Below are 61,167 nucleotides of genomic sequence, written 5' to 3'. Positions count from 1 at the left end.
ACAAGCCCTATGAAGAGCGGCTGAGGGAGCTGGGGCTGTTTAGCCTGGAGAAAAGGAGGCTCAGGGGAGACCTTGTCACTGGATAGTAGCCAGGCGAGGGTCAGTCTCTTCTAGGTGAGGGGATGAGAGGCCACAGCCAGGGGAAGTTTAGGCTAGATATTAGAAAAAATTCTTCAAGGAAAGAGTGGTTTGGCATTGGAATGGGCTGCCAGGGAGGTGGTGGAGTCCCCATCCCTGGAGGTGTTTATAAAAAGACTGGATGAGGCACTCAGTGCCATGGTTTAGCTGATAGTGTCATGTTGGGTCACGGGTTGGACTTGATGACCTCAAAGGTCTTTTCCAACCTAGCTTATTCCATGATTCTGTGATTCTGAGATTCTGTGAAAAGGATCTATTAACTCCTATAGCCACTGACAATCAAATGCCACAGGAATATGCTCAGCTACGGAATGTGAGGGGTCCTGATGGATGGGGATGTTGTTGTTACTACTTTGTGTCGCTGGCCACGTGCAGCCGTTTGAACAGCACACACTGATCCTGCTGAGTTGGGGTTGTCCCTCGGGACCTGGTGCACAATGGAAGAAGGAATTGGTTTGCTGCGGTAGGTGGGGCGGCTCATGCCCTGACCACAGGAAACTACTCCAACAATTGAGGCACTCCAACAAGTGGGAATCATTAGAGAAACTGTGGCTGCTTTTAACAACCCCATTTGGCTGGTTTGGAAGTCAGATGGCACTTGGAGGATGACTGTTGATTACAAAGAATTGAATAAAATCCCTCCCAGCTTGCAGTTACGTTACCACACATGGTGACCCTCATAGAAAAAATCAGCAAAAATCAACAGCCCAGGAAGGTGGTTTAAAGGTCTTCCCAATGCCTGCTTTTCAAAACCCATTGCTTCAGAAAATCAGGACCCAGTTTGCCTTTACCTGGCAACAAAAGCAATGCACTTTTCAGGTATTCCCTCAGGGATGTAACCACAGTCCCTCCATTTGCCACCAGCGGGTGGCAGCTGCTGTAGCAGCTCTGGTCAGGTGCTATCATTGTTCACCATTATATTGATGATTGATATTATATTGATGATTGATATTATATTATTGATCTACTGATTATGGCAGAGTCAAAACAAGAAATTGAGGCAGGTTCACAGGCTCGGGGATTCTGGTGGTGCCAGGACACAAGAAGGGGATCCCACAGAAAGAGGGGTCCATGGGTCACCCAGAGGGAAGAGGAGGAAATCACATTTCTACTTCATCATAAATTGTTGATTCAACCTCCTGGCTGGGAACTTGCTGCTGCCTGGAGAGAGTTGGGGAAAGGGCTTTGGGGTCTGTGCCCAGACTGTGATGAGCCCATTGGAGTCATTGCCGTGGATGATTCTGTCTTGCATCGAGTCCATGGCTGGAGTCAAGGCCAGGGCAAGCCCTGCTCCTCCCTGCCTGCACCATGGGGGAATCCCCCCACGGGCACAGACCATGCTGCCCCTGGACAAGGACCACCCCAGGGGGCTGGGATGCCCCCGTCTCCATCAGCCCCAGCCCCGCAGCCCCCAGGGATTGCTGCTCACCTTTGGCATCTCTCTCTGCAGGCCCCTGCAAGGAAAAGAAAGGCAGAGGTGGGAGGCAGAGTTCCTGCACAGCTCTGCCTTTCCCTGCTCTGGGCTGTGCAGTGAAGATGATGGGCTGAACCTGCACATCTCACTGGCAGAGGGATTTTTCTGTCCCAGCCTTCACAACCCTCACTCCCCTTTCCCAGCCTGGTTTCTCCCAAGTTCTCAGCAGCTGTGCTCAGCCAGAGTGTGGAGCAGCTGTGCTGGCTGCACTCAGGGCAGCTCAGAGCCTCAATCCTTGTTCCCAGAGGATGGGAGCCAATGTGTGCCTGAGGCAGGGATGCATTTGGTCTGTCCCTCCCCACTTTCGCATTCAAGCACAAGAACTCTGAAAAGCAGAATCTTCCTCACTTCAGAAGTTTTTCTCCCCTCAGATGACAAAGGAAAAGCCTGAGAGACTAAGCTTCTTGGGACATGAGCTTTAGGATCCACCCATTCTAAAGCATCATGTGTCAGACAGCAGCAACTCTGCATCAGGGTACAATTTTGTCCTAATCTTTTGCCTTCGATTTCCCCAAATCACTCACCTTTTCTCATGGCACAGGCTGCAATCAGGAGGAGGAGGAGGGGGAGGAGGAGGGAGAGGGTCACCACTCTAATTATGATTCCTATGATGGTGTGGAGTTTCTGGGGATTGGTAGCTGGGGGCAAAGAAGCTGTTGGAGAACAGGAGGCATCATGTGGAGAGGAAGCAGAAAGGAGGATATGCCCTTAGAACTGACCTAGATACTGGTCCTTGTACCTGCCAATGTCCTCGTTTTGGCAGCGGGGAAGCCTTGGCCCAATGCTGAGGGACATTGGGTGTGAGGGAGGGAATCACTCACCAGCAGTGGATGTCCCTGCCTGGAAGCTGGACCCGCTGCCTGGGAGGAGAAAGGGACAGGGAGAGAGTCTGAAGCTGCCCCAGGTCCTGCACAGACTGAGACTCTGTGGGGACCCCCAATCCACCCTCTATCAACTGTGGGGATCAATAAATGAATGCCCTGCACACCTGTGGCTCTGCATTAGATCTGGCACCACCACTCTGCCCTTTCTGTGATGCTGGGGCAGGAGAGGAGCAGGATGCTCTGCTGGGACTGGCAGGAGTGTCCCTGGTGCCCAAGGCTGTGCTGAAGTGCACCCTGACCCCCAGCATCCCAAATGTCTGGGGACATGCTATGGGGCAGGGCAGGGTCCTCTCCATCACCTGGGGTCTGGGGGGTCTGGGAGTGTTTCCTGTGTGTGCTCCAGTGCCATGACTCACCTGTGACCCTCAGGTTTGTGGGAGCACTGAGGGCAGAGTTCCTCACTCGGTTGTTGCTGTCCTTGTGCTGGTATCCACATGTGAATGTCCCTGCACTCTCCCTTGTGATAGGGAAAAAGGTGATGTAGTTCCCCTGCCCCTCTTGGGCTTTCAGGCTGTGCACCTGCACCCCGTCCTTGCAGAAGATGATTCTGGTGACAGGAGATTTCCAAGAAATTTGGCACTGCAATATGACCTGTTCTCCTTCCTGTGCAGCAGTGGGGGTCACATCAAAGGCAGGAGCTGGGAGGTCACCTGGAGAGATGGCACAGGGATGGCTCGGGACAGTGTTACTGGTGTCAGAGCAGGAAGGGGAAGAGTTGCCCCTCCAGGGCTTCACACATGGGGGACAAAGATGTTCTCCCTTTCCATCTCCAGTCCCACACAACTCCCCTTACAGGACCTATCCCTGTACTCACCATACCCTGGGGAGCTGCAGATGTCCTGGGCCATCACAGCAGCACCTGTGGGGCACAGAGGGGTTTGGTCAGACAGGCAGCAGCCCAGCTCAGCCCCGTGCCCCTGTCCATGTTCCCACTGCTGAGTCTGCTGGGCCAGAACCTTCCCACCCATGGGGCTCCGGACTGCATCTGCTTGATATCCCAGATTTATACTTTAAGCTGATTGTGGATTGGCTTCTGATTCCAGATGGATGCTGCTGGCTCCCTAAAGCATTTTAGCATCTCCCATGTCTCACACTGTGAACAGAACCACTTTAGAGGGGTTGGGAATTGTTCCCTTTGCTCAGAGGTGCACGGGAGCTGGAGGAAGCACTGGTCCTGCTGCCCTCCCCAGAGCAGCTCTGCCCCTCAGGGCTGCACGGCTGCTCCACACACCCTTTCCCCTGGGGCCTGCCCTGGGCCCAGCACGGGCCCTGTCCTGCCCCGCTCAGCAGCCCTGCAGTGCTGAGCCCCAAGGCAAAGCCATCCCCAACTCACCCAGCAGCAGCAGCAGCAGCAGCAGCAGGAGGAGGAGGAGGAGGAGGAAGGCCGGGCGAGCAGGAGACAGCCTGGCACATCCCCCCTGGGCCAGCATTGTTTGGGGCACTGCAGCCACAGCCTCTCCTTGCAGCGTCTGCTGTGGGCTGAGCTCTGCCCAGCGCTTCAAGAGCTGCCTGGCCCGGGGCTTGCAGCGTGCCTGGGACTGGTCCTGCTGCAGGGCTGGGGCTGGCAGGGCCTTTCCCACACCGAGCGGCTGTGGCCAGCGGGGGCCCTGCCTCAGCCCCGCTGTGGCCACTGCGCCTGCAGAGCCCCCGCTTTCATTTCCGCACCCTGCGAGCCCAGAGCACGAGCCGTGTGTGCCTGTCCCTCTGGGGCAGCCTCCTCCCTGCAAAGCCCTCCTGAACCTGGCCCCCACCCTGCTCTGCCCTCTCCTCACTGCTGCTCCCAGCTCTTCTGCCAGATATGAGAGAGAACCTGGATTGCATGGAGCTCCCTGAGGATGGCTGAGGAGCCAAGGGAGAACTCCTGGGTGAGGATTAAAGAGAGCAGAGCTCCAGGTGATATTAGAGTGAGAGTCTGCTCCAGACCTTCTGAGCAGGGAGAACAAGGGGATGAGGCCTCTACTGACAGACAGGAGCAGCTTCACGTTCACAGGGCCTGGTCCTTGTGGGGAATTTCCACAGCTCCAATATCTGCTGGAGGGACAACATGGCAGGATATCTCCTTGTTCCAGGACTGGGAGAGTCAGACATGTCCAGACTGTGAAATTCACTAAGACCAAAACATCCCCATGCATGACATTTGCAGTGCCACCTGCTCCATCCCCTCCCCACAGGAGCCACCAGGAGCTGTCAGCCTGGACCAAGGAGATGTATCCATAGTTTCTGCAGCTGTCATTCCCTTGGATTCACCCCTCCTGCCTTTTTGCACTCCATCTTTCACTTCACTAGTTGACAAACAAATAGGAAATGATGTTTTTTTCTTGTGCTCCCAACTGTTCAGATGTTGTGCTGACTTTCACTGACTGTGAACTGTGGGTCTCATATAAAACTGCTCATCAAGGGGGGACCCAAATCCTTTCCTGCTCAGATTGCCTTGGACACCCCTCTATCCAAGTTCCTCTTAAAGAGGATTGCATCTATGTCCTTTGCATGCATTTTGCTGAGGCGCTTTGATGTCCGAGCCAGATTTTCTAGAGGTTCCTTGTGTTGGGGATGATGTATTATCCCATCCCATTTGTGGGGGTTTAATCTGTTTTGTTCTGTTTGTGGCCAGGGGTGGTGGCTGTCCCCACCCCCATCCTCCCTGGCTCTGGGGCTATCACGATGTTCCAGAGCCAAGCCAGCGTTTCTGGAGGGCATTGAGGGCGGTGCAAAAGGCAGCCCCTCTCTTCCAGCATGGGCTCTTTGACGAGACACACATGGCCGGTATCTCAGGCCAGAGATCCTGCTGTTCCTGTAGGCTTTGCCTGCTTCTTTTTGGTTTTTTTTTTGCTTTGGCACTGTGACTGAGCTTGCTGGCTTGGCTTCTCTCACTGCTCTGCTGTCGGGAAGCCCAGAGCCAGTGTGTGCCCCCCAGGACCCGGGAACACCCCACTTCCCGCCAGGGACCGCCCCTCTGCACAGCCCAGACCCAGGTTCCAGCCAGCACCGATGAGAAATCCCGGGGAGTCTCTCTCTGCCGTGTCCCAGAGCCGGGCTGCTGCTGCTGCCCAACCCCTGCCGTGCCTCTGCCGTCTGCTCCGCGTTTGTGCGACACTGCAGCTGTTCACCCTCTGCCTGCCGGGAGGTCCTGCTGTTCCAGCGTGCTTCTCCTGAGGCTCGTGCTACAGCTCCTTTTGCTATCCAGAGGGGGCACAGGGATCGGCTTCCCCATGGGGTTCGTAAAGGAAGTTCCTTCTCCATCCCTTCCTGCCGGCTGTGCCCGCCATCGCCCACACGGAGAGAGGCGGCCGGACCCGCGCCACAGCGCCCCCTGCAGCCGCGGGGGAGCCATCGCACCCGCCCTGCCCGGCCGGGAGCCACCAGCGCCCCTGCTGGCCGTGAGCGGAACTGCACCGGGGGGAAAGTGCCTGTGGCCGGGACAAGGCTGTTCCTGGGACTCGGGTTCTGTTTGTTGTGGCTGCCATTGTTGTTGTTTGTTTGTCTTGAGATAGATATATTAGTGAAGAACTGTTTCTCCTTTTCCCATATCTTTGCCTGAAAGCCCCTTAATTTCAAAGTTATAATAATTTGGAGGGAAGGGGGTCATATTCTCCATTCCAAGGGAGGCTCCTTCCTTCCTTAGCAGACACCTGTCTTTCAAACCAAGACATTCCTGATGTCCAAAACGCTGATGTTTGCTTTAGCAGTTCTTCCCTTGAGGTGCCTGTTTACCTTGAACACAGAACAGAGGTTGCTTTTTCTCTGCACCACAAATGCAAGGGCCCTTCCCCATACCGGAAGCCAAACCCATTTTGGCCAAGGCCAACAAAGACACAAGTGACAGTGCTGGTAATACAGGCACTCTGGAGCCGTCTCCTTGGAACATTATTTGGATTTTTACTTTTTCCATAGCTCTGAACTGCCCTTATGTCCCTCCTGCTCAATGTGGGAGCTCTGGAGATACTCAGTAAGGACTTGAGAGAGCTCTTGGACTGTTCCAGCTGTGCCACTTTGGGGGACATGCAGCCATGAGGTCAAACCAGGGCACCCCTTTGGGGGAGGCTGGAGAGGGCTGCTGGACCCCTGTGGCCGCTCAGGCCAGCACTGACCATCCTGCTCTGATCTCCCCCCCAACAGCAAAATGTCCTCAGGGAGGAGGTTCTGGGGCTGTGCACATTCACCACAGCTGTATGGGCTTGTCTCACTGACAGAGCTGGGCTTTGCAGGGCTGGTTTTCTCCTCATGGGTGCAGTTCTGCCAACTGTGAGAGCAGAGGAGGCTCTCTCAGGGCAGGGACTGACCATCAGGGCACTGCTAAAGGTCTGTGACCAGAGCCCAGCCCTTCATTTCTCTGTTCCAAGGGAAAAGCCATTCTGTGTGAACTGGGAAGGACCAGAGTCTTTCCTCCCTCCCAGTTCACAGCTGATATTGGGAACATCATGGGAGAGGAAACAACAACCAGAACAAATTAAATCTGAGTAAAGCATGTTTTAACCTAGAAGTGCAGAAGTGAAGATGTGTTAACCCCAAGCCTGTTGTTTTCATTTGTCCTGAGCTCATGGTAAGGACAGCGGGTGCTGGACTCAGCTGCTCACACACAAACCTCTGGTGACAGCAGAGCTGCCCCGGGCTGTCCATCCTTGAACCCCCAGAAGGACACAGCTCTGCTCCACAGGAGAGCTGCCTCACCCACGGGTTTGTGCTCAGGGCACTTTGAGAGGTTTTTCAGGTTGATGAGCCAGAATGTTTCTATTTTAAGGGGCTCCATTGCCCCACAGGAACAGAAACTTGAAGCCAAGGGAGTCACTCAGATTTAGAGAATCACATGAAAAGTTTGGAAACTTGATTGTTAGGGTAGGCAGCTGCATTGGATGTACCTGATCCTGGGCAAGCACCTGCAATCAGCCCGACTGGAGCAGTGGGGTTGGAGCAGAGGAATTCCAGAGGTACCTGCAAGCTCAGCCAGGGTGTGCAACAGTCCCCAGGGCAGGAATTGCCTTGGGGGAGAGGAGCTGTGCAGGAGGAGCCCCTTGCAGAGGTTTCCTCTCTGCTTTGCTGTGTTTGTGCAGCCTGTGAGTGTGGGGAGGAAAACCACAGCAGCGGGGCTGTGCTGTGCCCAGCAGCTTGAGAGCAGAGCTTCCGGCCAGGGAACGAGCTGCCTTGGCTCTGGTGTTGCTGTGAGAGAAACAGACCTGAGTCACTGTGAAATTTTAAATGTTACCAAACGTTCAGTTACTACAATAAATTCCACTGATAGTGACCTCCAACAATTGCTTTCTCTTTATTTTTCTGCACTGTTTTCCACGTTTTTAATTGTGAGTGTTTATTTCATTTACACCATTATTCCAAGTCTGTACCGTGAATGAAAAGAATTCTAAAGAATTCAAAAAAATTTGCTAAAGAATTATGAGATGAAAAGTATGAAGAACCAATTATAGAGAGAATAGAAACTTTTATTAAAACAAAGAAGGATGAGATAATGCAGGAGAAACTGCTGAGAGCTTCTCATCTCCACAGCTTTTTCCAAAATCTTATGGCAGACAGAGACACAACAGCAGAAAGGCAGAACACTCTGTTTAGGTCTCCACACACCTGCACTCCCAAAGCTCTGCCATGGCCACAAAAAGTCCTTGCATCATTGCTTTGGGTGGGTCCTCCTTTGCCCACCCCCTCACAGCTCCATCCTGCCCCAGTTATCAGCTCCTGTTCTGCCTATCCCACCCCACAGAAATCTCCCTCTCCACTCGGGTGTGCCTGGAACTCCAGCTGCTCTCCCCGCTCAGTTCTCAGGTGGTATCAGCACAGAGGGACGGGTGGGCTCAGGTCCCTGGGACAGGGGTCCCCAAGCCATGCAGCTCCAGCAGGGATGAACCTGGCTCAGTGTGGCTCTCCTGCTCATCCTCATGCTGACTTTGCTGGGAATCAGAGGAGAACAGCGGAAAGTGCTGCTGGGAGTTCCTGAAGCAGTGGGCAGGAGCCTGGGAAAGGGACATGCTCCAAGACATCAGCTTCCAGTGAACCCTTAAACTCTCTCTCTGGCCATCTCCTTTCTCCCAGCAGAACTTCCTGGCCCTGCTGAGCAACAAGGGTTGCTCTGTTCCTCTTCTCTGCCTCTGTCCCTTGCCCCCAGCCCAGGTTGTGCTCAGGCAAGAAAGCAGCAGAGCTTACAGGTGCCCCATGTGCAGCTCTGCTCCTCCTTTCCCAAAGCCTCACATCTCACAGCTGCCCTGATGAGCCAGAGGAAGAGGGGCAGCTGCACCAGGGATTCCTTCCAGTTCCCAAAGACCAATTCCATTGCAATCCCAAGTGCTTTGCAGAGCAGAGATCCCCTGTTTGACTCAGTGGGCCCTCACTGCTGCCTGCAGTGGGCATCCACTCTCCTGGCATTGCGAATACAAAATTGAACAGTTCTGTGCTCTTTGGCTTGGCCAAGATCTTTCACTCCCTCCTCGTTTTAGATTTTTTCCTGCTTCAAGCCCCATGTTCAGCTGCTGCAGAAAAGTTTGTGTCTCCTGTAAGCCTTGTGTCCTGCTGATCACACCTGGGCATGCGATCTCCTGGACACCCACACCACACCCAAGTGCCACCAGAAACCTCCATGCACAGCACTGGATCTTTCAGGGTAGGATTCCCACGGCTGCCTGTGCTGCAGCCAGGAATTTCACTGCCATTCAGCCAGAGACACAGGACATGACAAAGCTCCCTGCATGGGGCCAGAGCCCCTGAATCCAGAGCCCTGTGCAGCTCAGGCAGATACAATGCACACCCTGGCAGTGCCCTGGGCCTCTCCAGACTGGCATTTGGAGCCTGAGCAAGGTCTCACAGCAGGTGGGAAGGGGCAGAAGGTTTCTGCAGGGTCTTCACCCAGCCTGGCTGAAGGTCATGTCCCAGCACTTACTGCAGGTGTGGGAAAGAACAAAGCCCCAGCAAGGGCCCCTGACCAACAGCCACAGCTGCTTTCAGAGAAACCCCAGTGCCTTGCTGGGCTGCTGCTGGGGGGAAAACAGGTGTCTGAGTCTCTGTGTTCAAATGAGCAGAGCAGGGAAGATCTGAAGCCCTGGAGGCTCTGCTCTGGTCAAGGAGGTTACAAGGAATTGTGTTTAGGTGTTATCCAAAGGCTATTTTGAACTATGTGGTGCTGGAGGGTGAGAACCAGGACCTGGCACTGGAATCTCCTGCTTGCTCAGTGCTCCTTGCCACTGCTCTTTCTGGGACAAGCAGGCACGCTGGGTGAGCTGCCTGTCCAAGGGACAGCCTGGAAAGTCACTTTATTTTCAGAAATGGTGCATCAGCCAAATTAGAGAACGCCAAAATATCTCCACCCAAAATGCATCCAAGCAAGTGCCCTGTCCTTGAACTGTCACCAGCTCTGGTGTCAATCTCACCTCAAAACCTGCCTGTGCCCTCTGGCTATTCTCTGAGTTCCCTCTCCTCACCTCCAGCTCCTGCTTCCTTCTACGTGTTCCTATCCAAGACACAACAAGTTGCAGGAGGTCTTCAGCCCTGGTCTGACTGGCCACTGACATCACAAGAGGACAAAGTAGAATGGGAGAGACCCCAGAGACAGTGGGATCTCATCTCAGATCACTCCAAGGAGAGCCCTTCTGGTGTCCAGGACCCCTGGGAGTGCTGCTGGGGATCCTCTGATCTGCTTGTCTCTCCAGGGCACTCTTGGTCCATGCCTGGGAGCTCAATCTTCACACCTTTTCTTTCCCTTGCATTGGCGCCCAGTGTTCTCCTCACAGTTTGTTTGAGTTATTCCCCTTTCAGCCCTTTTCTGCCCCAGAACAGCTCTGATGGTGCAGTTCAGGCATTGTCTAAAAGGAGAAGAATAAAGGATCCCCGGTTTTCTGTGGGTTCAACCCTACAGCAACCACCAACCTTTGGGAAGCAGGGCTTGGTCTGGCAGTTCTGGCTTCAGCTTCCTCAGCAGCACAAAGTGCAAGAGCAGCAGGGACAGCCCCATCCCACCTTGTCCTCCCACAGCAGGTGTAGCTGAAGAGTGTAAAGCCCTGTCTGCTCTGCTTTGGTCTTTTTGGCAGATTTCTGTCCCAAGAAAGCCCTTCTTTAACTGGCATGTTCCAGAAAGCCAAGCCACAGAAGTGGGGAGGGGCACCAGCCAGAGATGTGCAAGCGTCAGCACTGCCCTCAAGGAAATATCCGTGTTTCCAGCTCCTGGACTTTTGGCTTTAGGCCAAAAGCATGCCCTGATCTTGATGTTTTATCAGTGCTCCATGTTTTTGTGCCCGCTTCCAGATTTTGGTCACTCTGGTACATAAGATGGGAGCAGAAGGCACAATGCAGCTGAGGCATGAACTTGGGCTGTACTGGCTCTTGAAACTGTTTTAACTTGAAACTCTGTGGTCTCTGATCTTGCAGGACTGAGGGCTGGTTAACAACTAAGCAGAGAGCAATATTCCTAGGTTGGGGCCCCATCCACATAGCCTGAAACTCCATTCGAACTTCAGGAGCTCCATTTAGATTCCAGAAGCTCCATTTAAGCTCAAGCTTGGGCCTTGAGTCCCTGTCTGAGTTGTGTGAGAGGTGTTTTAGTCTCAAGGTCCATTTCAGCCATGGCCATGCCTGGCCATGGATCCAGTGACCCCCACCCATGGACTGTCTCTGTGAAGAACGCCTGAGGAAGCTCAAGGTCCCTCCTCTGTCCTGGAGTTAACGCAGTTCTTGTGCTCGAAGCATGAGCTCTGGCGTGCCCAGGTCAGAGAGAGTCCAGCTGCGTTCTTCTGTGCGTTGCTGAAGTGACTTCAGGATCAGGAAGGAGCTGCTGGCTGGGCTAGCTAGCTGGCTTCTTTGCAGAAGGAACACAGCAGGAGCCGATGGTATCAGCTCACGTTAGCTCAGAGACAGAGGAAGAGAGAGGCTGTTCTGGTCTGGCTCCTAACAGGTTTATTGTTAGAAGTTTCGCAACCCAAACAAGCTTGGAAGGGATGGGATGTGATGGGATGTGATGGGATGTGATGGGATGTGATGGGATGGTCCCCTGAGGCTTGTCCTCAGTTTTAGAGGCAACTTGAAAACCGCGGGGAAAGGGGAAAACAACCAATGAGTTACAAGCCAGGGGGAGGATACAATGTCACAAGAACCACTGGGGGAAACGGAGAGGCGGGAGTTATAACAGAGAACCAGTGAACAACCGATAACCGAGAATTTTCCCGAACCGGAGGAGGCGGCTTGGACCCGGGCACCGCCCAGGGGGTGCAGCTTAGGCTTCTGAGCCGCCCATCGACCCACCCTCTGAGTCTGCCTCTTTGGGAAACTCGATCCAGGGGATGGGCTGGGGTTGATTGGCATCACGCTGCCCCAGCCCCACAGTGGGATGGGTCACAGCCAGACTGGAGGGCTTCATCCACATCAACACCTTTTGGAAGAACAGCAGCAGCCTCCACATTGCAGGCACACAATGAAGGGGCAGAGCTCTGCTGGGATGGAAAACCCACCCTGGGATTGAGTTTCCAGTTCTGAACCCAGAGGCCAGGAGTGCCTGCAGCTGGGAATGCTCATTCCCTGTGTCCCCTCTTTGGAGCTGTGCTCAGACTGGCTGTTTTCCTTCCTGCTGAACCTCCCAGACAGCGAATCCACCTGAGGAGAAATGGAGCATCTGAATGTATCGCTCACCCTGCGAGGGTGATACAGACACGGACACCTGACTTGGGCTCACAAAGTTTTATTGCCATGAGGCCCTTGTTGAGTCCTTGCCCATGGGAACAGGGCAAACCAGCACAATGTTCAGCAAGGACCAGCTCACATTTCTGCTGCCATTTAAGCCTGATTATTGTTCCTCCTTCTTTACTTCTTTCTTCCTTGCTTTATGCAAAGGAAGCCTCTGATTACTGAAGATTTTTCTATTTACATTACTAGAATAACAATTTCTGGGTATATACATAACAAAACTGAAAATTGAAATTAGTCACAAGGGTAAAGAAAGAGAGGTAAAAGAGCAACAAAATGAGGGCCAAGCAATAGGAAGAGGGATAATAAGGTGCTGTCTGATGGTACCTGCTGGCTTCTAAGCTGGAGCTGAGAAGAGGAGGAGAAACCCAACTTACTCTTCTGACAGCACTGTAAGAGCCAGACCTGCTTTGGAGGCCAGGAGAGCTGAGCTGGGAGAACAGTGGGAGCTTTCCCCAGCAGGCCCAGGGTGGGCAGGTCCAGCATCCTGGTGTTGCCATGTCAGCACCTGCTCTGACTTTTTGGCCACAGCTGCTGCCACCTCCTCAGAGAGCAGAGTTAATTCCTGGAGCCGCTTGTGCTGTGGTCAATCCCTGCAGGATGGGGGGGTCTGTGATGGAGAAGAGGCACTAAGGGATGATGGGGCCCGCTAAGTTAAGGGGAGCTGAGGGGGACCCTTAATTCTAGAAAAGGGGTCCCCGAACCATAGGGTTGAGAGGCAAACCTTGTTCCCCTGCTGGCTGTCTCTCTTCTGTCTGATTTCTAAGAACAGACTCTACCACTTCCTTTATTTCATTTCCTATGCTCCTTAAATCTATGCTTTCCCAGAAATTGGCATTATCAGGCTGCAGAAGAGGTTTCACTCTCTCTTCCATGATCTGCTCTACACCCTCGTTCTTCAATTCTTCAATGTGGTTCCTGGCTCCTTCCTCTAATCGGCTCTGCAGCTCCTCTCTCCAATGTCCTTCTTCATTTTTACAGCAGAACCAGCAGGGGAACACGTGGCACAGGCCGCAGAGAGTGACAACAGCAGTGAGAATGAACAGCCCTGACACCTGGAAGAGAAAATACTAAAGCTTATTTTCACTGGACTTTACATTCCTAAAGATGCTTTGCACTTTTTTTTTTTTTTTTTTTTTTTTTAATTAAAGCCCTTGCATTATTAAGTGCCACAATTCTTCTTACAGAATATATTCCTTGCTCCTGCCATGGTCAGGTGATAAGTGATGGCAAGACAGAGACTCACTGGAACAAGGAATAGCAGCCTCTCTCTCTCTCTCTCTCTCTTAATCTCAGGGTATTCTCTTATTTCTTATTTTTGTAAAATTTCCTTTAAGAACCAGACACAAAACACACGTCTAAGTTTCCAGAATAACCCTGGAGCAAGGTGTTCACAGTTCAGGTTTCAGCCTCAGAAGGAACATGATGATTATGAACTCTCATTTATATAGGCTAATTAAATCCAGAAGCATGGAAAAACAACAGGAAATACAAATATTGTAAATATATCACATAAAAATCATAACTGCAACTTAGCACTTCATTCTCCAGATGAAATGGTTCTCATATTGCTGTACATCCCAGATTCTTCACACACACAAATTGGTAAAACACTTACAATCCAAGATGCCCAGGACTCTTACCTGAGATTTGGTGTAGAACTCACTGGGTAATTCAGCTGCTCTGCTTTGGATGTTGTTTCCTTCATTTCCTGAAACCACACAGTCGATGTATCTGCCATCGCACAGGAGGATCACACACCAAATCACAGGAGGTAGAAATGACCTAAAAATGATCTGAGTCTTGCGGTAGCACGAGCACTTCCCAACACAGCGAGCCCAGGGAATGCAGGCAGGGTGGGAAGTCAAGCTCAGGACAAATGTAATGAAGGCTGGGCAGGAAAAGTAAGAAATAACATACCATAGCCTTAATGACTTTTCCTGAGGACATTTAAATTCCAGCTCCATTATTTCTTCTACCACAACCATAATTAAGGAATAAAGTGATACAGACAATACATTATAATGATTTTTCCAAACACTTTTGAATTTCTCCCTGACTTCCATTCTGCTCGGTGATCAATACTGCACCAACTCAGAAGGATTCTGTGCCTCTCCTCTTCTTATGCACTTTCTATCACCACAGCTGCAAAAGATTAAAGAGCCAAGAGGACATGAAAATTAAACACACAGAGGAATTGGGTACAGATGCAGTAGGGGTGTAGCAGGGCATCTTGCCCCCCACAAGAGCTTATCTGTTGCTTGTTAACTGCTGCGATAACTCAAACTGGACAAGCTGTCTTGTGATGAGTTATTTTGTCACCATGGGGTTAACACTGGTCTGGCAGCTCCCAACTGCCAATAAAAATCTTACTGCGCAAGTGAGACCTGGAAAGAGAAGCAGCAGTTCTGACTGACAGACACCTCACTTCACAAACTATAAATCTACACCAAATTGTGACAAAGTAGAAATCTTCTACACATTCCCTGGAGATGTGTGGAGTTTCTGCCCTGAGCAGGGATGCCTGCTTTGTGGCTACTCCTCTGGAGGTTGAGTGAAAGGACTCTGTGTCCATTATTGTCATTTCAGTGGTAAGTTACATTTGGCTCCTAATCAATACTACTTCTTTTGCTAGCTTTAATATAGGTACCTTGATACATGAACTTTCTAGTATCATCTACTAGTAGTTCTTTTAGTTTTATACTGTGTAGTAAGTAACTGCGATTAAGATATTTTGTCTGTTATCTCCTGTCTGTTCAGTAAATAAGTAATTTTATAAATAGACCTGAACTGCCATCCTTGGAACTTGCAGGCCAGAGTAATCTCTTATATTTAAGCTTTTGTCAAAAATCCAAGGCTAAGGCAGGGCTTGTCTGAAGCTCCCACTTGTCCATGACATTATTGGCATAGTCAAAGGCAGGATGGCAAACGATTTAGAGAAACAGGCCGAAGGCTTAGCAGATTCTCTGTGGAGGCACAGCTTTCCTATAGAAACTGATGACCCTTGGACAGTAGAGAACTGGTTGGAGTGGGGAAAAAGTACAAGAGAAAAGAGATTAAAAACGGGGATCACTGAAGGATAAGAAAGGAGAAGGTATTATTTGTCATGCACTGGAACTATGCTTAAAATCAGCTTGGAGATGGAGGGAACAGATGATAAAAGAAACTTACAAGCTAAAAAATGAAATAAAGGAAAGAAAACATGTAGAATTGTCTCTACAATACCAAAATGACAAACTGAAACAATAGTTAAAAGAATCCAAGGGAAAGACAAAAACCTTGGAAGAAAATTAAAATCTACATTATTAAAAAAACCAAATCTATGCATGTTAAAAAAATTTCAAACATTGATAATATCATGCAAACATTGGGAAGGTGATTTATGGGAAAGCCCTGGTGAAATTGGTGATGAAAATTCTGAATGGCATTCTGATGAAAGCACAGAACCCCCACCTCTTAAAGAGGAAGAAGTTCCAGGATTTAAAATGAGACCCATAATCAAGACTGAATTTTCCAAAGGACCCCAAGGAGGTCAGAGAAGGAACACAGTCAAAACTGCTCCCTGGCATTCTCTGCAACTGGCAAATCAACAGGAAAAATATGGAAGAATCAGAACCTGAATATCGTGGAGAGTTTGTCTCACTGGGGTGATGGGACATTATTGGATGGTGCAAAGAATTTTGGGGTTTTGGGTGCAGGGTTTTTATTACCTTGACCTGAGCTTCCTGACGAACCCCATTCAATAACCAGCAGAACTGCATATTGGGCAGGAAGAATGAATATTATGGAGAGAGGGGAACAGCCTCAATCCCCATGCAGACAGTTAATGACACCTCTGCTGCTGTTACAAAAGCCGCCTGTGTGCAGGCAATGCACAGACACACAGAGGGAGACATTCCAATCTCTGCAGAGATGGATATGTTAAGACCTCTTGAGAGGAGCTCCAAGTATGCTAAAAAATCATTTGGTGGGGAGAGAAGAGAAGATCAAAAGAGATGTAATGCATAATGAAGCTTTGCAAGACCCACAAGCCCCGGAGAGGCTGATCCCTACATGGGCAGAACTCCTGCGTGATGTGGTAAACCATGCAAGGGACATGGGCAAGGAAAATCACAAAAAAGAGCCCAAATACTGAAACGTGGGAAGCCCCCTGCAAGTCAAGTGAGGACTATGAAACATAGCCCCCCTGAGAGGAAAGAAACACCTAATCCACCTGAGAGCAAAGGAATGAGCTGTGGAGAACAGCCCTGGCTTTGGGAATACCCAGAGCAGCCTTAAGAAAACAATCTAACAGTGTAATAGCAGAGCTAATCAGGGAAGTTCAGAGGTGGGGTGTGGGGAAAGTGGCAACCTCAAACCCTCCACAGGAAAAACACACCTCCAATCCTATTGCACCACAACGGGAAAGAAAACCCCTAGGTGCTGGATGAACTTTGGGCCCCTCACCCAGCACATTCTTGCATATCAACAGTTTTCTGATAACAAGGGGACCCATATCTATTTATCTCTAGGAGCAAAAAGGCAACCTTTGAAGTTTTCAATTGATGTGGGAGCTGAAATTTCTTTAATTGGCCCCATGGATGCTGAAAAACCAAATTTATATTTTAGAAATTTAAAAAGAAATTGTTTGACTCCTTTTAATGGAAAAGGTTATTATCTGTTACACTGACAAAGTCCAACTATGGTTACCTGGGGAAAAGCAAATGACTTCACACAGATTTGCAATTGCAGATCATGAAAAAACATTTTAGGCGTGACATCCTTAAAGGAAAAGTTTGGCAATTACTCAACGGGCATGCTTGGTCCTTCAGGCCCACAAAAACCCCATTCAGTAAAAAAACCCCACACAGTAATCCTTCTGGGAAAGATAGAAAAAAGTGGCTCCAGTTTTACCTGCTTCTGCTGTAACTAACATTAAACAGTACCCTATACCTCCTTTGGCCAAACAAGGGACAAAGGAAGTAATTAAAGGTTTAGAACAGAGAGGTGTTATATTTGGGATGCATTCTGCTTACAATTCTCCTGTCTGCCCAGTGAAAAAAGCAGACGGGAGCTGGTGTTTAACAATTGATTATTGAAGGCTTAATGCAAACATGGGACCACTCACTGCAGCCATCCCAAATATTACAAACCTCACTCCTATGCTACAGGCAGCTGCATATGAATGGATGGCAGTTTGGGATATAAAAGACATGTTTTTATGGTCCCAATTCAGGAAGAAGCTAAACCCGAATTTGCATTTGCTTGGGAAGGAACACAATACACCCTCAGCCGCCTGCCCCAAGAGTATAAGCACTCACCCATCATCGCACACAATGCTTTAGCTGAACCCCTTCCACAAACAAAAACTCAGGAAGGAGCACAAATCTATCAATATATTGAGGCTATGTTGGTAGGTGAGGAGGAAAGTGCAGTAAGAACAAGAGCACTGGATATATGGAATACCTTAAATGAGGAGGGGATAGAAGCATCCTCAGCTAAGTGCCAAGGGCCTTCTGAGGAGGTGAAATGCCTGGGGGATTAGCAGGCCAAGTTGTAATTCCAGATGCAACCATTACAAAATTAGATGCTCTATCTACCCCACTAGTAACAAGACGCTCCAAAAGATCGGGCTTACTTTGGGATACTGGAGTGTGGATACAATATTGCTGCTAGCAAGAATTTTTTTTTTCCAGTCCCGTGAAATACTTTTCTCTCTCACGGAAGATTTTAGCAGAGTTCTACAAACTATGAACACCTGCAACCTTGCAGAGCTTTGTTTATAGTACAGTAGAAAAATATTTTGACAATGGATGTTTCAGGATTTTAGCCAATCACCCCCAAGGGGTGGCTGATCCTTTGTCCAATTAGACTATGAAGAAAAAAGTCTATAAAAGAGTTTGTAAAATAATTAAATAAATCAATCTTGCTGCACAATTCCTGCCTGTTGGATCTCTCTTCTCCTCCCTACCACTGTGGGACATCATCATACTGGAGAAATCATGTTCCTGGATTTTCTATAATAGCAAGGCCCTTGTACACATTAATGAGGAAAAACTAAAATTGGCAATGGCTTGACAGTCACAAACAGGCTTTGCAATGCTGATAGACAAGTTGAAAACTCTTGGGCCAGTTCAGCCCAGTGATCCTATTACTGGGGGTTTTGCTGATTGGGGTTTTGCGGAACATGGGACTTAACGTAATGTTTCAGAAAGGCCACATGGACCCAAAAGACCATTAGGGTTCAGTTCCACAGCATTAAAAGATACTGAAAAGAGATACACTGATTGGGAAAAGGGATTATTATCTCTGACCCATGCTCTTAAACAAGTAGAGAAAAATTCAACAGCGTCAGCCTGTGAAAATCCAAGGACCTTTCAATCTGTTGGCCAGTATTAGGAAAGGCAGTGCTCTGCCAAAGGGAATTGCACAAACACCAACGGTGCACAAATGGTGTGCAGATATCTCTGGGGTCACAGACCAAATGGATGTCACTGAGGGGCCAACAAAACCTACAAAACTACAGATAGCTGTGACTCCAGACATGTCAGCTTTAAAACAGCCATATAAACCTAGTCCTATACTGGATACTCCTGCATTCACTTCAGATGCTGAAGTTGAAGATGTCTGGTTCACTGATGCCTCAGCCAAACACATTGATGGTAAATGGAAGTACAGAGCAGTTGTTCTAAACATTGAAATAGGAGTGGAAGTAGTTAGGGTTAGGGTTAGGGTTAGGGTTAGGGTTAGGGTTAGGGTTAGGGTTAGGGTTAGGGTTAGGGTTAGGGTTAGGGATAGAGTTAGGGTTAGGGTTAGCGATAGGGTTACAGTTAGGGTTAGCGATAGAGTTAGGGTTACAGTTAGTGTTAGGGTTACAGTTAGGGTTTGGGTTAGGGTTAGGGTTAGGGTTAGGGTTAGGGTTACGGTTAGGGTTATGTTTAGGGTTTGGGTTAGGGTTAGGGTTAGGGTTAGGGTTACGGTTAGGGGTAGGGTTAGGGTTAGGGTTAGGGTTAGGTTTAGAAGAAGGAGTAGGAAGTTCACAGGTGGAAGAGTTAAAAGCTGTATTGGTGCCAGTAAAGGAGTAAGCAAGGGCAGTGCATCTTGATTCTTATACAGTCTGGGCTGGTGATACTCAATGGTTGTGTCAGTGGGAATCATCAATTTATTAAGTGAATGGAAATTTGTTTTTTCAGAAGGAAAATTGAAAATGGTCGTTACAGGCTCTGTTGCATCCAATAGTCACATAATGTGTCAAAGTTCATGAAAAGGGCCAAGCTTTACTGACTTCTTCCAATAACAAGTTGGATCAGCTGACAAAAATTAGAAAAGAGAAAAAATTAGCACTTGGAAGGTCCACAACATTGGTGTTGATTAGGTGAATGGTTACATTGTGAATTGGGGCATAGTGGACAAGAAACTGTTTTTGCAGCACAAAGCAGAGGCTGGCCACTGACCAGGAAGATGTGTAAAGGCATTCTCACTCAGTGTCCCCAGTGCCAGCTGAGACTCAAACAAAATCATCCAGACTTGGCACTGCCTTTAAATATCAAAAGTGACAGAACGGTCTGGTGCACTTGGCAAATAGATTATATTGGGCCTCTGAAAACATCTAATGGCTACAAGTACAAACTAACAGGTGTGGAAGTGGTATCTGGACTGTTAGTTGCCACTAAAAGCAGGCATGCTGGTGCCAAAGCTACTATTTCTTGACTCAGTAACTGGTTTTCCAGTCTCCCTGTGCCAGACTCTACACAGAGTGACAATGGATCACACACTTCAACAGTGTGATGGTACAAGATTGGGCCAAAAGGGAAGGTAATAAATGGGTTTTCCATACACCTTATTATCCCAAATCCAACGGGATTGTAGAGTGTGCCAAAGGTTTGCTAAAACGCTACCTTAGGCCACACAAATCTGGATGGGATAAAAGGTTACTCTCTGTGTTATATCAGATAAATAACCACCATGGACCAATGGGGAGTCCAGTTTCATAAACTTTCTTGAGCCCTATGTTTCTTGAAACAGCTCAAAATGATGAAATTGAAGCTTTTCAGGACAACTTAAGGGTGGGCCAAGCAGTCATGGTGAAGTTACCCCAAACTGGGATTGTACCTATGACGGATGGACAGTTGAGGACCGATGGCCTGGGTGCTATTGATTCTAATGGCCACCAACAAACAATCGGTTCCTGATGGATATTCCCCACAGTCTAAACCGCTCTTCTCTCTGTACAAGGTTGTTTTATGTTCTCTGCAGAACAGAAGTTTCTCAAAGAAGCTTCGCAAACTGCCCTGTGTGGCAGTGGTGAGAACAGTGCTGTGTCTGCAAGTGGAGGCCAGAAACCTCCAGTAACTGGAAAAAAACACCTGTATCATGATGCTATGGTGATTTTTTGCCTTTTCTTTTATACCCCTGTTATACCTTTTACAACTTCTGTATTCTTAGTGCTTTTCACCTACGTTTTTGGACTTGTCTGTCAAGCTGAGAGTAAACATTTTAGAAGCTTTGTAGCTAGGGATCAGTGTGCCCCAGACTCCAAGGTTCTCTCCAAGACACATTCTGTAAACTAAGATAGAACCATCCAGGGGGAGGCTCCTTGGGGAGGGGGGATCACTTGAGCCTCTCACTGGGGAATCTTTGATAGACATGCTAATTAGTAACACCTATAATGTTATACCTGATCTTTTGGGGGTGTGCATTGCGGTGTGCATGGAGGTGCATTCGACCTGGACGTGTGCACCTAAGGATCCTTAAAATAAATACCAAAGTGAAATCCCTTTTTCCCTTTTAACCATGTTTGAGTCTTGATTTTAAGACCAGGAAAAGGCATCAGTTGCTGGCGACCACAAAGGGACCCTAAAGACCTTGAAACTCAAAGTCTTGGGTTGAAACACATCTTGCTTTGCCCCTCTCTCTGCTGGCGAACTACAGAGGGGCTGGAGTGATGATCCAGGACTGTGACCAGGACTTTAGGACCCAGCACAGAAAGGCAGAAGCACAGAAAGAAAGGTGAGTTAAAGAGGGGACTGATATTGTGCTAGCACTAGGGAAGGAGATCTCTGAGGGAGGTGGAAAGGTTGGGGTTTGAAAGTGTGGGCAGAGAAGTCCGCAACTTCATGATTCATGCATCAATCATTGCATGAGTTCTGTTGGTTTAGTTCCTCTCATAGCCTTGATGTTCAAGTATATCCTTAACACACAGAAAACTGAGTGTACATCTGGGTGTGAGATGAGGAGTCACTCAAGCAGCAGTGGGAAGGACTGTTGACTACCTACACAGCTGTGATGGCTCCTGATGGAAATTCCTGGGCTCCTATAAAGGAATAAAGTCAGTTCCAGACACAGAGGGACTATACTGGACAGCACAGTAACTAATGAGTCTGCTGTAGCTAAGGCTGCAACAGAAATCAGAAACTCGGAAATAGCATGATAAAAAAATCATTAGTGGTTTATCGTTTTATGTTTGCAGAAAAATGCTTTTAATATTACAGCATGGTTATTTACACCGGATTACTCAGCCATCCCAACAAGACCTTACAACTACAATTAGAAAAGAAAGAAAAGAGAGCAATGTCTTTTTTCCTAAGGATCACTCTAATAAAACACATGTAGAACACATAGTACCTGACCCTTGGAAAAGAAATTCACACCTAAAGCTAATGCCAGCTGTGACACTGGTAACAAACAGCAGTAATTGCTGGATTGATAAAAGGACAGATGCCATGTGGCCCACGGGCTGCTGGGAGTGGGGAGGTGATGTGTTGGGTCATATGAGGCGGCATCAGCTGGGGGACAGTGACCTTTCAGAGAGCTCTTTTCCCTCTGTAAGAGCTTCCCCCCTTCCCCACCCAGCGCAGGAAGTCTCCAACCTGCAACGCTGAGCTTGGTGGATGTATCAGCGCTCCAGTTCCTGGATATCACAGTGCAACTGTACATTCCTTCATCTGCCAGGACATTCTTCAGTGTCAGGGACACGTTCCCAGTGGCAAATCCATCCCCTGGCACTGATGTTCTCCCACGGCATTTCTGCATTGGTTCACCCCCAAACTGCCCATGTGGGTAGATGTCCTCTATTTATCACTGCAAACTGGAATCCCCCAGAAAGGAGCAGAACAGCTCCTGGAAGCATTATCTGAGACAGGGATGGCCAGAAGCAGTGTCAGAGCCAACAGGAGCCATCTGCTCTGCTCCATCCCTGTGGTCCCCGGGGTGGGACGATCCTGCAGCTGACCTGGAACAGGCACAGAAGGGAAGTGAGCAAAGAAAGGAAATCCTGTCCCAAACCCCCCTGATCTCTCTCACCTGGCACCTGGCACCAGCTGTGACTTCTAAAGGTGCAACACTCTCAGACAGTTGAGTTCAGACCTCCAGAAAACTTGTGCCTTTCCAGAGATCTCAGTTACCCCTGCAGATACAGGGAACTTCTCTGAGTCCAACATGATCCCAGGATGTTGTGACAGGGGATGCAAGAGAGGAAAATTCAACCCAGCCCCCACTATCTGCTCCTAAATTTGATGGACATGTTAATTAACACACCAGCTTCAATCTCTGGTTTAGACTGCTCGAGTTTCTCTCTCCGTGCTCTGAGAAGGGGGAAAAGGAGGAAGAAACCGTTTCCCCTCCTCCCATGCCTACAAGGTGGGGAAATCCATGGCACTTGCTATCCTGACATTACTGCTTGGGAACCATCAGGCTGCAGAGTGACAGTGCATCAGCTCAGCACAAACCTGAAACCATTTAGGGAGCTGCACCAGGGTCGGCTTTGTGCACTGCACTAAAGATCCTGCCCTTCTCTGCCTCTCTCCGTGGACTAAACAAATTTCCTGTCATCCAAGGAGGGCCCAAAAGAATCCTCACTGTTTAATGTGATCAATTACTTCTGAGACCAAAACTACATTCCCAAACAAGCAGAAGGCTTTTCAAAAGAAGACATGTGAAACTAACCCTAAAAACCTCAAAACAACAGTAACCAAACACACAAAGACAGAGTTCCTTTGTCACCCGAGGCTTCATGTTCAGCACTGCTAAACAGACGCACTGGGACACAGTTTAACTGAGGGCAAGAATTGGTCTGGTTACACCAGAAAGGGAGAAAATGGAGTTGGGTTGACACTGACTCTGCAACACCTGTGAGATCTGCAAAGATCACTGAACTCTCTGGAATCATGCGATGAATGATTTAATTGATAAACAAAGATGATGCCTGATGACATGAGGTTTGGTGCTTAGGAACTGACAACTTTAATCTTTCAAGGTACTAATCAGGAAATTTTTAAGCTTATTAACATTTCTGCAGGGGTTACTGACCCCTGGGTGCTCTGGGAGTTATCATCATCCTGAGCTACCATAAATCAAGGCAGTTTCACACTGTTGCAGCTTCCAACAGGAAAGAGTTCCAAGTGGCCAGACTTGGAACCAGCCTTGCTCGCTGAGAAGGAAGTTCCAGAATTATCATCAGCCCTGCTTTGCCTCAAGGCCCTGCCCTAAGGGTGTCCCTGGGCCCAACAGCCCTTTCCAGAGGGGGAATTCCACCCTTCTCTCCTGCTCTGCCACCTCCCCTTCCAAGCTGTACCAGGACAGCACAGCCAGCTCTGGACACCAAAGTCAGCAGAACCATCCTTGGGGAAACAAACACCAGACCCAGATGGCCAGTCCATAGCTCAGCTTTTCCCCAAATGACCATTCCCTGTCACTTTCAGTTCCTCTCTGAGCCCCCCTGGAAACACCTGTGCTGCTGATGCTCCCAGTTCTTGCCACCTTTGCCTGAGGAGACCTGGGGGATGGGAAGAGCTTGCTGGTCCCTGTGTGCACAGCTGGGGTGAAGGGAAGAGAGTGGTTCCTTTCCACCCCAACAGCAGCAGCACATTCACCACTTGTTCAGGAGAGAGAGAAACAACAGAGAGCTGCTTACCTGCCTCGGTCAGCAAAGGTGAGCACTGATATGGGACAGGTATTTTTCCTCTTGCCAGAAAAATTTCCACCTGCAGAAGGGAAGGAAAATGAACAGAAGAATCAGGTTCTAAAGTTCAATTACAATGTTTCTGTGCCCAAAAAGTCACTTTGATGCCTGAAGGTCACGTGTGTTGTAGGCAATGGGGTGTAAATGGATCTCTGATGGCACTGAGAAGTTTAGGATAAGCAGAGATCCTGCTCCATGCCCATAAAGTGCATGAGCCTTATTTTAAAGTTAAACCTGGATTTTACCTGTTGTGAGGTAAGAATGATCTTCAGGTCTTCAATCTATGAATCAAAGATGAACTGAAATGTTCTTATTGACTTTGAACAGAGAATTTGAAATGAAGAATTAAACAGTGAGGATTAACTCCGGGTGTGGCTCTGCCTGAAGATCACGGACTCTGTAAGACTGATGTTTTCCTGACAGGTTACATAGGTAATGAAGGCAGGGTTTCCCCGGGAATTGACAAATAACCCTTCAGAGAAATCAGCTTGAAATGGGAATAATTCTGCTTATGGAGAAGGTCACATCTATGAACTGAAGAGCTCTTGGATTCCCTCTGCGCTCTCCTCTTGGTGTCATATTTCCCAGCTGTTTCTTCCTTCAAAGACTGCGCCAGAAGTATTTCTTGCTGCCCTAGGGATTACGTGCTGTTTGGAAAGGTCTCTAACTAATCTGATATCATTCTACGATGAAGCCTGCCTTGTGGATGACAGAGATGCTCTAGATGAAGCTTTCCTGTCAGGGAGCTCTTGTGCTTTATGGCACAGTTGCCTCAATTCCAGGAAACACACACAGTTTAGACTGAAAAAGTGTTGGCTAACAAGCCCTCACACTGGTATCAAAATCATCCAGAAAAGAAACTTTCTAACACAATTTGAAGCATTAGAAAGCAGGAATTCTTTACCTGTGCAGGATACACAGAGGATTTCTCCTTATTCTGTGTGTGAGGTGAGACTTTACAATAAGGTACTTATCCATCATAATCATACATATTCATTACCATGTGCCTCCTATCTATTACATAAACATCACTTTCTAGAACTAATTGCCATGCATCCACCTCATACTGGAAGTCCTTTTATGCTCCTGAAGGGGCATCTAAAGGGGTCTCTGGTGATTGTATTCACTGAATGATTCAATAGTAAAGGTAAAAATTTTCTTTGTGCATGCTCTGTTGCCTCTTGTTACATAACTTGCCCAAAAACCACTGTAGTCCTTTATATCTGTTTCTATCTGTTTCTGGCTCCAGATAAATTTATCATCCTGTGTGCATACTTTAAATCCTTTTTTTTTTTTTTTGACAGTTTGTCTTTAAGCTCTATCCAGCACCTTCAGGGGAACTGAAAATTTCTATTCTCTAACCTATTTATCAAGTCCCCCCTTTTCTTGAGACTGTCTTAGTACTTTGTTTTCCAGCGCAAAGTGTTAGAACAGCTCTAACATTGAATACAAGGAAGTGCACACGTTACAATGGTTACAGTGAGCCCACAAATGCATTTCATAGCAGTCTCAAATTTGGTAGACCTGAAATAAGCCAACCCCATCAAGAAGAATTTTCTTCTTTCTGCCACTCTTCTACTGCTCTTTCTATTGATTCCTGTCTGTTGGACTTCCAGCCCATCACTAATAAAATGCAGCATTCCTGTCCTATAATAGCACACCTTCCTCCTTGGCTAGCCAGCAGATAATCTAAGGCCATGGGATTCTGCAGAGCCCCATTCCTCCCAACATTATTTGAGAACATATCCAGAAATTAGTTACATTTAATATTTTACCTCCTTTGATCTTTAAATTTTCATAAGAATTTTCATGACTGATTCCTTGGTGAAACTCTAAAACTGTTTTTTGCCAACAAAGACTTCAGTTAAATATCGAGATACTACTTACACTACAGATATAAGTAATATTTTAGTTACAACATTATTCCTTATTTTTCCTCAATCTTATTTGGGCTGGGGACCACAATTCAGTTGTCTGCAGAGCTGACACCTTTTTCTTTAATTCTAGAATAACACGCTCAAGGTCCTTTGCTGTTCAGCTTTACCGCAGGGTCTGTGATTAACAATACTTGGTAGGGTCCTTTCCACTTTGGTTGGAGAGGTGCCAGGTACCCAGTCCTTGAGGTACCCCCAGCCTCCTGGTTGGAATTCTGGTGCTGCTGTGTCCAGTCCTGTCACTCTGGCGACGACAACTGCCCATCATAAATCCTGCAATGTTTTGCCTAAAGACATGAGGGACTTCTTGAGGTCTGCCCCACCTTTAACATGCACATCCCCTGGGATGTGTGGGGTTTGATAGAGTTGCCCACAGAAGAGCTTAATCTTCCTGTGCCCCTGGGTTGGATCCTAATTCTCAACAAAGCAATTGGGAGCCCTTGTACCCAAGTCAGTGAGGTTCCTTTACTCAGTTTACTGAGTTGCAGCTTAATAGTACAAATCATCCTCTCTACCTTTCTGCTGGCTTATGGCTGGTATGGAGTGTGTAAATCCCACTGAGTTTCCAAGGCCTTGCTGACCTGTTCTACTATTCTTGCTATAAAATGAGGCCCTCTATCTGATGGCATTCCTAGAGGAACTTCAAAGTGCAGAATTTGATTTAGCAATATTTTCACTACTTCTTTTGCCATATTGGTGCAACAGTGAAACACTTCAGGCTATCCAGAAAATGCATTCACTAAGACTAAAAGATATTTATAGCTCACCTTACATGACAGTTCTGTAAAGCCAATTTGCCAGTAATCTCCTGGGGAGTTACCAGATTTGATAGCCCCTATCACCATTTTATTTTCTTGGAAACGATTTCTTGTGCAGTAACAATGACTGCCCATCCATAGGGGAGAAATTTAGAATATAATGCTTCAATTAAGTGGCAATCTTTTGCACTCTATTCTGGCTTAATATCTGGTAGGCTAATCTCCCATTGCTACAGATGCCTTTTTCTGCAGCCTCTTCAGCTGCTCTACTGGCCAAGTAATTTCCACATTTTGGCCCTATTTGATTTGTCTGATGTGCTCTACAGTGAATTATTGCAACTTTAGCTGGTTTTTGTAATGCTCCCACTAAGTGTAATATTTGTGTCCCATGTTTGATCAACGTTCCTCGTGCTGATAACAAATCTCTCTCTCCCATGCCCCGTGGCATGCTCTACACCAAAAGCATACTCAGAATCCATCCAGATGTTTACTTCCTCAGTTCCAATGCCTGTGTTAGAGCAACCAGTTCAGCCTTCTGTGCTGAAATATCTGGCATTGGAGCCTTAGATTCAGTTACCTCGCTCAGGGTAGTCACCACGTACCCTGACATGCATTTCCCATTGCAAACAAAGCTACTTCTGTCCGTGTATAATTCCCCAATCGGGTTCTCTGCCAGGCTGTTCTTTAAATCCAGGGCTGGAATAAACTTCTTTGATTGTTTGTAAGCAGTCATGTTCTGGAGTACTTTCTACTTTGGTGGTGGACAGAAAAAAAGCAAGATTAACAATAGAAGTGGTTTTGGGGGTCCACAAGTGTCACTTGGTACTCGAACATTCAGCTGGGAGCAGCCAGTGGCCCCCCCCTTCTGTTCTAAGCCCATCTGTACCACACACTGTACACAACGTTTGTCCCAGAGTCAATTTAGGAGCTTCCTGAATCAACAGCACCGTATCTGTGACTGCTTGCAAAGAGCTGGGCCATCCTTGGCACAAATGAATAATTCAAAAGATCTCGTGGGATCTGGCAAGCCCAAAGACAAACCCATGTTTGAATGCAGCCCAAGTACCATCTGTCCATATAATAAAATCTTTATGTGCGGTTTTCAAAAGTCCATTACAGGTTGGACCTGTAATTACTGGATCCACTACCTGACCATTCCAAGAAAGGCACACAATTCTCTTACAGTTCGTGGCTTGTACGTAGTTTCCTTTGACCTTGTAGAATTTCTAAACCCAGAAAGATCATCACTTGGGCCTTCTTCCTCAATACTCTGTATACATGCAATGCTAAAAACTCTAACAATTTAACGGTTAGGTCTTGGCACTGTTATTTAGTTTTGGTGGCTATCAGGATATCAACATATTGTAATACAGTCCCTTAGGGATTAAAGGTCTTCCATTCTTCTAATTCCTTTGCTAGTTGTTTGCCAAACAATTGTGGGGCTATTTTTAGATACTTGTGGTAATACAGTCGTGTCTGTGGATTTTCCCACTCAAACGTGAGTAGTTCCTGGCTGTCACAGAAAAAAGCATCTTTTAAATCTATTACAATGAACCATTCTGAATTTTCTTTTAGCATGATTAAGAGTGTATATGGGTTAGTTATCATACTATTTTATTAATTGCTCTTAAGTCTTGGACTAACTTACTAACTGACATTAGCCTTTGTGACTCACAAAATTGGAATATTATATTGTCATAGGTTAGCAAGCTGAGTCTCGGAAGTGAGGTTCTCCTTACAGCTTCCTCTATGACCTGACAGGACCTATCAGATGGCCAGGTTGAATATGGACAATTCTTTGAGCCACTTAAAGCTGTGACCGCCTCTGTGATCCACACTTAAGAATAGACAAACTCCCCCCCCCAGGCTCTCTCTCATTTCCAGTGCTGGGACAGGTGGCTTCGGGCCCCGTGTGGGGGCCAGTGGGCCCGGCCCCTGCTCGGGCCAGGCTGGGCTGGGCCCACGGCCATCCTGGAGCCCCCCCCCCACCACTGCTTTGCCGTGGGCAGCCGGAGAGGCTCCGGCTCCCCCCCCCTCCACTGCGATAAGCCACATTCCAGCTGCAAGGCTGAGGTGAGATTAACCCTTTTAGTGCTGTGAAGAGCTGAAAACCTGAGGGAAGAGAAAGAGGAGATGCTTAAAGCTGAAAGTCTGTTGTGAAGCTATGATATATCAGAGTATCCCGTTGTAATTTCATGAAGATATGGGGGGTGGAGTGTTCAACTTGTACTTGTGAGCAAAAGCACCTGCACTGAGATAGGCAGATGCTGACGCAGCTGTAATTTCATGAGAAGTTTGGACAGGGAGAGATGGACCAGATGAGGACTTTTGCTCCAAATGGGAAAGGAGAAAACCTCAGTTCCTAGAGATGCTCCCAGAGATAGTCCTGAAAATGAAGATGAGGAAGACCCTTTTCTCCCAGGGAAGGAGAAGGGCCTCTGTTTTTTTGTTTCTGAACGGCTCAACCTTAAAATTGTACCCCAAAAAACTTCAAGAATGGACCCTCGAAAGCAGTTGTGGGAAAAGCTGCAAGTCGGGGGAAGGGACTCACATCACGAGCAGAGAGACTCCTCTTCCTAAATGGACTGAACAATATTTGGAAGTGGGTGGCTGTCTCGTTGTGATACTGTTTTCATAGCACGAGCAAAAAGAGACTTCTCTTTCTAAAAGGACTGAACAAGGTTATTATGGAACTGGTAAACAGACTGAACATCTGAAGGGTTGTCTTTACATTGTCAGTGGGAGAAGGGAGGAAGGTGGGGGGAGGAGGAGAGTTCTGAAGGTGTGGTATGATTTTTTTCCCCTCTTTTAGGTCTGTTAATAAACTTCTTTATATTCTTTCAAGTTTGGTGCCTGCTTTGCATTTCTCCTAATTCTTATCTCACAGAAGATAAACAGTAATGAGTATTTTGGGCCCAACCTCTACACTAAATTGGTGTTTCTGCCTGGTTACGAACCGAACCTGCTACATATATCTAGATTCAAATTCTACCAATAACTGGTACCTTAACAACTTAAGGATAGGTAATAAGCCTTTTCAGCTTTCCAGTTTTGAAAGGTATTGCTTTTGTCTTACTGGGCCTGTGTCTGATTTTAGTTTGATTCTTACACATTCTGTTCTTTTTGATCTTCCAGGGCTCTTGCTGGCCCACACAATGGGGATTACTGCATCCTTAATTTTTTTTTGGTAATAGGTTCAGATTGGCAAATCAGTTCCTGTCACATAAGAATTGAAGCTTCCACATATTTAGACTTGGGGATTTTAATTTGAATGTCCCCTTCCTGACACTTGATCTCTGCATTCAATTTTTCCAGTAAGTTTCCTCCTAATAATGGTTTTGGAGAGTTAGGCAGGTACAAAAATGTATGGGTAATCCATAATTTTCCCTGTTTGAATTTTATTGGTTTGAAAAAGGAGAGCATTTCATGAGTCCTGGTGGCACCAACAATTGTGATAGAGTCATCATATAACTTCCCTTGCAGGGTATTTAATACTGAATAACCAGCTCCTGTGTCTACCAAAAATTCTAGGTTTTAGTTTCCCAGCGTGGTTGTAACCAGAGGCTCTGCTGAGGAAGAAACCTCTGGTTCCCTTCACAAGTCCTCCACTATTGCCATGAGAGGGTTCGGAGAAGTCCTGGATTTTAGCTGAGGACACTCTCGCTTCCAATGTCCATCCTTTTTGCAATTTATGCATTGATTTGTTCCCAGTCTTCCTAATGAAGGTTGAGGAACCTAACCCCTTTTCCTGCCACAAGACTCCCCACCGCATCTCCCTGGGGTTAAGAATCTGTTGCTGATTCCTTCTATAACTGCCACCACTTTACTGCCCATGCAATGTCAAGCAGCTTCCCTGTATCAAAAGTGTCTGTCCCCTGGATTTTCTGTAGTTTCATTCTAATATCATCTCAGGACCGTCTTTCAAAAATAGGGGCTGGGTTATTTTTACCTTCTTCCATCTCTGGGTCTATATTAGTGTATTTCCAAGAAGTATCTTTGAGATGGTTCATAAATTCTGTAGGGGTTTCCTTAAAATCCTGTCTTACCTCAAATAATGTAGACATATTTACAGCTTTTGGAATCACTGTCTAATCCCATATAAAACCCACTGTTGATATCTAGTTAATCTTTCTCAATGTACAGGTATATTTGGGTCCCATCCAGGATCTGCCAAAGGGAGTTGTAGTTCCAGATTTCTGGGAAGGGTTCCAGCCAGGGTTTGTTCTTCGACAAATCTTTCACTTCTCTTAAGAACCATCTCCCTGTTATTTTATCAAGTAACATTTCCAACATAGTGTCTATATCCTTCCTATCACGGTCTTCAGTTTTAATCATCATTTCTAGGGCTTTAGCCATCATCCTTGTTAAGTCTCAGCTATCAGTTTCCAATTATTCAGATCTGTAATTGTAAACAGGACTTGTACTGTTATTGGTCCCTCAGCCCCTGCTGCCTGTCAAAGAGGAGCTATTATTAAATCATTTTGCTTTCCCCACATCCTGCCTGCTGCAGGGCTAAAGCCTTCTCCACCCTCAAGTCTTCTGCCTGAATTTTCTCTTATCTTTATGTCTCTTTATCTACACCTCCAGCTGGCCTTCCTGGTCCTCTACACACTGGACTTGCAGCTAAATTTAAACCTTCTTCTTCTTGGTTGTCTAAATGTTTAGAGCACTTGTCCCATGCTACACATAGAATAGCAATGCTTAATATTTTCTCCTTATTTTCCATCTTCAAAGCCAAAACAAAGCAATCAAAGGTGCTACGTTAATGCCACAATCCTGCTGCCATGCAGGGTGGTTTCTCAAAGTAAAAAAAAAAAATATCAGCATACTATACCCTACCATCATCCTATTTTTTGTTCTCAATGCAAGAATAGCATAAGTTGTAACAGTGTTATAGTCTAAGGTACCTTTTGGTACCCACTTTTCTTCCAACTCTAATTTATTCAAAGGCTACAATTGATTAAAATATTTAATTAAATTCTCCCTGAAAGCTGTTCCACCGGGGGGTCCACCAACCTTCCTTCAGTATTTCAATATACATCCAAGTGGTGCTTTTTCAAAATACCATCCCTGTGGGTCCCTTTAGATTGACCCAAACCTATAATGACAATATATTATTTCATTTCAAAAAAACCCAAGTTCCAAAATACGAGATAACCAGGTTCCAAAATACCAAAAATCCCAGTTCCAAACTACAAGAATAACCTAGTTTTAAAATACCAGAGAACTAAGTTCCAAAGTGTGAGAAAACCAGGTTCCAAAACACCAAAATAATTCAGTTTCAAAATAAATACCAGAATACCAAGTTCCAAAATATCAAAATAACCTAGTTTCAAAATATCAAATTCCAAAATATCAAATTCCAGATGTCTTTTGGAGACAGGATTCCCAAAAGAATGCCTTATTATCAAAATGGGATCTTGCCTGTGTCCCAAATGCATCCAGGGGGATCTGTGGGTTTCTCCAGGAAAGTCCCAGTGTTGGCATGGAAAATCCAGAGACCTCCCTTGCCTCCACAGGAGATCAAGCAGTTGTCCCACCTGGGTTTGCCAGAAATGATACCGAAATTGGCCAGAATAAATTTGCTAACACAATTTGAAGCATTAGGAAGCAGGAATTCTTTATCTGTGAAGGACACATAAAAAATGTATTTCCTTACTGTGGTGAGACTTTTGTGATGGACTGATTAATTTTAGAATAAGAATGCCTCAATATTGTTTGGATTTTATTTTGAACTACTGGTTATAAATCTGGTTTTTCTAACATTAATGGAAAGTACTGGAAAAGCTGCATGTGTCTTGGCAGTACCAAGTGCAGTGCTTGGCAGCATGCCACAGCATGTGCACAGAGAAAGGCTCTGTCTCTGGAGAAAATTTCTCCCGGCAGCTTATCAGGGTGAAGAAAGCCTCTGTCACTAGGCAGACTCTCCAGGCAACCAAATAATCTTCCTCGGACAGTCGGACCATGGGAGAGGCTACACAGTGTATGAGCAACAGCCTCCAAGCCCTGACAGAGCCTCACTCATGGCCCCAGCCTTTGCTCTGTCTCTTGCCCACTGTTCACCAGGCCTCCTTGCCCAGCCTTTACTGTCATCCTGCTCTGCTGCACTGTCCCTGCCGCAGCCTCCGCTGTCCTGATCCTGCCCTCAGATCCTCCTCACTGCTGTCCCAATCCTGCCCTCAGCCACCACTGTCCTGATCCTGCCTGCAGCCCTTGCTCCCTGCCACCTTTCCTGCCACTGCTGTGTCTCCTGCCTGAGCCTGACACCACTTACTGAGCACCTTGCTGTCCATCAACTGCAGTCATGCTCTTAACAGAGCGTTAAAATTGCGCCCACACCCCACATGCCGACCAACATGAACAGTGCACTGCCAACACCGTATCGACGCCGTAGCAGCAGCACTCCTGCTCTCTCTGTCTCTCTCACTCGTTCACTCTTTTCTCTGCCTTTTCTATTGCCTCTATTAGGGCCATTTATTTTCTTTTATCAATACATGGCTCACAGGACATGACCTTGTTTGTGTCCAATTTTGCCTAAGGACTCTTTAGAATCCCCCCATCTCAGTCTGGGGCAGGACAACTTTACAACAGGGTTTTTATCCTTCATAATCAAACATTCATTAAAATGTGCTTTTTATCTAACACATAAACATCACTTTCCTAGAACTAATTTGCATGGCTCTGCCTCCTACTGGAAATCCTTTTATGTTCCTGGAGGTCATCTAAAGGAGTCTCTGGTGGTCAAAATCACTGAATGTTTCAATGTTAAATGTGATCTTTCCTTGAACTTTTTCTTTGCCCATGTGCTGTTGCTTCATGTTACATGACTTGCTAAAAACACACTGTAGTTCTCTGTTTCTCCACTGGTTCCAGCCATGTTCATCATCATCAGTGCATACTTTATATTCTTTTATCTTTTTTGCTAGTTAGTCTTTAAACTCTATCCAGCAGCTTCAGGGGAGCTGAAAATTTCTCTTATCTATGTTATTTATAAGCATTTTACAATACAGTTCTCAAAACAAGCCCTCAATTTTTACAGTACACTTCAATCAGCTCCCAGCTCCCACAGAAAACTTCTCAAAGGCTCTGGCTCATGAGCCACAACACACTTCCACAAGTTCCCACTCCCATGGCAAACTTTGGTACAGAGTATGGGGTAGAATATGACAGCCACGTCCTCCCCAGACAAAGCAAGGGAGGAGAGAGATGAAGGAGGAAAAGAGAGAAAGAGAACAAAGAGTATCACCAGTCCTTAGATCCTGCGTTGGTCCTGCTGCGTGGATGGTCCAGAGCTGGGAATAACAAAAGGGGTGAGCGAGAGGGAAAATAAAAAGGAGAGAAACACACAGGTCTGCTTTCCTTTGTGGCTAAACTGTTGAAGCTGCATACTTTCACTATCGTTTCTTTGAGCCCTCTTACAAGAATTGAGTCAGGAGGGGAAAGGGAGTTGACATATCCTGAGTCTCAGAGTGGAAAGGAAGCGGGGTCAGAACATGCTGCTCCACCTCCATTTCCTGTTTTTGTTTCCTCTCACACAATATTGCCAATATCAGTTGTTGAACCAGGAGGGAGGAAAGACTCTGGTCCTTCCCAGCTCACACAGAATGGCTTTTCCCTTGGAACAGAGAAATGAAGGGCTGGGCTCTGGTCACAGACCTTTAGCAGTGCCCTGATGGTCAGTCCCTGCCCTGAGAGAGCCTCCTCTGCTCTCACAGTTGGCAGAACTGCACCCATGAGGAGAAAACCAGCCCTGCAAAGCCCAGCTCTGTCAGTGAGACAGGCCTGTACAGCTGTGGTGAATGTGCACAGCCCCAGAACCTCCTCCCTGAGGACACTTTGCTGTCAGAGGGGGAGATCAGGGCAGGATGGTCAGTGCTGGCCCGAGCGGCCACAGGGGTCCAGCAGCTCTCTCCAGCCTCCCCCAAAGGGGTGCCCTGGTTTGACCTCATGGCTGCACGTCCTCCAAAGTGGCACAGCTGGAACAGTCCAAGAGCTCTCAGTCCCTCCCATGTGACTCCAGAGCTCCCACACTGAGCAGGGACACAAAGGCAGCTCAGAGTGCGGGACAAGGAAAAAATCCAATGAGACATGCTTCATCTCCTCCACACAGGAGCCACCAGGAGCTGTCAGCCTGGGCCAAGGAGATGTACTCACAGCTTCTGCAGCTGCCATTCCCTTGCATTCACCCCTCCTGCCTGTTTGCACCCCATGTTTCACTTCATTAAATTGACAGTCAAATAGAAAATGATGTTTTTTCTTGAGGTCCCAAGTGCTTGGGATGTTGTGCTGACTTTCACCTCCTGTGACCTATGGTACACATGTAAAATGCTGATCAAGTGGGATCCAAATCCTTTCCTGCTCAGATTGACTTAGGCACCCCTGTATCCAATTTCTCTGAATGAAAGATTGCAGGTTTTTACATCTCTCCTGTCCTTTGCATGCACTTACCTGGGGCTTTTTGATATCTGAGATAGCCTTACTGGAAGTGCCTTACTTCCAAAACCATGTCATTTGCTTCCCCTGGGGTACCTGTTCCTCCCTTGAGGTTCCTCTTTACCTTTTAGCATAAATCAGTAGTTGCTATTTCTCTGCAGCACAAATACAAGTACCCTTCTTCATGCCGGGAATCAACCCCACTTTGGCCAAGCCCAACACAGACACAAGTGACAGTGCTGGCAATAAAGCCCCCCAGAGCATCTCCTTGGGAGATTATTTGGATTTTTCCTTTTCCTTATCTCTAGTAAGGCTATCACAGATATCAAAAAGCCCCCCATTATAGGAGAAAGTTTCACAAAGGATGTCTGGACTTCAGGCAGCTCTCTTGAAAGCTGTTTATTGCATAGGTGAAGTTACAGCAGTTCAGGGAGTGGGTATCCAGAGCCAGCCCTACAGCTGCCAGCTCCAGCTGTAGGCATACCTGAGTTCAAGTTACAAAGCATTTTGTACTTTTCTTTGCAGAGTATCTTAACACATAACAACCAATAAGCACCATACACAATACCTTTACATTTGCCTATAGCCTATCATAACTACTCCCATTACCACATTATGGTCATTATTATCCAATCACAAGAGTAAGTAAGTTACAATTTAAGCTTACAGTGGAAAATTCTCAGACCTCCCTTCTTGCTACATCAACATTTCTTGTTTGCCTGCCATATCTCTCTTTCTGGTAAAAACATGTTTTCTATTTACTTATGCTCTTCTTGAGACTTACTTGGTGAAAAATATGTCTTTGTTTGTAGTCACATACCTTTGTCCTACTCCTAAAAATCTCCTTCCAACTCATCTCCAACCTTTGCCTTCTCAGTTATTCAGTGATCACTGGTTCAGCAAAACATCTTTTATTCTATATCAAAACTTGCTTTCATTTCTACCTCATCCCCAGTTTCTACATTCAGAGATCTTTCTGCCAAGCCTACATACCTGTGAAACTTTCTTACCAAACTTTCATCCTCCCCAACATCTCCCCCTTTCTGTTGAACTATTAAAACACTAGAAATTGTCTTATTCATTACTTTCTGCATGCATTGAAGTACACAGGGTACTACTACTATAACCACAATTATTACTATCAAAATAATTAAGCCTATTTTACAAAGTTCCTTCAGCCAAGGTGCAAAGCTCCAACCATCAAACTGTCTAGCCAGGATGGTTCATCTGTTGTAATTTGGTTAGCTAAATCTCTTAAGTTTTGCAACTGCTTATGAATAGAAGCAGAATGATCAGATAAGTTCATACAACACAATCTTTCAAAATCTTCACAACCATGCTCATGTACTAGTAAAAGATAATGAAGGGCAGCTCTGTTTTGTAAAGTGGCGTGTTTGACAGCTTCTTCATCTGTCAGCAAGTCACTGATCATAGAAGAAGTGGCACTTCTTTATTGTGCCTAAAATTTCTAGTTCTTGAAGGTCTGATTTATCAACTTTAAAATTATCAATATAAGTTATGTGTCTTAGGCTGGGAGTTGGAGAGATGTGATGATCATCATATGGCTAATATTTATCAAAAGTAACATTACCAAAACCTTCTGGGAAAGGCACTCAACTAAACAGGTTGAGAAGGGTTTGTCAGGGCTTGTGTTGGATAAACAGATGGTGTTGGAGCCTGTGGACTTGGCTAAAGCAACCCACACATTTGTCTTTGGTTGATTTACAGGTAAAGCTTCACTGAAAAAACAAAAACAAAAGGGTAAAAGCAACATGCATCTGCACAAATAATACTAAAACTCCATTCTTTTCTTGAGCTGTTTTCTGGCAGACAATCTTCTCTCAGTGGTTCTGCCTAGTTCACATTTGGGTGCCGCTTCTCAGCTTCCACTCACGGGGTCACTGGCTGAAGTGGAACTGTCAGCGGGCTTTGATGCGTGGTACGGCTTCACGTTCTTTGCTGGAATCCACTTGATTCCTTCACCTGTGGAGAGACATGCAAATCCCTTTCCCCATGTTATACGAGCATATGGTCTTTCTATTTTTTCTGATTCTAAATTCTTAATTAAAACTGGGGGGGGGGTGGGGGGTGGGGGGTGTTCTTTCAATTTTGCTTTTTTTTGTTGTTCAAGAAATGTCTGTAAATGGGGGAGGGGGGGTCAGGCTCTTCTGCAGAGCTGCTCAAGAAATTATAAACATACAAGGCTTTATTCAACCTTCTCTGAGGTGTAGCCTGGGCTTCTCCCTCTTTCTGTTGATCTAAAATGTGTTTTAAAGTTTGATGTGTTCCTTTTAGGGTACTTTTTAGCAGTTGTTTAAGATATGGTGAGCAAATACCACTGTATCTTACAGCCCTTCTCAGTTCTTTAATTTCGTGAGTGGGGATGGGAGCCCACGTTTTAGGACTGTCAGGCTGTTGGCTAGCTATCACAGGCTTAGCTAATAGACTAAGACTTTCATCTTTACAGATCTGGCATCTTATTTCATGCCAGTCTGTTAATTGAGAATAATCTGAGCACTTTGGAGGATTTTTTAATTCAGAAAGTAGCGCTAACAAACTCTCAGAACTCGTTTTCTCCTTATGGGTTGCAAGATCCCCGCCGCTCGCTGGCGGGACTCTGGGGCTCATTGCAAACAAATCTGGCTGCTTTTCAGGGTTTCCTGGTGTTAGATTTAAAGCATCAGCTCCGGCAGAGCGGCTCTCCGTCTCCCCTGCCACTGGAGCTGCACCATTCCCCTCCGTTCCCCCCGTTTGCGGCTTGTGAGGCGAGGCTGAGCTGCGCGGAGGGATACAGCTGCGCGGTGGCGGAGGGATACGGCTGCGCGGTGGCGGGATACAGCTGCGCGGTGGCGGAGGGATACGGCTGCGCGGTGGCGGAGGGATACGACTGCGCGGTGGCGGAGGGATACAGCTGCGCGGTGGCGGGATACAGCTGCGCGGTGGCGGAGGGATACGGCTGCGCGGTGGCGGAGGGATACGGCTGCGCGGGGGCAGGAGACCCCGGCGGGGGCGGCTGCGCCGCGGGGATGGTGCCCGGCGGGGGCGGCGATGGCACGGCCGATCTCCGCGGTGGCGGGCGAGGAGGCAGCAGGGCCGCGGGGGACTGGCTCCGTGACTCCGGCACGGCCGATCTCCGCGGTGGCGGGCGAGGGGGCAGCAGGGCCGCGGGGGACTGGCTCCGTGACTCCGGCACGGCCGATCTCCGTGGCGGCGGGCGAGGGGGCGGCGGGCAAGGCGGCGGGGCGGTGGTGGGGACGCAGCGAGTATTTCCACTCACGCTGTACAAGCCGGGATGAGTTTTGCAGTTCTCTTGTCCCGGCGTGATATGGCATTAAATGATTCGATTCCCACTGAGTCCCAAAAGTCTCTGGTGTAGACTGCTTTAGAGTCAGCGATTGGGACACGGGTCCATGCTATGAGATCTTTCCGTTCTTTTTTTGCCGGTTTAGTTGGACTGGACTTAATTAGAGGTTTTAGGTGCTGATAGACATCCTTCTGTTGGGCAGACGCGTGCTGACCCATGACTGGATTACTCGGTGCTCACCTTTGCTGACCCGTCCCTGCTGGTGTCTCTCGCTGAGGTCCGGTCCAGGCGCTGGCCCATCGCAGCGTCCGTCCGGCCTCCACACGCCTTCGTTTCAGGCATCTCCTCTCGTTAGCAGCTGCACACGCTTTCATTCCAAGCGTCTCGTTTGCAGCTGCTCAGGTCACTTCGTTTCAACGACCGACTACACGTTCACCGAGAAGTCTCCTATATGCGGAAAAATCCCTTTTTGCCCCTCTAAAACGCTGAGCGCCAATTTATAGGAGAAAGGTTCACAAAGGATGTCTGGACTTCAGGCGGCTCTCTTGAAAGCTGTTTATTGCATAGGTGAAGTTACAGCAGTTCAGGGAGTGGGTATCCAGAGCCAGCCCTACAGCTGCCAGCTCCAGCTGTAGGCATACTTGAAGCCACTTGCTGTTCAACTTACAAAGCATTATATACTTTTCTTTGCAGAGTATCTTAACACATAACAACCAATAAGCACCATACACAACACCTTTACATTTGCCTATAGCCTATCATAACTACTACCATCACCATATTATAGTCATTATTATCCAATCACAAGAGTAAGTAAGTTACAATTTAAGCTTACAGTGGAAAATTCTCAGACCTTTCTTCTTCTTGCTACATCAGCATTTCTTGTTTGCCTGCCATATCTCTCTTTCTGGTAAAAACATGTTTTCTATTTACTTATGCTCTTCTTGAGACTTACTTGGTGAAAAATATGTCTTTGTTTGTAATCACATACCTTTGTCCTACTCCTAAAAATCTCCTTCCAACTCATCTCCAACCTTTGCCTTCTCAGTTATTCAGTGATCACTGGTTCAGCAAAACATCTTTTATTCTATATCAAAACTTGCTTTCATTTCTACCTCATCCCCAGTTTCTACATTCAGAGATCTTTCTGCCAAGCCTACATACCTGTGAAACTTTCTTACCAAACTTTCATCCTCCCCAACACCCCATCCCTGGAGGGATGTCTGCTGAGATAATGAGAGTGCTCAATCTCCCAGCAAGACTCCCTTGGAAAGGGTGCTACTTTCAGTTACGGTGCGAAGAAGACAAACCCAGACTCCTCTGGGAGACCCTTTGCAGATCCTTTGTAACCCGTTGGCCCTCACCCTCTGATACCCACCCCCTGTATCCCTATAAAGCTAGCTCTCTGCCCCTGCGAGACGGAGAGATGTTTGTCCCTGGCCTCCCCTTCGCTGGACTAATAAAGCTACCTCGTGCGGAACAGCTACACGGGCCTCTTATCTCTCTCTCCCTGGTCTGGCCTGGAGGCTGCCCTGCAGAGCTGAGCTGAAATCACGAGCTGACAGTCACTAAAGAGCTGACAGCTTCTGCACAGGCCCTCCAGCCAGCAGCCGAGGGAAGACACCGGGCCTCGGGAAGACGATCTCTTTCAGGACCATCTCTCTGGACCGGTCACAGCTTCCTCGGTCAGAGCTACGGACCCCACACCAGCTGCCATAACATTCTACTCCATACTCTGTACCAAAGTTTGCCATGGGAGTGGGAACTTGTGGAAGTGTGTTGTGGTTCATGAGCCAGAACCTTTGAGAAGTTTTCTGTGGGAGCTGATTGAAGTGTACTGTAAAAATTGAAGGCTTGTTTTGAGAAGTGTGTTATAAAGTGTAAGGGTTTGTTAGCCAACACCTTTCCAGTCTAAACTGTGGGATGATTTCTGGAGTAATTAAGGTGACTGTGCCATAAAGCACAAGAGCTGCCAGACACATGATCCGTGTCTTTGTTCAGCCTGATAAACTGAAGGAACAAGGGGTGGGCATTTGAGTGATGGTGTTTGTCTTCCCAGGTCACCATTTTGTTTGATGAAACCCTGGTGTCCTGGAGGTGGTGGAACATCCACCTGCCTATGGGAAGTAGAGAATGAATTCCTTGGGTTTCTTTTGCTTGTGTTCTTGGCTTTTGCTTTTCCCTAATAAACTGTTGTTTTCTCAACTCACAAGTTTTTAGCTTTTACCTATCCAATTCTCTTCCTAATCCTGCTGGTGGGGAAGCAAGAGAGTGGCTGCATGGGGTTTGTCTGCTGGTGACGGCTAAACCTTGACATGCTCAGAGAGGAACTAAAAGTGATGGGGAATGATCATGCTGACATATGGGCTGGCCCTCTGGATCTGGTGTTGGTTTCCCCAAGAATGGCTCTGCCGACTTTGGTGTCCAGAGCTGGCTGTGCTGTCCTGGTACAGCTTGGAAGGGGAGGCTGCAGAGCAGGAGAGAAGGGTGGAATTCCCCCTCTGGAAAGGGCTGTTGGGCCCAGGGACACCCTTGGGGCAGGGCCCTGAGGCAAAGCAGGGCTGATGATAATTCTGGAACTTCCTTCTCAGGAGCAAGGCTGGTCCCAAGTCTGGCCACTTGGAACTCTTTCCTGTTGGAAGCTGCAACAGTGTGAAACTGCCTTGATTTATGGTAGCTCAGGATGATGATAACTCCCAGAGCACCCAGGGGTCAGTAACCCCTGCAGAAATGTTAATAAGCTTAAAAATTTCCTGATTAGTTCCTTGAAAGATTAAAGTTGTCAGTTCCTAAGCACCAAACCTCATGTCATCAGGCATCATCTTTGTTTATCAGTTAAATCATTCATCTCATGATTCCAGGGAGTTCAGTGATCTTTGCAGATCTCAGAGGTGCTGCAGAGTCAGTGTCAACTCCACTCCATTTTCTCCCTTTCTGGCATAACACCAATTCTTGCCCTCAGTTAAACTGTGTCCCAGTGCGTCTGTTTAGCAGTGCTGAACATGAAGCTTCAGAGGATGGAGAAACTCTGCCTTGGTGTGTTGGATTTATTAGGCCTTTTTTCACATCTTCTTTTGGAAAGCTTTCAGCTTGTTTGGGAATGTGGTTTCGGTTTCTGAAGTAGGAACTGATGACTTGTAAGACAGCAAGGTTTCTTTTGGGCCCTGCTTGGATAACATTTTGTAAACGTTGGATGAAAAAAGACCATGACATTTTTCAGAAGTTTCAGTGTTGCTGAACAAGGTGTGTAAGGTCTCAGCATTTTCTGGCTGGAATTCCTGGGTCAGATGTTCCTGTCTTGTGACATTTTCCTTTTCTAAGCCTCCAACTGCTCATCCAGAGGCGAACAGGTTTCTACAAGTCCTGTGTCACATCTGCCTCTCCCCAAATGTCTGGTTTAATATCCCAACCCTAATAATATCTGAGACAGCCCCTGACAGCTTTTTAAGTGACTAAAGAGCAGCCCTCTCGTCTCTAATTAAGATTAACCTGTCTCCCATATTAGCTGTCCAAATTAATGCCTCCTACAAAATTTCATATGGATTTATAACTGCCTGAAAAGCACAAATTTAGTGCCCATGAAACCCCCTGGACAGCAGAAGCAGCAGAATCTAACATGACAAATTCCAAAGTTCACTGCCAGCTGCAGTTTGACATTCAGTGCCCTGAGCTCCCTGTGTAGTTTACGGACACGTGGGTGATGTGTTCAGTGGATCTGAGTTTGTGACCAAGACCTTTGGCTTCATGAATGATGTGAGACTCTCATGGTTTAACCCCAGATGACCACTAAGTACCACACAGCAGCTTGCTCACTCCCTGGCCCCCAGCACTGTCTGGGTAGGGAGGAGAACTGGAAAGAATGTTGTTGGTTGAGATAAGAACAGCTTAAGAATTAAAACAAATTTAAAAAAAATAATTATAAGAATAATAAGAACAACTGTAATGGAAAGAAGAGAGGGAGAGGGAGAGGGAGAGGGAGAGGGAGAGGGAGAGGGAGAGGGAGAGGGAGAGGGAGAGGGAGAGGGAGAGGGAGAGGGAGAGGGAGAGGGAGAGGGAGAGGGAGGGGAAGGGGAAGGGGAAGGGGAAGGGGAAGGGGAAGGGGAAGGGGAAGGGGAAGAGGTAGAGGAAGAGGAAGAGGAAGAGGAAGAGGAAGAGGAAGAGGAAGAGGAAGAGGAAGAGGAAGAGGAAGAGGAAGAGGAAGAGGAAGAGGAAGAGGAAGAGGAAGAGGAAGAGGAGGGGGGGAATGAAACCCAACAGATGCCTAATGCAGTTGTTCGCCACCTGATGCCCAGCCTGTCCCTGAGCAGTGATCAGCCCCCTTCCTGCCAATTCACCACAGTTTCTATACTGACCATGACTTTCTGTGGTCTTGAATATCCCTCTGGCCAGTTCAGGTCACCCGTCCTGGCCCTGCTCTCTCCTGGTTTCTTGTGCAGCTCTGCACTGGCAGAGCAAGAGACACTGAAAACTCCTTGACTTGGGGTGAGCACAGCTGAGCAACAACTGAAACATTGGTGTATTATCAACATTGTTCTCATCCTGAATAAAAAAAAAAAACCAAAAAAACCACCCTGGACCAGCTACAAGGAAAAAAAATAACTCTATCCCTATAACTACAACCCTAGGGTATATCACCGTGTCCCGCAGCCGTAGGGAGGAGGAGAGAAGATCCAGCAGGCAGGAATTGTGCAGCAAGATTGATTGATTTAATTATTTTACAAACTCTTTTATAGACTTTTTTCTTCATAGTCTAATTGGACAAGGATCAGCCACCCCTTGGGGGTGATTGGCTAAAATCCTAAAACCTCCATTGTCAAAATATTTTCCTACTATACTATAAACAAGACTTTTCAAGGCTGCAGCAGTTTGGTTGTTTACATAGCTCTGCTACCTCTTCTGTGAGAGAGAAAAGTCTCTCACGGACTTAGAAACTAGCAAGAAAATCCTTGCTAGCAGCATTTTTGTATCCACGTATCCCAGCCAAAACCAGGCCAGAGACCTCACAGTGCTCTTTTACCTGCATGTCCCATAAATACAGCTCAGAACAACCAGCTCAGAGGAGAAAGCCTGTGCTGTGGAGATCAGAGTGGAGACGAATCCCCATTGTGGTGGTCTGTGATGAATTGGATGAAATCCCTCCAGGAGTTCCTGTCTCTCCTTAGCAAGTGAAGAGGGGGAATTTTTGATTAAAACCGGGTGAAGTGAACACTTTCCCTGTAACTCCAATTGTGCTTCCCCAGTGGCCAAACATGGCAGGTGTCTTCCCAGGACAAGGATTGGTCCAGAACAAGGAATACTGATGTCTGCCTTGATCCACCACCACACTTGTTTCAACAGCATCCAATTTACTCGATTCAGAGGTAGCTGTGAGATGTTATGGGACCTTCTCTGGGAAGTGGGGAAGTTTCCAGACACTTCAGTGCTGGGTGATTGACTCCTGCTTGGATGTCCTCAGGATGCCCCACCTTCCTTGCTGCTCAATAAACATGGAATATTATATGCTAATACCGCAATACAGTAATAAAAATGCCACACCAGAAGTGTTGCTATGGGGACTGAGATAAGGGCAGTCAGAGACATCCTGGAAATGTCAAAATGCAGAGGAAGCCAGAGCCAGAGAAGGGCAGGATCTGTAGTGTAGTGCAGCAAAGCTGACCGTGGTGCAGCTCCCTAAATGGTTTCAGGTTCATGCTGAGCTGATGCACTGTCACTGTGCAGCCTGATGGTTCCAGGGAGCTGTAATTTCAGGATAGCAAGTGCTGTTGGGTCTCCTTCCCCCAGACATAGGCAGGGGACAGCGAAAACAGTTTCTTCCTCCTTTTCCCCATCTCAGAGCATGGACAGAGAGACTTGAGCAACTGAGACCAGACATTTAAACTGGTGTGTTAGTTCACTGGAGAAGAGGAGGCTCAGGGGGAACCTTATCACTCTCTACAACTACCTGAAAGGTGGTTGTAGCCAGGTGGGGGTTGTTGTCTTCTCCAGGCAACCTCCAGCGACAGGATGAGAGGTCACAGCCTCAAGCCTCAAGTCCTCAAGCTGCACTAGGGGAAGTTTACATATTAGAAAAAAATTCTTCACTGAAAGAGTGGTTCAGCATTGGAATGGGCTGGTCAGGGAGGTGGTTGAATCACCGTCCCTGGAGGTGTTATAAGCAAAGACTGGATGAGGCACTCAGTGCTATGGTTTAGCTGACAATGTAATGAGAGGTCACAAGCTGGACTAGATGATTTAAAGGTATTTTCCAACCTAGTTTAATTGGTGATTCAAGGTGTCTGTTAATTTTAGGAGCAGGCAGTGTGGTCTGGGTTGAATTTTCCTCTCTTGCATCCCCTGTCACAACATCCTGGGAGCACATTGGACTCAGAGAAGTTCCCTGTACCTGCAGGGGTAACTGAGATCTCTGGAAAAACACAAGTTTTCTTGAGGTCTGAACTCAAACTTTTGAGCACTTGGCACCTTTAGAAGTCACAGCTGGTGCCAGGTGCCAGGTGAGAGAGATCAGAGGGGTTTGGGACAGGATTTCCCTTCTTTGCTCACTTCCCTTCTGTGCCTGTTCCAGGTCAGCTGCAGGATCGTCCCACCCCAGGGACTGGAGGGATGGAGCAGAGGAGATGGCCCCTGTTGGCTCTGACACTGTTTCTGGCCATCCCTGTCTCAGGTAACGCTTTCCAGGAGCTGTTCTGCTCCTCTCTGGGGGATTCCAGCCTGCAGATGATCAGAAGTGCAGGAGCTGAGGGTCATGCTCTCCTGAGCAGCCCTGATTTGAACTCCACAAGAGCCAGAGCTGCCCTGCCCCTCTGCTCTTGGGGAATCCAGCCCTTTGCAGCCGGAGTTTCTCTCCCTTGGTGGAGCCAGGGAAGCCCTAAGCCAAGGCAGCTCTGCCCTGTCCAGCCCTCCCCAGTGCCAGGAGCATTTCCCTGCCTGCACGGGCAGTTGGCATTGGCACAGCTGCCCTGCTGCTGGTGGCACAGGGCTGCAAAGGGGCAGGGACAGCTGGGGACCTGCATGGAATGGCTCTGGACATGCTTTTATACTTTTTATTTTTTACTTTTCTTTCAAATAAACCCATCCTCTACAACATGTATCATCCTGGTTTCTCCCTGTCCTCTAATATTTTAGGCTTTCCAATTTCCCCAGTTACCATTTTGCCTCAGAGAAAAGAAGAAAAGGAGAAAGTGAAAGTGATGCCTTAGGTTTTAACGTCTATATTTTTCAAATCACTGTACAGCTTAGTGTGTAACTCTGAAGTTTCTTGTAGCCTGTTAATTTCTGCTCTCTCATGGTAGGTAGACACAACAAAGCCTCTCCGGGCCTACTCTCCAAGGACACCCAGACCACCCTAGGCCCAAAAAGTATAAACCAAAAACCCTCTAAAGGGGGGAAAGCTGAGGGGAATTACATCATTAAACTGAAGCTTTAATTGGAGAATTAACCCTGATATGCAAATGAACCAAACCTATAAAAGTGTGAAGAACTCGTGAGTTGTCGTCCATCTTGGGATCCATCTTGGCAATAGCCTCTGGCTCCCCCGGCTGTACCTTTGAAGGCCTTTTAAATAAATACCTACTTTTTTTCCCTTACTCATGTCTAGTCTCTGTTTCTAGGAGGCCTCTCAAGGCATCAAAAGAGTAAATGCCTCAAAGCAAAATCAATTTATCTCTTATAAAAACTGAGGAAAAGGTGTTACCATTTTCATCACGTTGTCAAGTATACACTCTAGGATTTTTCTACAAAACTGACAAATCCCCCTAAAGCTCTCTTTAGATTTTATTTGTTCTCATTGTTTGGCTTTTTTCTCTGAAGATCTAATGTCTCATGGCCTTAAGGTGTATGAACAGAATGGTCCAAGGACATTAGTGAATATTTGCAACTTTCAATTGTTCCCCATTATTTGTCCCAGTCTTCTGTGCCCTTCACACCAGTACATTTTCTGATTGATTTCAGCCAGATGCTTACTCAAGTTTGGTTTCCACAGGAAATTTTTATGTCACCTCTCCCCAGAATGTAGCTGGAACTGTCAGCCAGGATACAATTCTTCCTTGCACCATCTCTTCCACAAAGCCACTGGACAACCCCCGAATGCACTGGATAAAAATCACAGATGGGCACACAGAAGACATCTACCCACATGGGCAGTTTGGGGGTGAACCAATGCAGAAATACCGTGGGAGAACATCAGTGCCAGGAGATGGATTTGCCACTGGGAACGTGTCCCTGACACTGAAGAATGTCCAGCCAGCAGATGAAGGAATGTACAGTTGCACTGTGATATCCAGGGACTGGAGCGCTGATACATCCACCAAGCTCAGCATTGCAGGTTGGAGACTTCCTGTGCTGGGTGGGGAAGGGGGGAAGCTCCTACAGAGGGAAAAGAGCTCTCTGAAAGGTCACTGTCCCCCAGCTGATGCTGCCTCATATGACCCAACACATCACCTCCCCACTCCCAGCAGCCCGTGGGCCACATGGCAGCTGCCTTTTGATCCATGTCACACTTTATTTGTAAATCACTGAGAGGTCTGTAAAGAGCCAAGAAAATTCAAACCATGTACCACCACCCAGGAGGGAACCCAAGAACTGGTGATGTCACCAGCCCCAGGAGGGTCATGGCAGCCTGGGTAGTTTTAGGCAAGGAAGGAGCTCTAAACCTGAATGTTCCAGGAGACCCAGCCTGGCCTGCACATTCAAAAGCAGTTGCATTGTGTGGTGAAATGGAGCAGGCAGGAACAGCTTGGAAAAGCTGCAAAGAGCCTGGGGGGAGTTCCTGTGCCAAGAGATGCTCTGGATGCTCCTTGCCCAGCCTGAGCCCTGTTCTGACCCATGTGGGGCTGGCGAAACCTCCAAGTGCTCAGCATCCCTGGCCATGGGACTGAGGGGAATGGAGCCCTCCCTGTTGTGACTTCTCATCTGGGCTGAGATGATCTGGGCTGCCAGTTCTCCCCAGCTGGACAGTGGGCACGGTTTGTGTGCAGGTATTGATAACGTCAAGTGGAGCTGGTCAGCCTGGATTCACTGATCAAAAATGAGCACAGAATGACAGAATCAGAGAATCATAGAATGGTTTAGGCTGGAAGAGACCTTAAAGATCACCTTGTTCCAACCCTCTCTGTATAGACAGGGATGCCACCCACTAGACCAGGTTGTTCAAAGCCCTGTCCAGCCTGGCCTTGAATAAATACTTCCAGGCTCCTACATATTCATACTGAAAGAGGAATATAAACAGCAAACCTTCTCCCTGCCTGTTTCATGAAATAGTGGGGAACTGAGAGGCAAACCCATCCCAAACTGTTGCTCTTTCTCAGCCAAAGGAAATTTGTCATTTATGGCAGATGGAGTGTGGGATGGCAGAAAGACCATTGGAAAGGTTGTGTGAAGGACTGACAGAAACTGGCAGGAAACTCTGGGTTAAGCAAGAGCTGTGACTCCAAGGAAGAGCTACTTTCTGGGAGACTTCTCCCACTAACAAACTCTCTTGCCTTTAAGGTACTGGGGAAGTGTTCACTGAAATTCAGGGCCCCCAAGGGCAAGGACTCGAGCTTGGCTGCAGATCACAGGGATGGCTACTGTTTCCCCTTGGAGATTCTGAAAAATGAGATTAGAAGTGGCTAAGAGAACAATGTGTGTGGTGGGGGAATAGGGGAGTGTGGGATGGCATCATTTTCACCAACGAGAGAGAGCTGTAGAATGCTGTTTTGATCTGCCTGTCCAGAATCAGAAGCCTAACATGATAATGGACAATAAGCAGATTTTAAGGTATTCTGGAAGTGTTGCACTGGGCAAGTATCAGTTGGCACCAGAAGATACTCAGGTGGCAGCTGGGCTGTGCTGGGGAAGGTGCATCCCTGCAGCAGATGGGAGCATTGAAGAGTCCTGCAGCTACAGACCCTCCATCATAGGGACAACCAGAGAGGTCTCCTGCAGGGAAATTCATCTCCCTTGTTCCCGATGAATCGGGCCAAAACCAGGCCAGGAGACACTTCAGAGACAGAGTCAGAGAAGTGGGTATTTGCTTTATTCGGCACACCTGGTGTGTGGGGATTGCTCCTCCACACACACACCAGTGCTCCCTACAACACACTATTAAGGGTTAAATTATGACTATTCATCACATGCCTTGGGACAGGTGTGGTTATACAAATTATTGCTCGGAAGTCATTAATATCATTAGCATACGGGTCATGCATGTGCTGTGTGTCCTGGTGGTCGTGCTGAGGAAGGCTCCTCTTCTTCCTTGGGGGTGTCTCTGATGAGTAGTCATCCTCACAGTGCACTTTTCACCTTTCTCCCTGGGCATGCGTAGTCCTTTGAGGAATGATTCAGCAGTCTCTGGGATAATCCTTGTTCCCTCTGTCTTGACAAGATTAGGGTGAATTTGGCTTCTTAGGTTTTGTAATTAACATGTGCTGTCTGAACTAACATTTGCTGTCTCCCAATAGTTAACTTGTGCTTACATGAGTTAGCTATTGACTGTCCTTTCCTCACCTGCACCCCAAATTTCCCCTTCTCACACTAAAATTCCTCATTCCCCCCCAAATCCCCTGATCCCACCCTAAATTCCCCTTCTACCGCAAATCCATCTTTTTAAACCCAAATCCCTCTCCAGACCCAAATTCTTGTTTTCCCCCAAATTCCAAATTCCTGCCCCAAATGTCACCCCAAATTCTCCTCCCTGCATCCCAAATCCCCCCATTCCCAACCCAAATCTGCCATACCTTTCCAAAATTCCCCTGGTCCCACCTCAAATTTCCTCTTTTACCCCACACCTTCTCTTCTTGCACCCAAATCCCCTCCTCTACCCCAAAATCCCTGATTTCCATGCCAAATCCCACCTCTTGTCCTAAAACCCCCAAATTCCTCCAATCCCCCCAAATTCCTCCCCATGCCCCAAATACTCCCTTCTCACCCCAAAATCCCCATTCCCACTCCAAATCCCATGTTCCCACTCCAATCCCCTCCCCGTACCCCAAATCCTCCATTTCTACCGCAAGTCCAAAATTTCTCTCCTCCCGCCCCCTCCTGTCCCCCAAACCCCAGCAAATCCTGCTGTTCCCACCCCAAACTCCCCCTTCTCCTGCTCCCCACCACAAGCTCCCCCTCAGAACCCCCCTGGACATACCAGGCTCCCCCAATGCCCCCCAAAACCACCCCAATCCCCTGACCCTGCCCGCTCCCCGCTGACATTTTACCCCGGCTCCTCTGCTCCCTCCCTGGGGGGAAGTAGCGCGCCGGACATGATGGGTAGCGCTGCCTACCAAGGGGAGGACCTGCGCCACACCGCCATGCCAGGCAACACAGCGAGGCCATGCCCATTCTCACACCACGTCCACTCCAGCCACACCACGCCACACCCACACTCGCAACTCCAGCAGCTTCTTCTTGTCCCTCCCGCATCCCCCGGCCTCGCTGCCCTTGGGCACGCACCTTCCTGTTCTGCCTCATCTCCGACACGAGAGCCCTGCTCAGCCCAGCCAGCTTTCTGCCTTGTGGCTTTTACTGAAATCCCTTTGCAGAAATAAAACTCCTACGATTTTCCATCTCCCCACTGTACTCTGTTTCCTCCCATCAGTTCTTGCCAAGAGGCAGTTCCCTTCCGTGGGAAGCAAGGTGATAGGAATGGGGCACGGCTTTGGATTCTCCAGGTCAGGGTCAGTGGTGTGGGCCGCCAGAGCCAACAGCGCACAAGCGAAGCCTCTGCGTGCTGGCACCAGCCGAGAACTGCATGGGGAGAGCAGCTGGACTTCCAGGAGCACACGACTGGACACGGAGATTTCCAGCGGGGTGGGAAAGGCAGCACAGGAGCTGATAATTGGGGCAGGAACAAACCGGGAGGGGAGCGGGCAAACAAAAGGAACCACCCAAAGCAATGGTGCAAGTGATGCCTTGAGAGGCCACCTAAAAACAGAGACTAGACTAGAATAAGCGAATAAAGGTAGGTATTTATTTGAAAGGCCTGCAAAAGTACACCCTGGGGAGCCAGCAGCTACTCTCAAAATGGACCCCAAGCTGGATGATGAGTCACTAGTTCTAAACACTTTTATAAGATTGGCCCATTTGCATATCAGGGTTAATTCTCCAATTAAAACTTCAGTTAATTATGTAATTTCCTCAAGCTCACGCCCCTCTTAAGATGTTGGTTCACACATTTTGGGCCTAGGACAGTCCGGGAGTCCTTGGAGAGAAGGCCTGGAGAGGCTTTGTTATGTCTACCTCGCACGAGAGAGCAGAAATTAAGCTACAAGAAACTTCAGAGTTACACACTAGGCAGTACAGGACTTGAAAAACATAGAAGTTAAAAGGTAAGACATCACAAGGACTTGCTGTGGCCATGGCAGTGTGAAGGAACAATCCAGTGTGACATTGCAGAGTCCCTCTGGGAGAAATCCCAAGGCCACAGATTTGAACTGCTGGGACTGGAGCAAATTCACAGCAGCGGCTCCAGTGACTCCACGCATCCCAACTTGAGTCCCCACAGCCCCCATTCACACAGTCCCACCAGGTTTTCTCACTGCATCAACCCCAGGTTTGCCATGGCAGAGTCTCAGATGTCTTGTTCCACAAAGCCATTTATTCATGGTGCAATAACACAGTGCGAGCTGCTGCATCTGAGCAGGACCCTGAACATAGGACAGCTGGGCTCATGTCATTTGTCCTGCCATTATCTCTTTTCCCCTCACTTTTCCCGACCTTTTTTTTCCCCTTCCTTTCCTGCCATTATGTCCCCTCATGTTTCCTGCTCTTTCCTCCCCTCACGTTTCCCAGCATTTTTTCCTCTCCCATTTCCCACCCTTTTGTCCCCTCATGTTTGCCATTTTTTACCTCACATTTCCAGACCTTTTTCCCCTCAGGTTTCATGCCCTTTTCCTCTCCCATTTTCCACTATTTTCTCCCCTCCTGATCCAGCCCTCTTCTCCCATTATATTTACTGCCCACAAGTCTCGCTTTTCCTCTTGATGCATCCACTGATGCTGGGTGTCTCTGGGCCCATCCCCCTCACTGTCATCACAGGCCTTGCTCTCCTTTGTTGCCAATAAGCTTTGGCAGCTCAGGGCTCTTGCTTTCTTACATTGCTGGTTTTAGTCAGTTTTTCTTAATTCAACCTGTGACTTTTCACTTTTTTGCCTGCAGTTCTCCTCTCCATCCCGCTGCAGGGGAAAGGGGAGGGGGAGTGCGAGAAGGGAGCAGCACGTGATTTGGAGTGTTTCAGTGGGAGCACCATAGTGGGGGAACTGGGGTGTCACAAAGGGCCCCCTGTGACCCGCCACCTGCCCCTAGCAACGGCTCCCAGGGTTTGTTGACGTGGAACCAGCGCCCAGCCTGCAGTGTCCGGCAGGACAGCGACGGGACAGGACGGGAGCACGCAGCTGGCGAGAAGCCCGCTGGTTTTTGCTCACGTCTTGCCCTGCAGCAGGGAGTAAGATATTAAACCAAACCTTCCCCCTTTCCTGTGATCATCTCATTTCTCTATTCAGTAGAATGGAGAAGAGACCCCCAAGACGGCCCAGGGTGGCCTGGGGGGAGAACGGGGCTCCTCAGGAGAGCAGCTCTGCAGCGGAGCCCGCCGAGGCGACCAAGGTGCAGCCATTGCGGCCCAGTGAGTGAGGGGCCCTGTGGGACTGGGCAGGGCTGGGATCAGGTTTCCCCGGCCCAGGGGCAGCGGGGATCACAGGGGTGGGAGTGATGCCGGAGTGCTGGGGCTGCTCGGGGCAGGACACCAGCCCCGGCACAGCCTGTGCCGAGGAGGGGGAGAGCAGAGGGGCCCCAGCTGCTGTTCTGGGGCGTGGGCAGCGAGGGTCAGTGGCTGGCAAGAGGCAGTGGTGCTGTGGGATGCTGGACGTGTCCTGCCCCTCTGCCAGAGCGCTCCTCAGCCCGGGGCACTGGGCTTTGCCCCGCCGTGCTCCAGCAGGGCAGCTCCTCTGCTGGGCATCCTCCAGTCGGGAGCTGCCCGGGAAGGCAGTGCCAAGGGAGCGGGCACAGCATGGGCAGAGGGCAGATCTCCTTCCTCTGCTCTCTGCTATTGATGCACCCTCTGCAGTTTCTTTTCTCTCCCCCTCCGTTAGAGGCCTTATCCGCACAGAAAGCCATGGACTTCATCCAGGCCTTCGTCCTCAGCCCCAAACAGGTACCCACAGCCTGCTGAATGGCAGCTGTGCCTGCACAGGGGTGCTGGCTCTGCAGAGCAGCTGCTCCCACAGGGCACTGCACCGCAAGGGCTCTGGTCCCGCTGGCTGGGTGTTCTCACTTCACGCTGCCCCGTTGTTTCTGGTCCCCAGCTCCAAGACAAGGATCTGAAGCTCAAGTTCCTTGACAGCATCTGCACATTCTGCAGAGCTGCCAAGGATTCTGGCTTCTCCAAGGACCGGGATGAATTCTGCCACAAATACAAGCTGGGAGAGAAGATCGAGGTGAGGGGGTTCCCGGCGCTCTGGGCAAGGGAGCAAGGAGCCCCAGCAGCCTGTGAGGGCAGTGCTTGGGCAGGGCAAGGCTCTGGTGGCTCTGGGTGCTGGCAGCTGCCAGGTTGCAGCCCAGCTGTGCTCTGCAGGTGCTGCTGCAATTGGAGCCCAAGAACGAGATTTGCACGGAGGTGCGGCGGCTGGCCATGCTCGCTATTGCTGGACTGAGGTACCGGCCCATCACACCTGCAGAGCCCTGCCCAGCACTCCGTGCCCACCTGCTCATCCCTCCTGCAAGCCCAGCCCCAGTGCTGCAGGAGACCTTGAGGCGCTGCTCCCAGCACCAGTGTCCAGCTGGGCCCCTCTCTCTTTGCAGCACGCTGGGGACGGTGCTGGAGAGCAGAAGAAAACTCTTAAGACTCTGCTTCAACAGCATCTTTTTCCTTCCTCCAAGCGGGAAAATGCGCAGCCGGGAAGCGTCTCTCTATGCTCAGGTAAGTGCTGAGTGAACTGGCAGAACCTCCAGTCTGTCCAGGCTGCTCCCGACCACCCCGTGCTGCCTAAGGACCAAAGATCCAAGGCAGGCCACGGTCTCAGCTTCGCTTTCCTACCCTCATCCCTATTACCGCCGGCCTAAGCCCTAGGGTATATCTCCGTGTCGCACAGCCACAGGGAGGAGGAGGAGAGAAGATCTGGCAGACAGGAATTGTGCAGCAAGATTGATTGATTTAATTATTTTAAAGCTCTTTTATAGACTTTTTTCTTCATAGTCTAATTGGACAAGGATCAGCCACCCCTTGGGGGTGATTGGCTAAAATCCTAAAACCTCCATTGTCAAAATATTTTCCTACTATACTATAAACAAGACTTTTCAAGGCTGCAGCAGTTTGGTTGTTTACATAGCTCTGCTACCTCTTCTGTGAGAGAGAAAAGTCTCTCACGGACTTAGAAAATAGCAACAAAATCCTTGCTAGCAGCAGTTTTGGATCCACACATCCCTTCATGCCTTGCCAGGCTCCAGCCACATCCTGCAATGCCGGCTGCTCTGCCCCCAGCACACGGCCTGCTCCTGTGTCCCTCCCCTCACACTGGCACTTCAGATCAGTCTCAGAGCTCCTGAGGGAGCAGCAGAATCACGGCCACTGCTCTCTGTCATCCTTGCAGACCCTGCATGCCATGGACACCATGCTGGAGGTGATGGTGTTCAGCTCTCCTGCCTCCAAAACCAGCAAGCTGCTTCAGGACATCTTGGAGGTCTGGCCTGTGCACAGAGTGGGGGGTGAAAGGAATGTTCCTCCCTCAGGAGGGGAAGGAGCCCGGGCTTGTGTCCACTCTTGTCCTGGCTCCTGCCAAATGAACCCTGTCCCAGCCAGAACCAGGACATTCCCCCAGTGCCGTGCAGGCAAGAGCGCGCTGCGGGGAGGGTGCCCAGCTGGCCTGGGGAAGCAGAGGCTGGCCCCAGGCGCTGCTGGAGCACAAGGAGCAGAGGGCAGCCCCTGCCTTCCTTGCTGCCCACCAGCTTTGCCTGGGGCCTTTGTGCCAGGCCTGCCAGGGCCCCCAGGGACAGGATCCCCCCTGCAGGCTTTGCCTGAGGGCACAGGAAGTCTGGAGGGACGGCGCAAGTGTCTCTCATGGGCACGGCCCTGCCACTGCTGCTGCTGGAGTGGGCGTCTGCTCACGGGGCTCACCTGCAGCTTCTCTCTTCCCAGGTTCTGCTGGACTACTGCCTTTATGACACAGTGGCTGTGCAGGAGAGGGTCATGGGCAGGGTCAGGCTGCTGAGCCATTTGCTGGCCGACTCTTCCACTGTGCAGGTAAGGACCGGCCACCCTCCAGCCAGGCCATCTCCCCATCCCTGTGCCCTGGCACAGCCACAACTGCAAGGTGCCTGCAAGGCCTCAGCTGCCCACCCTCAGACCTTCTGCTCTTCTGCCTGCCTCCCCCAGGCTGGCCAAACTGAGGACGGCGGTGCTGCCAGCAGCCAGGTCCAGATCCCAGTCCTCGGGAAGCTGCTGGGCCATCTGTTTTTCAAGTTATTCAGGAAAGAAGAAACCAGCTGGATGGCACTGGATATTCTCTGCTTCCTCTTCACATTCCTCTCTGAGCAGAAATGTAAGAGAAGCTGTGGTGGGCGGCATCCCCCGTGCACCACCACATGCCCACATACAGCTGCTTGTCTTCCTGGGCTTTGCGAAGGCCCCTTGTTGTGCTTGGTGCAGGTGGCACCATGTCCCCAGCACTGCTGTCACCTCCGCTCCTGCCCCACGCTCTCTGCCAGCCTCATGATGCTCCCATGTAGCCGAGCTGCTCCTCCCAGCAGGACTCAGCCACACTTCACCCCTTCCCCATGTCCCCTGGAGAGCTCGTGTCCTGCCCTGCCACACTCCAGCCCCGCAAGCCCTTCCCCCTGAGCAGTATTGCAGCCACGGTGTAACGGGGAGCTGCATGCTGAGCTCCAGGGGCTCGGAGCTTCCCAGGCCAGCTTCCCTGGGTACGGACACTGGAGGCAGCTCCCCCTTTCCACCAGTGCCCACCACCTCCTCCCATGACCGACTGCTCCCCAGCCATTCCTGCATCCGAACGCTTGTCAGGGTTGGGTCGGCTGCTGGCACAGCGGCTGTGTCTCAGCCACACATTCGTGTCTTTCCTCTCTTTAGGTGCCACACCGGCAGCAGTTTGTGCCCAGCTCCCAGCATACTGGGAATCTGAGATCACCTCCCTGCTGGATACGCCCAGCACCTGGAGAGTTCAGGTAACCAGCCCTCCCCTTGGCTGGGCCTCCCATCTGTGGCATCAGCAGGGAATTGGTGTGCGCAAAGGGGCGCAGAATCAGCGGGGCTGTCCCTGGTGAGAGGCTTCCCGCTGTCCCCGAGCAGGGAACACTGCGGTGTCCCAGCAGCAGCAGAAGCCGCAGCTCCAGCCCTGCTGGCCACCAGCGAGCCCCTGGTCTCCGTAGGGCCCGTGCCCCATGCCTGAGAGCCCAGCCCTCCTCCCTGCCCCGGGGCCCTCCTCATCCTCCCCTGCATAGGAACTGTGGGCACTGCTGCCAGCTTTCCTGCGGCCACTGCCGCCAGCACTGCCCGGCACCTCTGGCCAGGGCTGCTCACACTGCCCAGCCGAGCAGAAGCCTTTGGGCACTGGCTGGCACTGGCCTCCACTCCCTTCCTTCCTGCCACAGGCCTTTGGGAGATACCTCAGGCCAGCTGAGAGGACGGGCATCGTCCTTGCAGCCATCGAGATCCTGGGACACTCCAGCCTCCTGGACAAGAAGGCACCCAAGGAGTTTCTGGAGGTGGCCATGGAATTCCCTGAGCTGTGGCTGATGGATGTAAGTGGCCTGTGGCTGGATTGGCCTGCCCTTGAGCCCTGTCAGGTTCCTGCCTCCCTCCCAAAGCCTGGATTGGGGGATGCCCAAAACCACCTTGAGGCAGCAGAGAGGGTGTAAGGATCCCGCTTCTGACACCCAAAGAACGGTAGGATCTGGTCATCAAAAAATGCCTCGGCCAAAATTAAGGTGCAATCAAGACCATATGCCAAGGTCAACAGTACGGATTTCATTTAAGAGTAAATGGGAGATCGAGAGAGAGGGGGAATGAGAAAGACACACACACACACACACACACACACATTACATAGAAAGATCGTCACCTGCACATGGGTCCCTGCGGCATCCCAGGACACGGCAGCACCACCTTCACCTGTGTTCCCTCCAGGTGCCAAAAATTGTGAGACACATCTTTGCATACTATGATGAAACAAATGCAGCAACCGCTCACAGCTTTCCCATAATGTTTGTCCTGATGGCCAGTAAGTGGCCTCGGCGAGTCGTCACAACAGCTCTGAAGGTCGCACCAATATTCAGGTACTGGCCCTGACCGCCCAGAGGGCTTGTTCCCTGTGGGGAGAGGGACCCCGAGACTCTCTGGCTGCCAGACACAAGAACACTGCAGCACCCCCAAAGCAAGCGGGGCCCTCCATCCCACCATGCTTCCCAGCCCAGGCCCACAGCAGCCAAAGCCGGCTGGGCCAGCCCAGAGCCAGCACGCTGCTCCCAGTCCCACCGGGAACACCCCGTCAGCCATGTCCACCTGCCCAGGCTGGGACCTGCGCACCCCAAGTCCTGCAGGGCTGGCCCAGGCCACGCTGCAGTGGCCGAGGCAGCCCTGCTGACAGCGCTCTGCCTTGCAGCGACAAAGTCTGTCTGTGGAAGGCAATGTTCTCCGTGCGCCAGACTCTGGAGCAGGTTTTGAAGGAGCTGCACATCAAACTGCAGGGCCGGCACAAGGACATCTTCACACAGCAGGAGAAGTCCTGCCTCACGTTCTTGGCTGTGAGTCATCAGGAAAAGCCCACATGGCCTTGCTCTCAGCTGCTGGTGGGAAGCGGGAGCTGAGCCAGGACAGCCCTGCCAGCTCTGCCCGGGCTCTCTTCTGCTTTCTTCCAGATGCTGGCCTCTGATGATGTACAAGAAGAGGAAATGGGTCCACTGTACAATGACCTGGATCTTCTGAGGTGTCTAAGAATAGAAATGGTCTCGCTGGTGCTCAGGGCCCTTGTGACGCTGTCGGAGAGAGCCGAGACGGTGAGCAGGCTGCTCTCAGGGGCAGACATGTGGCACCTGGACTCTGAGGCCTCGGGGAAGGTGGTGGCTTGGCCTGGTCTGCGAGTCAGGTGCTGGGGTGACTGCTCCAAACGCCCTGCCTGCCATGGGATGGCCTGGAGGCTGCCTGGGGAGCTGACCAGGCCCAGAAGTTCTCATGGAATGGAAACTGTCTTTCATACAGGCAAGAAAAATGAAGGGCCTCCTGTCTGAGTTGCTGAAATTCCTGTGGCATCGGTCTGGGGACGTTTCACTGATGGCCGTGGACATCGTCCGAAATGTGCTGGGGCACCTGAAAAAGAGAGAGGCCAGCACCATGGCTGTGATGGTGGTGCCGAGGCTCTGGTGCCTCTTTGACGCGGTAAGGCTGATGTGGGAACGCTCCCCATGGCTCCATCCATGGATGGATTCTGGGCCTTGCAGCCCAGCACAGCTTCTACCCACTCTGGGCTGTGACCCCGGAGCATCGCCCCTCACCTCAGGCACCTCAGCTCAGCCCCTCCTGGCCGCGGGCAGGGAGCCGCTGTGTGCAAAGCTCACCTTTCCTCCTTCCTACCAGAAGGAAGACTGTGTGCGGGAGCACTCCATCTGCCTCTTCAGAGACCTGCTGGGCAAAACGGACTGGAAGAACCAGGCGGTCATGAAGAAATATGCCTGGAAGGCCCTGGTCCAGCTCCTCCTTCACATGAGTGACCAGGCCCGCAGCGTGGCCAAGGTACCCATGTCCAGGCTGAGCACTGACCAAGAGAGGGGTGGCTGACACCCCCTGGGGGGTCCCGAGCATCAGGACAAGGGCTGCTGGCAGCCGGCAGCGTTCCCCCAGCACAGCCCCTGGGAACCAGCGCCAGCAGGGCCAGACAAGCTGGCACGGCCATTTCCAACCTCTGCCCTGCCTGCTCCAGCAGGGCTCGGCAGCAGCCCCGCACCACCGAGGCCTGGACACGTGTGTCCCCAAAGGCTTCTCAGCTGTCCCCACAGGTGTCCCTGCAGGGCTTTGCACCTCAATCCCTGCTGCCCAGGCCTGTCCCCAAGAGACCCCTGGATGCTTTGCGAGGGCATGTCCCAGCTTCCTAAGGGCACGGTCACCCCAGGAACAAAGCCCAGGTCTCCTTCCACAGGCAGGCCCTGGTGCCACCTCCCAGCTTCTGTCCCACAGGCGTCTGCAGAAGCCGTCCTGGCTATAGCAGAGCTCCTCAAGTGGAAAGAGCTCAAGCAGCTGGCGCAGACGGAGCAGACGTGGAGGATGGGCGAGTGCTTGGTGAGGACGAGACCCAGGCTGGGCGAGGGCTGCCCACAACACCGTGCCGGGGCTGTGAGCCCTGCAGCTGGGCCTCCCCTGGGCTGTTGTTGCCCAGAGCGCCCAGCCTGGAGCTGCACCCTTGCTCCTGTCTTGAGAATAGGAGCCTCCTCCAGGCCCATGTGCCCTCAATGCCCCCAGCATGAGGGAGGGCTCTGAGCCACGGGGGTGCTGCCAGGAGGGGCTGATCTGGCCAGCTGGGGCCCTCTGAGTATTGCCCACACCCTTGTGCTCCCTGCAGTTGGCCAAGGACAGCAGCAGGGCCGAACAGTTTGTGTGGGACAGCCAGCCCTACCTGGAGAGCCCTCAGGCCCCCATGCGAGAGGCGGCCCTCAGGTTCATTGGTGAGTCCCAGTCCCCAGGTCCCTCTTTGGGCAGCCTGGCCCCATCCCCCAGCCCTGGGGCTGCCACGGGCAGGGCCTCGGCCTCCCTGTGCCCCCCTGCCAACACAGGTGGCTTTGGTGGCCACCTTGCCAGTGCCACCCTCGGGCTGCTGAGGGGGTCAGGCAGGGCCAGGGGCCACGCTGCTGGGAGCACACTGGGGAGCAGGGGCTGACGGAGCTCTGTGCCCAGGGCTGGCTGCGCGGCACCTGACAGAGCAGAGTGAGGACACCGTGGCTGAGGTTCTCTGGGGTGAGTGGGGAGCCAGGGCTCAGGGGAGCTGAGGCGTCTCAGCACACACGGGGGCTCATCTGGGCTCTCCTTCTGTCGTAGAACTTGACAGACTGCAAGCAGGAGACAAGGATCCCGCCATCTGTTCCCTGGCAGCTCAGACCAGCTTGGTCCTGAAGTCTCCAAGGAAGCAGCGAAGATCAGGATTCTCCCTGCGCGCTCTGTGCTGCTGGTGCCGCTGAGCAGAGAGGGACCTTGATGTAAGGCTTGGCAGGGACACACACTCAAACACCTGCTGAATGATCAGGTGTGGAAAGGATGCCCTGGCTTTCTAAGGTCTTTCTCATAGTGCCAGCGGGCGTTTCCATGACTGCTGACTCTGCCATTGCCCTGACCAGTAGGGACCCATTCCCCCCAGCCCCTGAGCATGGCGTGAGGTGGTCTAGAATAAGCCCAGGGTCATGGCCAGTCCCCTCCTGGCTCCTGTCAAATGGCTCAGCTGCCGGCCCTCAGCCCTTCTGCTCTTCTGCCTGCCTCCCCCAGGCTGGTCAAAATGAGGACAGAGGTGCTGCCTGTGGAGAGATGCAGATCCCAGGCCTGGGGAAGCTGCTGGCACATCCATTCAAGTTGCTCAAGAGAGAAGAGACCACTTTATGGCTCTGGATGCTCTCTGCGCCCACTTCAAGTTCATCTGTCAGCAGAAAGGTAAGAGAAGCTGTGGTGGGCTGCATCCCTGCGCACGGCCGCATCCCCCCGATGCATCTGCTCGTCTTCCCGGCCTTGCGATGGCCCCTTCTGTGCAGACACGGGGCTCATGTGGGCTCTGCTTCTGTCCCAGAACTTGAAATACTGCGGGCCAGAGAGAAGGATCCTGGGCGCTCAGACCTGCCTGCCTAAAATCCTGGGAGAGGAGTCGGTGTGGCTGGATCCAAGCCCAGCCACAGACCTGTCCAAACTCTGTATATAGTTCTAGAAAGTTAATTACCTTCTATATATAATTTTTATAAGTAAACCATATCTATAAATTATATATTTTATAAATATATATAAGATATGAAAATTTTGAGTAAATAAAAAATATAAATTATATCTATTATGTCATGTATCTAATGTACATATATTATGAATATATATTATATATATTCACTATATATAGAGATTAGCTTTTCAAATAAAATAAACAATGACTTGAAATCAGTTACAGGAATGATAGTGACTGCAGCACACAGCTCTATCTATGAGTATAGTGCACCATTTTTGAAGCAATATGGAAGCAATTATGTTAAAGCTAGCAGACTTGGGAGGAAAAGTGAGAATTGCGGGTGGGAAATGTGAGGAGGAAAGGGTGGGAAATGTGCGGGCACAAAATGGTGGGAAATATGAGGGGACAAAATGGTGGGGAAACATGAGGGGAGAAAAGGGCGGGAAACATGAGGGGAGAAAAGGGCGGGAAACATGAGGGGAGAAAAGGGCGGGAAACGTGAGGGGAGAAAAGGGCGGGAAACGTGAGGGGAGAAAAGGGCCGGAAATGCAACGCAGAAAAGGCACAGGACTCTTGAGCAAAAAGGATGGGAAATGAGAGGAAGAAAGAGTGCGAAACATAGGGAGAAAAGGTGAGAAACATGAGGGAAAGCATGATGGCAAATGTGAGGGGACAAAAGGGCAGGAAGTGTGAAGGGAAAAAAATGGTAGGAAATGTGAGGGAGGGAAAAAATGTGGAAAATGTCAGGAGAGAAAAG

At 49.4% G+C, this 61,167-nt stretch overlaps 1 long non-coding RNA gene across 2 annotated transcripts; it reads right to left on the bottom strand.

Annotated features, from left to right (window-relative positions):
• Positions 1-12,141: 12,141 nt before the first annotated feature.
• LOC138102665 (uncharacterized) lies at positions 12,142-34,191 on the bottom strand. Of its 2 annotated transcripts, XR_011147471.1 has the most exons (5): positions 34,039-34,191; positions 24,053-24,122; positions 22,444-22,546; positions 13,806-14,307; positions 12,142-13,217 (listed from the first exon to the last, which is right to left on the bottom strand). It is a non-coding gene; the product is annotated as an uncharacterized lncRNA (long non-coding RNA). The 2 variants fall into 2 exon arrangements; XR_011147470.1 differs by lacking the exon at positions 22,444-22,546.
• Between the last annotated feature and the right edge of the window lie 26,976 nt (positions 34,192-61,167).

Source organism: Aphelocoma coerulescens, unplaced genomic scaffold (genome assembly GCF_041296385.1).
Source record: "Aphelocoma coerulescens isolate FSJ_1873_10779 unplaced genomic scaffold, UR_Acoe_1.0 HiC_scaffold_97, whole genome shotgun sequence".
In the NCBI taxonomy this organism is placed as follows: Eukaryota; Metazoa; Chordata; class Aves; order Passeriformes; family Corvidae; genus Aphelocoma; species Aphelocoma coerulescens.
This window is presented reverse-complemented; position numbering and strand designations above follow the sequence as displayed.